General features: G+C 44.2%; 2 protein-coding genes across 4 annotated transcripts; both read right to left on the reverse strand.

The window, feature by feature from the left end:
- Positions 1-23,012: 23,012 nt before the first annotated feature.
- On the reverse strand, positions 23,013-51,985 carry LOC139372563 (tripartite motif-containing protein 46-like). Its single transcript, XM_071112303.1, has 12 exons — positions 51,841-51,985; positions 46,126-46,390; positions 45,741-45,894; positions 43,425-43,623; positions 43,199-43,345; positions 42,735-42,830; positions 40,338-40,591; positions 39,540-39,661; positions 37,809-38,147; positions 34,172-34,401; positions 25,154-25,221; positions 23,013-24,837 (listed from the first exon to the last, which is right to left on the reverse strand). The coding sequence occupies exons 1-12, from the start codon at positions 51,853-51,855 to the stop codon at positions 24,378-24,380; spliced, it is 2,349 nt and encodes a 782-aa protein (XP_070968404.1). The 5' UTR covers positions 51,856-51,985; the 3' UTR covers positions 23,013-24,377.
- A 13,581-nt stretch (positions 51,986-65,566) lies between these two features.
- Positions 65,567-69,854, reverse strand: LOC139372564 (protein S100-A1-like). Of its 3 annotated transcripts, none has more exons than XM_071112304.1 (3): positions 69,292-69,854; positions 67,056-67,222; positions 65,567-65,942 (listed from the first exon to the last, which is right to left on the reverse strand). In XM_071112304.1, the coding sequence occupies exons 1-3, from the start codon at positions 69,308-69,310 to the stop codon at positions 65,772-65,774; spliced, it is 357 nt and encodes a 118-aa protein (XP_070968405.1). In that variant the 5' UTR covers positions 69,311-69,854; the 3' UTR covers positions 65,567-65,771. The 3 variants fall into 3 exon arrangements, with proteins under 3 accessions (XP_070968405.1, XP_070968406.1, XP_070968408.1); XM_071112305.1 differs by having other exon boundaries at positions 69,296-69,841; XM_071112307.1 differs by lacking the exon at positions 69,292-69,854 and adding an exon at positions 69,028-69,110.
- Between the last annotated feature and the right edge of the window lie 1,497 nt (positions 69,855-71,351).

Raw genomic sequence — 71,351 nt, forward strand, 5'->3', positions numbered from 1 at the left:
TTTCTGTGACTTGTAGTGTAGTTGTCTGTGTTACCTCAGTGTGACTAGCCCTGTGCATGTGTGCCTCAGTGGGAACGACCGTGCTGGCGTTTCTCAATGTGTTTCTCTGCCAGCTCCTCTTCCTGTACTCAGGGAACCTGTGCTCCAGCAGAGAGGGCCTGGCAGACACAAGAGCCTCCCTGGGAAAGGGTAGAGGGACGGGAAAGGCAGTGGGGAGAGATGGAGGAGTGACTGGAAGGGAGGTAGACAGTGGAGCGAGAGGTTAGGAGGGAGAGAGGCAGTGAGAGAGAGGTTAAAGTGAGAGGTTAGGAGGGAGAGAAGCAGTGGAGAGAGCGGTTAAAGTGAGAGGTTGGGAGGGAGAGAAGCAGTGGAGAGAGAGGTTAAAGTGAGAGGTTGGGAGGGAGAGAAGCAGTGGAGAGAGGTTAAAGTGAGAGGTTAGGAGGGAGAGAGGCAGTGGAGAAAGAGGTTAAAGTGAGAGGTTAGGAGGGAGAGAAGCAGTGGAGAGAGAGGTTAAAGTGAGAGGTTGGCAGGGAGGTAGACAGTGGAGCGAGAGGTTAGGAGGGAGAGAGGCAGTGGAGAGAGAGATTAAAGTGAGAGGTTGGGAGGGAGAGAAGCAGTGGAGAGAGGTTAAAGTGAGAGGTTGGGAGGGAGAGAAGCAGTGGGGATAGAGAAAACTGGGGATTGAGTTTGTGGAGTGGAGAGGGGCCGAGAGAGGAGGAGAGGAGGGAAGGAAACAGGGGAAACAGAGGCAAAATGTTGAGAAGATAGGGGGTTAAAAGGAAGGGAATTTGCACGTTGAACAATTGATGACCTGAATGGTGCATTAAATCTAGATGCTCATCCAGACTTTTCTTCAATCCCCCAACACCGCTGACTGCCTCCCACATGCAAACAGAACCCCTGCTTCCCACAGCGTGAAGTTACAGCTTGGAGGGAACATCAGGTTTTTTTTCTTCATTTTACCTTTATTTAACTAGGCAAGCCAGTTAAGAACAAATTCTTATTTACAATGACAGCCAACCCCGACCAAACCCTAACCCGGACGACGCTGGACCAATTGTGTGCCGCACTACGGGACTCCCAATCCCGGCCGGTTGTGATACAGCCTGGAATCAAACCAGGGTCTGTAGTGACGCCTCTAGCACCGAGATAATGTTTGGGCTCCCGACTGCTGCGCCACTCGGGGGCCAAAAGATACAGAGAGAGAAAGAAAGTTTGAGTTGACAAAGAAGATAGTGTATGATTAAGTCAGAAAGGAGAAGTGACTCATGACTCCAGGGAGAGATAAAAGCTGAAAAATGTGTTTTAGAGATTTATGTTGTATGTGTGTTAACAGGTCAATATCAGTCGAGTGAGAGGTCCAGATTAGAGATGGGGGTCTAAAAGAACAAAGGGAGTATTGAACATTTTGGATTGAGAAATATAGACATACAGTAAGTACATAACTCAAATTCTTTGTAACACGAAGAAAGACAGAGAGAAGGGGAAAGAGAGAGAGCGACTCACTGAGCTGAGAGTGTACATAGTATAGGAGAGCGTCAGCTAGGGTAACAATAGAGCTTGGCGAACAAACAGGAACCCTCTGTTTCCTGAGCCGAAGACCTAGTCCGTCATGTGTTATGTAGCCATGAGATGGTTGTAATGAGTGTCTTTGTGAGTAGGGTGACTAACAGTGTGTCGTAGTGTGTGTGTGTGTGCGTGTGGACATTTTGCGTATAATGCGTGTAGTTGGAATATACAACTGGGGTGTGTGAGGTGAGTGAGTGTGTGGCTGTGTGTGTGTACTCAGTCAGCGTGACCTGCAAAATGGGACAGCACTTCTGTGCCCTCAGTGCCCTAAGTCAAAGCACACCTGTTTCAGCTGCTGCTGTGAGGGAAGAGCAGAGCAAAAGTGGCTGCAATGAAAAAGAAAAATGTGCTTCTGTCATTCTCTTTCTTTCGGCCTCCCCTCCCGCCATCCTGTCATAATATATCACATCAGTAGGCCGATGTGATGTACAGTGGCCTGCTTTTTTCTCACTTGGGTATTGTTTGTTATACCTTAATAGCTGTCGTTACAAATTGCCTTTGTGGAGTATCATGTTCCCCTAGTACACTACGTCGTTCCCCCTCCAACCAAATCCATAGTTGTTGTTGTGTGTTTGATCAAATGCCTGGTGTCAGTGGAACAGCATAGCCACATCAGCTCGATACCCTTCCACAGTGCAGTGTCCTTTAGCATTATAATGTTTGACGTGGGAACTAATTGGCACATGATGCTACAAAAACCTCTGGCTGTATTAAATTGGACTGCGCTATTTCCCCCCAACAACAGTGCACGAGATCAGGTGATACAATGATTTTAATGAGGGAATGTGGGTCACTCCACTGTACCAGAACAGCATGGGTTTGATGATGTATGTGGTTGTGTCCCAAATGGACCCCTATTTCCTACATACTGCGCTACTTTTGACCAGATAGGGCTCTCGTCAAAAGAAGTGCACTGTATATCAAATAAAATGTTTTTGTCACATGCACCGAATAAACAGATGTAGACCTTACCATGAAATGCTTACTTACAAGCCCTTAATTAACAGTGCAGTTCAAGAAATAGAGTTAATAAAATATTTACTAAATAAACTAAAGTAAAAAATGTAATAAAAAGTAACACAATAAAATAACAATAACAAGGCTATATACAGGAGGTACCGGTACCGAGTCAATGTACAGGTTAGTCGAGGTAATTTGTGCATGTAGGTAGGGGTAAAGTGACTATGCATAGATAATAAACAGAGAGTAGCAGCAGAGTAAAAATGTAAATAGTCTGAATTTAAATAGTCTGGGTGGCCATTTGATTAATTGTTCAGCAGTCTTACGGCTTGGGGGTAGAAGCTGTTAAGGAGCCTTTTGGAGCTAGACTTGGCGCTCCGGTACCACTTGCCATGTGGTAGCAGAGAGAACGGTCTATGACTTGGGTGACTGGAGTCTTGGACAATTTTTTGAGCCTTCCTTTGACATCGCCTAGTATATAGATCCTGGATGGCAGGAAGCTTGGCCCCAGTGATGTACTGGGCCGTTGTAGCGCCTTACGGTCGGTCAGATGCCGAGCAATTGCCATACCAGGTGGTCAGGATGCCCTTGATGGTGCAGCTGTAGAACTTTTTGAAGATCTGGGGACCCATGCCAAATGTTTTATGTCTCATGAGGGGGGAAAGGTGTTGCCGTTCCCTCTTCATGACTGTCTTGGTGTGTTTGGACCATGATAGTGTGTTGGTGATGTGGACACCAAGGAACATGAAACTTTTGACCCGCTCTGCTACAGCCCCATCGATGTTAATGGAGGCCTGTTCGGCCCTCCCTTTCCTGTAGTACATGATCAGCTCCTTTGTCTTGCTCACATTGAGGGAGAGGTTGTTGTCCTGGCACCACACTGCCTGTCTCTGACCAGGCTGTCTCTTTGTTGTGGGTGATCAGGCCTACCACTGTTGTGTCGTCAGCAAACTTAATGATGGTGTTGGAGTCGTGCTTGGCCACGTAGTTGTGGGTGAACAGGGATTACAGGAGAGGACTGAGCAAGCACCCCTGAGGGGCCCCAGTGTTGAGGATCAGAGTGGCAGATGTGTTCTTGCCTACCCTTACCAACTGGGGACGGCCCGTCAGGAAGTCCAGGATCCAGTTGCAGAGGGAGGTGTTTAATCCCAAAGTCCTTAGCTTAGTAATGAGCTTTGTGGGCACTGTGGTGTTGAACGCCGAGCTGTGTCAATGTGGCATTCTCACATAGGTGTTCCTTTTGTCCAGGTGTGAAGGGCAGTGTGGAGTGCGATTGAGATTGCTTTATCTGTGGATCTATTGGGGCGGTAGGCAAGTTGGAGTGGGTCTAGGGAATAGTGTGCCAATTGGATATGGATGGGATTGTCTGTCCTGATAATCTTTATATATATTTTTATTTTATATTTGTCAGTTCTTTGTTTAATTAAATAGAAGCTCAGGTACAATATAACCATTGTAGGACAGTGATTTTTTTACCACTTGGATTATGTGCAGTATTCTGACCTGATGGCTAATCATATATACAATCGAACTAATCGATTTGCAGCCTGGTCTCATAGACTAGACGTATTATAGTAAACATAAATTTGGGGCACTCAAATTAGAAAGTATTCACACCCAGGGGTTGTAAACAAAATAACTTTCCAATCGATCTCACTATTTTTTTCATTTCGTTACACTTTTCCCTACGGCAAAATAAAGTTCTGAAACAGTTTGAACCCCATAAAAGCACCTATTTACATCGTTCCCTTCTGTTCCTTTTTAACCTGTGAAATCAGTTAAGTGTTTTACATTTAGCTCATTCACTTCACCAATCAGTGCACATACACTCTTAGAAAAAAAGGTTACTTGGCTGTCCCATAGAATAACCCATTGGAGAACCCTTTTTGGATCCAAGAAAATCCCTTTTGGGTTCCATGTAGAACCCTCCGTGGAAAGGGTTCTACATGGACCCCAAAAGAGTTCTACCTGGAACCAAACATTGTTCTTCAAAGGGTTATTCTATGGGAACAGCCAAAGAACCCTTTTAGGTTTTAGATAACACCTTTTTTTCAAAGAGTGTAGAGCAGCAGTCAAGCTAGTTGTTTACATGCATGATGGGACAGACAAGTGTAGCCTATGGTGCAAGATGCGAGTGAAAATGTGCGGGTGGGACTGGGGAGAGTGAGAGAGAGAGTGAGAAGGAGGCTTGAAGAGCTGGGCATCTTGTTATGACATGCCTTATCTGAATTAGGTCCACATAACTATACCTAGGAGGAGCAGCTTCTATGGAGGAACTTTGAATCTCATTTGAGCTTGCTAGCTAACAAGCTTGAGCTAGCTAACATTAGCTAACAAGCTTGCGTGTGCAGCACTTGCAGCATTAGCTAACAAGCTTGCGTGTGTGGCACCAGAGTAAAAACACATTTTACCTTTTTGTAGTTAATAAATCCAAAATGAAATGTGATAACTAGGCCTATGGTATACTTAACTAGCATTTCAAAAGTTGAAATACCCCATCTTTGTAACCCCCAAATTCAAATCTTTGTTAAATCCCTCTTGCATTATACAATACAAACCATTTCCAATGCATATTTTGAGTTTTGTGGAAATTCTGAATCCAGATGTGTTTTTTATACGTTCATAATATTGGGATTACTCCGAATATCACACCTGGACATTTCCTATGGCTGGATATTTTATTTATTAAACCATTGTTTTTAACAGGGAAGACATATTGAGACCTAGGTCTCTTTTTCAAAAACACACTGTATAATACAACATAAATATACACATCATATACCTGTCACGCCCTGGCCATAGAGAGGCGTTTATTCTCTATTTTGGTTAGGCCAGGGTGTGACTAGGGTGGGCATTCTAGTTTCGTTATTTCTATGTTTTCTATTTCTTTGTTTTTGGCCAAGTGTGGTTCCCAATTAGAGGCAGCTGTCTATCGTTGTCTCTGATTGGGAATCTTACTTAGGCAGCCTTTTTCCCACCTGTGTTTTGTGGGTAGTTGTTTTATGTATAGTTTATGCACCTGTTTCGTTTTTTCCACTTTGTTATTTTGTTCAAGTGTTTTAAGTGTTAATAAAGAATCATGAACACTTACCACGCTGCGTTTTGGTCCGATCCTCATTACGAAGAGGGCCGTGACAATACCTAATATATACAGAACGAGTCAAAAGTTTGGACACACCAACTCATTCCAGGGTTTTTCTTTATTTTTACTATTTTCTATACTGTAGAATATTAGGGATGACATCAAAAGTATGAAATAAGACATATCAAGTAGTAATGACAAAAGTGTTAAACAAATCAAAATATATTTTAGATTTCAGATTCTTCAAAGTAGCCTCCCTTTGACTGGGTGACAGCTTTGAACACTCTTGGCATTCTCTCAACCAGCTTCATGATGTAGTCACCTGGAATGCATTTCAATTAACATGTTTGCCTTGTTCAAAGTTAATTTGTGGAATTTCTTTCCTTCTTAATGCGTTTGAGCCAGTTGTGTTGTGACAAGGTATGGGTGGTATACAGAAGATATCCCTATTTGGTAAAAGACCAAGTCCATATTATGGCAAGAACAGCTCAAATAAGTAAAGAGAAACGACAGTCCATCATTGCTTTAAGACATGAAGTTCAGTCAATGCGAAAAATATAAAGAACTTTGAAAGTTTCTTCGAGTGTAGTTGCATAAACCATCAAGCGCTATGATGAAACGGGCTCTCAAGTGGACCACCACAGGAAAGTAAGTCCAAGAATTATCTCTGCTGCAGAAGATAAGTTCAGAAGATAAATGCTATACAGAGTTCAAGTAACAGACACATCTCAACATCAACTGTTCAGAGGAGACCTTCTTTGTCGAATTGCTGCAAAGAAACCACTACTAAAGGACACCAATAAGAAGAAGAGACTTGCTTGGACCAAGAAACACGAGCAATTGACATTTGACCGAGGGAAAACTATCCTTTGGTCTGAAGAGTCAAAATTTGTGATTTTTGGTTCCAACAGCCGTGTCTTTGTGAGACGCAGAGTAGGTGAATGGATGATCTCTGCATGTGTAGTTCTCACCGTGAAGCATGGATGAGGTGTGAAGTTGTGGTGGTGCTTTGCTGGTAACACTGTCAGTAATTTATTTAGAGTTCATGAAACACTTAACCAGCATGGCTACCACAGCATTCTGCAGCGATACGCCATCCCATTTGGTTTGTGCTTAGTGGGACTATAATTTTTTTTCAACAGTACAATGACCCAACACACCTCCAGGCTGTGTAAGGGCTATTTGACCAAGAAGGACCAAGAAGGAGAGTGATTTATTTAAATTGACTTACTGAAATTCAATAGACATGTCCCTCAGAGGTTCGCGGATCAGGCATCTTTCCCCGGGAAGCTCACAGTAAAAGTCTGGACTGGGCGGGTCCATGTACTCTTCGGTCAGATGGGAATTTCCCTCATGCCTTCACCCGGAACTCGCCACCAGTATTCCCTCGCAGATCCTGTTCGTAAATTCAACAATATTAAATTATTCACTCTTTATTAACCTTTAACTGGAGAGATTACAACAAACACACGTACAAGTCTGCCACAAGCTCCCCCAGGGTGGTCCCTTCAGTCCTCTGATATACAGTGCCTTCGGAAAGTATTCAGACCCCTTTCCTTTTTCCACATTTTGTTACGTTACAGCTTTATTCTGAAATTCATTAAATAAAAACATTTCCTCATCAATCTACCCACAATACCTCATAATGACAAAGTGAAAACAAGTTTTTAGAAATGATTGCAAATAAATAAAAAATTGTAAACAGAAATACCTTATTTTCATAACTTTTTAGACCCTTTGCTATGAGACTCGAAATTGAGCTCAGTTGCATCCTGTTTCCAATAATCGTCCTTGAGATGTTTCTACATCTTGATTGGAGTCCACCTAAGGTAAATTCAATTGATTGAACATGATTGGGTAAGGCACACACCTGTCTATATGAGGTCCCACAGTTGACAGTGCATGACAGAGAAAAAAACAAGCCGTGAAGTCGAATGAATTGTCTGAAGAGCTCAGACACAGGATTGTGTTGGGGCACAGATCTGGGGAAGGTTACCAAAACATTTCTGCAGCATTGAAGGTCCTCAAAAACACAGTGGCCTCCATCATTCTTAAATGGAATACGTTTGGAACCAGCAAGACTCTTCCTAGAGCTGGCTGCCCGGCCAAACTGAGCTATCGAGGGAGAAGGGCCTTGGTCAGGGAGGTGCCCAAGAACCTTATGGTCACTCTAACAGAGCTCCAGAGTTCATCTGTGGTGATGGGAGAACCTTCCAGAAGGACAACCATCTCTGCAGCACTCAATCAATCTTTGACGAAAGCCACTCCTCAGTAAAGGCTCATAACAGCCCACTTGGAATTTGCCAAAAGGCACCTAAAGGACTCTCAGACCATGAGAAACAAGATTCACCCATCCCTACGGTGAAGCATGGTGATGGAAGCATCATGCTGTGGTGATGTTTTTCAGCGACAGTGACAGAGAGACTAGTCAGGATCGAGGGAAAGATGAACAGAGGAAGCAAAGTACAGAGATATCCTTGATGAAAATCTGTTCCAGAGCGCTCAGGACCTAAGACTGGTGCGACGGTTCACCTTCCAACAGGACAACGACCCTAAGCATACAGCCAAGACAACGCAGGAGTGGCTTTGGGACAAGTCTCTGAATATCCTTCAGTGGCCCAGTCGGAGCCCAGACTTGAAAATAGCGTGCAGCAACGCTCCTCATCCAACCTGACAGAACTTGAGAGGATCTGCAGAGAAGAATGGGAGAAACTCCCCAAACACAGGTGTGCCAGGCTTGTAGCGTCATACCCAATAAGACTGTAATCACTGCCAAACGTGCTTCAACAAGGTACTGAGTAAAGAGTCTGAATACTTGTAAATGTGATATTTCATTTTATTTATTTTTTTTATAAATTTGCTAACATTTCTGAAAACCTATTTTTGCTTTGTCATTATGGTGTATTGTGTGTAGAAGGATGAGGGGGGAAACAATTTAATCCATTTAGAATAAGGCTATAACGTAACAAAATGTGGAAAATGTCTAGGGGTCTGAATACTTTCCGAATGGACTGTAGATTAAGTTTACAATTTTTAACAGATTGACCAATGGTGTTTCTATAAAAATTTAAGAAAACAGGTCCCAAAATTGACCCCTGTGGGTCGACAACTTTATGTACTTAAAAAAATTCAGACTTAACCCCAACAATCACGGTGGCCTAAGTTCTGTTACTAAGGTAATTAATCATGAAACGATGAACAGAAGTCCGAGCTCAGGCCTATCGAGGACAACTTATTCAATAAAACAGCATGATCAACAGTATCAAAAGCTTTTGATAGGTCCACAAACAGAGAAGCACATTTCATTTTAGTGTCTAAAGCATTGACAAGATCATTAACAACTAAAGTGGTTGCTGTAGTAGTGCAATGCCCAGGCCTAAACCCTGATTGGTTAACAGACTAAATACATTTCTCAGAAAAAAAATATCAAAGTTCTACATTTACCAAGGATTCATGAATCTTAGCTAGACAAAGAAGCCTTAAAATGGGGCAATAATTATTAAGGTCACTACTATCCCGGCAGCACAAGAGCTGGTTTCCATATTTTTGGAATATTTCCTGATAACAATGTTAAATAAAAAATGTGGGTTATTGAGCCTGTAAGGATCGACACTGGTAGACGAGAAGCAGGTACAGGGAGTGAGCATTTAATAAACAACGGACGTGGAACAGGACAGGACAGCATCTGGACATGAAAACATAAACATATTCATTCTGACACCGGGAACCAATGGAGGAACAGAAAGATATAGATGGGGCAATCAACAAAGTGAAGGAGTCCAGGTGAGTCCAGTGAGCACTGATGCGCGTAATGAGAGGGAGAGCTGGAGCAGGCGTGACAGTACCCCCCTCCTCCCTCCCTCCCCTCTAGGGGCGGCACCTAGCGTCCCACCTGGGACAGCCTGACGGGCCAGCCGGGGCATGGGCGCTGGACAAGACGGCAGGGGTGTAGAAGCCCCACGAGCTGGCAGAGGCGTGGGAGCCTGGCGAGCCTGGCGAGCCGGCTGAGGCGTGGGAGCCTGACGATCCGGCAGAGTTGTGAAAGCCTGACGATCCAGCTGAGGCGTGGCAGCCCAACCAACCGACTGTGGCGTGGGAGCCGATTGGCCGGCTGAAGCATGACGTGGGGTGGGCGTCTGCCGAGAGAACCTAGGCAAGAAGACCTCTCGAGCCAGCTAAGACGTTGAAGCCCGGCAAGCTAGCCGAGGCACCCCTGTTTCCATCGGCGACGTCACCTGGACCTGACGTCACCAACCAAAACAAAATTCCCCAAGCTCCCTAATGCTTCCTTCAGTGGTGTCAACATTTTGTAAGGATCTACGCTGGTAGACAAGAAGCAGGTACAGGGAGTGAACATTTAATAAACAACGGACATGGAACAGAACAGCGTCTGGACATGAAAACATAACAAGATTAATGCTGACACCGGGAACCAATGGAGGAACAGACAGATATAGATGGGACAATCAACAAAGTGAAGGAGTCCAGGTGAGTCCAGTGAGCGCCGAAGCGCGTAATGATGGTGACAGGTGTGTGTACTGAAAGGCAGCCTGGCACCCTCGAGCTCCAGAGAGGGAGAGGGGGAGCAGGCATAACAGAGCCATCAATGATTGGCACTGCGCAGTTAAGCAGACCAGGATCCAATTGGTCGGCCCCTGTGGATTTCTTGTTGTCTATTGCTAGCAAAGCTTCCAGGACTTCCTTTTCTACAAATAGCCTAAAAGAAAAGCTTTGACTATGGTTTCTCTGATCATTCAGCAAGTTTCCCCTATCAGCATCCAGCACAAAATCAATGTGAATAGGCTTAGAAGTTATTTCAAAGAGATCAATTATTGCATTTTTTCCGCAATGATGTCAGTGTCTGAATTAATTTGTCGTGGCAGAGAAGAGGAAGTAGAACCTTCAGGGATTTGACATTTTTCCAGAATTTAGCTGTGTTCCCATTACAATCCAAAAGAGCTGTTACATAATAATCAGATTTAGCCTTTCTGATTTGTCTTGCAAAATGATTTCTCAGTTGCTTAAAAGCTTGCCAGTCCAGGCCTAAGCCTATGTTCCTGGCCTTGACCCAAGCATCATCTCTTTCATGAATGACTTCCGATAATTCCGGAGTGTACCATAAATTCGATCACACTTTCACAAAATGTATGAATACATGGCTAAAGGTCAATCAGATTTGTGATTATAATCCCTAGCTGTGTATTGCCGCTTTCCATGTTGTCTGTAGCTTGTGAGGTGTGGAAACACTTTGTTGCTTTTATGAATTTTGTCTTGCTGCTTTTTGTTCTATGTTGCTCTGTCTGTATGCTACGTCTTGCATGTCCTATGTTGCTCTGTCTGTATGCTATGTCTTGCTTGTCCTATGTTGCTCTGCGTGTGCCCATAGCTGAAATACAATCAAGGTCACTGAAATAAAGATCATGTTAAAGATATTGTTCACTAAAGTCAAAACAATTAATATCAAAAAAGGGCAAAGAGGGACTAACAGTACAGATAGATAGCAATAAAAACGGAACCATAGAAGCACAGAATACGTTACAGGAAAAACTAAAAGAAATGGAGTAATATATTCTAAAAGATAAAGCGAACTGAATGGAAATATAGGGAAAATGCACAAAATAATTGTTAAATATTTAACATAGAAATACTACCAAAAATAATTTACTGAAACTTGTTACAAATTACAGAGTCACCCATGATTCACCAAGCAATATTTTGAGAAGAAGCATAAGACATAAGCATATGTCTTTGTTTCAGTGTCCTTCATCTCCACTAACCGAAGTTAATTGTAAGTATTTTTTTTCTTATTACTAATGTAAAATTAACAGCTGTACAGAAAGACTCATGTGAAGCCAATTAAAACCCTTTAAGTCTGGGAAACCTCCAGGGCTGGATGGCATACGAGTTGAGGTATATCAAACAATTTTTTATGTACTCAGAGGACCGTTATTAGCATGTTTTAACCACTCCTATAAAAATGATAGATTAGCAGATGCTCAACAAGAAAACCTGATTTCATTATTACTGAAACAGGATCCAAATGGTAAAGATCCAGTCCATTGAAAAATAATTTGGATGATCCTTACACTTCAGTGTTGCGATGCACAAATTCTAGCAAAATGCATAGCACATAGAATTAAAAAGATATTGTTGGATATTATTCATCCTAATCAGAAAGTTTTTTTTATATGGATGACACTTTAGAGATAATATAAGACGAGTACTGGAAACAATAGAACACATTGAACAATCTGGGAAACCAGAACTGGTATTCATAGCTGACATAGAAAAGGCTTTGTCACGACTCCTACCGAAGGTGGCTCCCCTTCTCGTTCGGGTGGCGCTCGGCGGTCGTCGTCGGCGGCCTACTAGCTGCCACTGATGTTTTTTCCTCCCCCTCCTTGTCTGTTTATTGGTTAAACCTGTTATAACTGTTGTGACTAGGGGGCAGTATTTTCATTTTTGTAAAAAAACGTTCCCGTAGTAAACGGGATATTTTGTCAGGACAAGATGCTAGAATATGCATATAATTGACAGTTTAGGATAGAAAACACTCTGAAGTTTCCAAAACTGTAAAAATATTGTCTGTGAGTACATCATAACTTTTGTTGCAGGCGAAAGCCTGAGAAAAATCCAATCCGGAAGTGCCTCATGTTTTGAAAGCGCTGCGTTCCAATGCGTCCCTATTGAGCAGTGAATGGGCTATCAACCAGATTACTCTTTCTCTGTATTCCCGAAGGTGTCTAGAGCATTGTGACACGCATTTATGTTGAAGAATACCCGTAAGCGGCTACATTGCGCAAGTGGTCACCTGATGCTCCCAGAGAGATTCTCGCGTAAAATACAGAGGTAGCCATTACTCCAATCGGTCCTACTGAAAACTGAATTGTCCCGATGGATATATTATCAAATAGATATTTGAAAAACACCTTGAGGATTGATTATAAACAACGTTTGCCATGTTTCTGTCAATATTATGGAGCTAATTTGGATTATTTTTCTCCGTTTTCGTGACTGCAATTTCTGGGCAATTTCTCAGCCAAACTTGAAGAACAAACGGAGCTATTTCGCCTACAAAATTAATATTTTGGGAAAAAAGGAACATTTGCTATCTAACTGGGAGTCTCGTGAGTGAAAACATCCGAAGCTCATCAAAGGTAAACGATTTCATTTGATTGCTTTTCTGATTTCCGGGACCAAGTTACCTGCTGCTAGCTGGACAAAATGCTATGCTAGGCTATCGATAAACTTACACAAGTGCTTGTCTAGCTTTGGCTGTAAAGCATATTTTGAAAATCTGAGATGACAGGGTGATTAACAAAAGGCTAAGCTGTGTCTCAATATATTTCATTTGTGATTTTCATGAATAGGAATATTTTCTAGGAATATTTATGTCCGTTGCGTTACGCTAATTAGTGTCAGTGGATGACTACGCTCCAGCATGCGGGATGGGGAGTCACTAGAGGTTTTAATTTGGTTATTAGTCTGCTTTTTCACCTGGTCGGTGTATTAAAGATGTGCCTACTTTGAACTCTCTGTCTCCTGCGTCTGACTCCTTCATCCACTACACCCCGGACATTACAGAATCCCGCACCAGTAAATATGGAGTCAGCAGGAGCAGCGGCCAACCCCCTCCCATCGATGGAGGAACGTGTTCTCCACCACACCACCGTCCTCCATCGGATGGGATCCGCCATGGACCAAGTGATGGAGAGAATGGACCGATGGGAGAGGAGTGGTCTCATCTTAGGCAGGAGAGGAGGAGCGCCCAGGATTACGCGCTGGAGTTCCGGACCATGGCCGCTGGATCTGGGTGGAACGGCAGGGCCCTTATCAACCACTACCGGTGTAGTCTCCGGGAGGACGTCCGCAGGAAGCTAGCGTGTCAGGACACCGCTCTCTCCCTAGATTAACTAATTGACATGTCCATCCGGCTGGACAATCTGCTGGCTGCCCGCGGGCGTTCGGAGAGGGTCCTGTGCGTTCCACCACCTAGCACCCCCGCTCCCATTCCGATGGAGTTGGGAGGGGCCGTGCCGAGGGATACCGGAGGAGGAGGCTCCCCCCAGCTGTGGTCGGAGAGGACACACGGCCGATCGGTGCTGGGGGGGTCCGTCTGGGAGTCGAGATGGCAGGCGGAACACTTCTCGGTCACCCCAGGTGAGTCAGCACCAAACTCACCCAGAACCCCCTGTTGGTCACATGTTTGTCTTGATTTTTTTTCCGCCGTGCTTCACGGTTGGGACAGTGTTCTTCGGCTTGCAAGCCTCCCCCTTTTTCCTCCAAACATTACAATTGTCATTGTGGCAAAACAGTTCTATTTTTGTTTCATCAGACCAGAGCACATTTCTCCAAAAAGTACAATCTTTGTGTGCAGTTGCAAACCGTAGTCTGGCTTTTTTATGGCGGTTTTGGAGCAGTGGCTTCTTCCTTGCTGAGCGGCCTTTCAGGTTATGTCGATATAGGTCTCGTTTTACTGTGGATATAGATACTTTTGTTGCTGTTTCCTCCAGCATCTTCACAGGGTCCTTTGCTGTTGTTCTGGGATTGATTTGCACTTTTCACACCAAAGTACGTTCATCTCTAGGAGACAGAACACGTCTCCTTCCAGAGCGGTATGACGGCTGCGTGGTCCAATGGTGTTTATAATTGAGTACTATTGTTTGTACAGATGAACGTGGTACTTTCAGGCGTTGAAATTGCTCCCAATGATGAACCAGACTTGTGGAGGCCTACAATTTTTTCTGAGGTCTTGGCTGGTTTCTTTTGATTTTCCCATGATGTCAAGCGAAGAGGCACTGTTTGAAGGTCGGCCCTGAAATACATCCACAGGTACACCTCCAATTGACTCAAATTATGTCAATTAGCCTATCAGAAGCTTCTAAAGCCATGATATCATTTTCTGGAATTTTCCAAGCTGTTTTAAGGCACAATCAACTTAGTGTATGTAAACTTCTGACCCACTGGATTTGTGATACAGAGCATTATAAATTAAATAATCTGTCTGTAACAATTGTTGGAAAAATTAATTGTGTCATGCACAAAGTAGATGTCCTAACTGACTTACCAAAACTATTGTTTGTTAACAAGAAATCTGTGGAGTGGTTGAAAAACGAGTTTTAATGACTCCAACCTTAGTGTATGTGAACTTCAGACTTCAACTGCATATTTAAATGCCTGGAATATTTCAATTCTGGAGAATCTCTTACACAGTGAAGAAGAGGCAGAGTCATTAGATCGTTTGTTTTGTTACTGTCCATGTGTAGCTTGTCCATATTTATCTTGTTCAGGACTCGCTGAAGAATTGCAACATTTTCCTGGAGCAAACTCTTTAAAAAGTCATAGTCAATCAATCAATAAAATAATAATACTCTTAGCCAAAAGGTGAATCTTTCATTTACTGTCGAAGCTATTAGAATAGAAAGGTTCAGAACTTTTGTGAAATATCACTCCACTTGGATCGTACTGCTGGACTAAGTCGACCTGCCTGTCGATCGCTTTAGTCTGGACACTGGGCATATTGTGCTCTCCAGCCCCCCCTTTACCTTCCAGAAATCTGACCCCTGAACCTTCAGCCCCAGAGGCCCCTCAGGCACCTGCCAACCTCTGACCTGTGAACCTGGGGAGCATTTGAAGAGGGTCAAATGTTGACTCTGTAACAGATAGGGCCAACAGTCCCAGACTACGAAGAGACAGCTCAGACTGCTTTTCTCTTCTCACAGCTCAGACTGTTTTTCTCTTCTCACAGCTCAGACTGTTTTTCTCTTCTCACAGCTCAGACTGTTTTTCTCTTCTCACAGCTCAGACTGTTTCCCCTTCTCACAGCTCAGACTGTTTTTCTCTTCTCACAGCTCAGACTGTTTTTCTCTTCTCACAGCTCAGACTGTTTTTCTCTTCTCACAGCTCAGACTGTTTTTCTCTTCTCACAGCCCAGACTGTTCTTCTCACAGGTCACTTGTTTTAACCACCCCTCCCTCCCTCATCTGTCTTAACCCTCTCTATACTTTGGTATTTTCTCCCTCCCTCCCTCCCTCCCTCCCTCCCTCCCTCCCTCCCTCCCTCCCTCCCTCCCTCCCTCCCTCCCTCATCTGTCTTAACCCTCTCTATACTTTGGTATTTCCTACCTCCCTCCCTCCCTCATCTGTCTTAACCCTCTCTATACTTTGGTATTTCCTACCTCCCTCCCTCCCTCATCTGTCTTAACCCTCTCTATACTTTGGTATTTTCTCCCTCCCTCCCTCCCTCCCTCCCTCTCTCCCTCCCTCCCTCCCTCCCTCCCTCCCTCCCTCAATGTCTGTCTCTCCCCTCCCTCCCCTTCGCTGCCTGTCTCTCCCCTGATTCTATCTCTTCTTTCTCTCACTCTGTCCATCTCTCAGGGTGCGTGTCATGTGACTCCTGATGGCTACACACCTTCAGGGCTGGGATGTGATGTATGCACAGCTGCTCCTGACAGAGCGGTCCTGGAAACGTGTGGTTTAGAAACCCCTTGTTGACACGCGGGTTTACCTCGGTTTTCGCTTTCAGGGACCTGGAATTTTAACAGCTCTGAGACTGTTGGTGGAGGTTCCAGTCAGCACAGGGTGTTTGCCATTCTAAAAAAGTAGCTAACTGCCTGCCTCAAATGTAAACAACAATGCAAAGAGAATGAAAATAGATAAATTATAGAAAAGTTAAACACGTAATAATAAAAGTAATAATAGATACACAATGAGACACGATAACTTAGCTATGGCAATGGCTATTTGCATATAGTTTGACGAGCAGGTGTCCACATACTTTTTGGCCAGTGTATATTTATAGAATATTATATGAATCCTATAAATAAAAAGGCCAATTTGGGTGCAATCAATTAGCTTAATTTATCAGATATCAAATTATATTACAACAAAATAATGTTGCAGGAATGCTAATCTTATCTGTTTCTAACTACAGAAACAATTGAAGAACAATCTGAGATGGTGGGTGTCATGGCTTGCTGGATTCCTACACACTTGATTTACAGTGCCTTCAGAAAGTATTCCTACCCCTTGACTTATTCCACATTTTGTTGTTACAGCCTGAATTCAAAATTGATTGAATATTTTTTTTTCTCTCATCCATCTACACACAATACCCCCATAATGACAAAGTGAAAATATGTTTTTAGACATGTTTGCTAATTTATTGAAAATGTAATATGGAAATATTTCATTTACATACAGTAAGTATTCCCACCCCTTTGCTATGACATTCCAAATTAACCTCAGGTGCATCCAATTTCCTTTGATCATCATTGAGATGTCACTACAACTTCACTACAACTTCACCTGTGGCCAATGAAATTGTTTGGACATGATTTATAAAGAAACACACCTGTCTATATAAGGTCCCACAGTTGACAATACATGTCAGAGCAGAAACTATGAATTCTAAGGAACTGTCTGTAGATCTTTGATATAGACTTGTGATGAGGCATATATCTAGGGAAGGATATAAAACTATTTCTAGAGTGTTGAAAGTTTCAAAGAGCACAGTGGTCTCCATCATTGGGAAATTGAAATAATATGGAACTACCCGGACCCTGGCTGTTCGACTAAACTGAACAACCGGGCAAGAAGGACCTTAGCCAGGGACGTGACCAAGAACCCAATGACCGCTCTGATAGAGCTACAGAGTTCCTTGGCTAAGATGGGAGAACCTGACAGAAGGACAACAGTACCTTCACCACTTCACCAATCTGGGCTTTGTGGGAGTGGCCAGATGGAAGCCACTTCTGAGAAAAAGGCACATAACAGCATGCCTGGAGTTTGCAAAAAGGCACTTGAAAGATTCTGAGAGCATAAGGCAAAGATTATGTGGTCTGATGAGCCAAACATGTTACTATTTGGCCTGAATGCAAAGCGCTATGTCTGGAGAAAACCAGGCACAACTCATCACCTGTCTAGCACCATCCCCACCGTAAAATATGCTGGTGGCAGCATCATGCTATGGGAATGCTTTTCAGCGGCAGGGACTGGGAGACTGGTAAGGATAGAGGGCACTAAGTTAAGGGGTATGAATGAAAAGTCTAAGTCTTTGAGGACGATGCCACAGTTTAAGTCAGCAATATTGTAACATCCCACTTCAGGGATCTAGGGATATAGCTACTGCAGCGAGACCAATGCCGACGTTTTTATGCCTGCCTACATTCATATTGCAAGTTCATCTTTATTGTGAAACACTAAACATTTTTAGTGTTTGTTTGGAGAAAACAGAAATATGGAAAAACAATCCAAATGGTTTTGGGAGTGTAAATGGTCATTGAATTAGCCATGTCTCTCCACCCATGATCGTAGTGCACTAGCTTACACTAAGTGGCCATATGGACTGTCACCCCTCATCTATTACAGTGAGTGAAGATGGCCTCACAATGGCTTCTCAAATCAATTATTTTTTTTTACACTTCGGTTCAGCTTCTCATTTTTAATTAGGTAGCCAGACAGGAATATATTCATGCTGCTGATGGATGAAAAACTGAATGTTTCAACTGTATTTCTAGCCAAAGGCCTATTTTTAGTGTGAAATTGTTTTATATTTATGAAAAAGTATCATTTGTAACAATGGGTAATGTGAATGTTACAGCATGCCAAAGGTGAAAAGGAGAACAAATAGAATTGTGTTACTATGTAACTTGTGAACATGTTGGGTAGCAATTCATTCAAAGCAATTATATTGCAATCAAAGTGGGACAGTTGGTGCCATGTAGGTGGTATGGAAGGCTACTGTTTATACTGGATAATAAAGGGCATTGTCTATATGTATCACTGAGAACCTCCATTACAGCAAAGCATGGTAATGATGACTTTAACTGTACGACATAGGACAGGTTCTCAACAAACAATGAAATATAGGCCATGTATACAGACAGTAGCCTGGTCATAGATCTGTTTGTGCGCTTGCCTATTCCATTGCTGCTGACTGGGAGTTGTCATAATAGCACTAACAGACTGGAACTCATGCTATACAGACAGTATTTAGTACACTGGGCCTTAGAATGATATTGGCTTAGAGGGTATAGTTAAAAACAGATATTGTACAGATAGTGGCGTTTACCAGCCTCAACAACCAGAATGTGCAGTGTGGGTCTTCCAGATGGCAGGCTGCAGTACAGCTCTTCCAGATTGGATCTCACAACACAGCCAGGCCTTCATCAGATCATTTCAAATGACTTTTCAAGTCCCCCCCCCCCCCCCCTGTACATGTTACATGATGTTCATGGAGATTAAATATCGGTGGTAATTCCTCTGAGGTATTTAAAACAAGGCTCATGCTGGGTGTAATACTCACTGGGAGGATAATGTGGTCCTGCTGCATTTGGTGTTGTGGCTGCATACCTCCAGTCAGCCTTAACCAATCTGTTACAGATTTAGACAGAATCTAACAGAGGTACAACTCCCAGCAGAGCCCCAAGTCCAATGGGTATATCCTCTGGCGTGCTGATGTTGATGTTCTCCGTATCCATCGGGAAAAGGGGGATACCTAGTCAGTTGTCCAACTGAATGTATTCAACTGAAATGTGTCTTCCGCATTTAACCCAACCCCTCTGAATCAGAGAGGTGCGGGGGGGCTGCCTTAAATCGACATCCACGTCTTCGGCACCCAGGGAACAGTGGGTTAACTGCCTTGCTCAGGGGCAGAACGATAGATCTTTACCTTGTCAGCTCGGGATTCGATCCATCAACCTTCCGGTTACTGGCCCAACGCTCTAATGATTTTGCCGTGCATGGTGATCGAACAGGTTTCCTGTTATATTCATCAGAGGTGTAGGGAGGTTGAACATTTTAATTATACAGATTAACAAAATATGCACACGACAGTTTTCATACCTTGGTTTTTGTTGTGAATGTGAATGAAAAAAACTGTTTTGATAATGGTTTTCACACACATACCTTATCCATAATGTAATGGCCTATATTAATTTATGAGGTAAGGAAGGAGGATAGTAAATGTGATCTGCACAACATACAAATTGAAATACCTTTGTACGCCTCCTTGTCTGTATACCTACAGACACAAAAGTGAACAGTTCAGTCATCTGCCCCCAATACAGCTAACCATCAACTTATTCTTATAGTCTACATATTCTTACCTCTTTGTTGATTGATATCTGTTGAATTGTGTCCATTTTCTGTTTTAGAAAGATTTGCACAAATATGAAAAGATAGATGGTATCATCATAAAACAATATCAATTTAGATCACACAAGAGACAAACCTTACCTTAAATTGAGATCTTTACATTTGTAACTTAAGCGCCTGCACCTGCTGTCCTTCCAAATCCAAGTGTTTCAGTTGGGCAGTTAGGTTGCAAGAACCCCCACCAACTAAGGCGGTTCCTCAATGAGGTTCTTGGAAGAACCTTTGGGTAGGCCATTTTTGGTGCCAAGAACCCTAAGGTTATTCAAAGAACTTTAAGGATCTTAGAAGAACCCTTGTTGAACCCCTCATTTTTTAGAGCGTAGGCAGTCTGTACCTATGTACAGAGGGAAGGAGCTGGAATTCGGAATGGAGTGGATGGGTAGAGTCAGCCCCTATTTTATTTGCCTTCTGGGGGGCTCTGCTCAGGTAGATAGATGACAGCTCTTGCTGTTGCTGCCCCATGATTTAGCAGATGTTCATTTTATTTATGATTCATCAAAACATGTCATTTCTCACTGCAACCAAGTGTTAACATTTCTTTAAATATAGCATTTTACAGTCAGAATTGTGTTTTCATTAAACATGTGGAATTTGTTAACATTTTTGCGTAGTCTAAATTTGTCATCCATCTTTGGCATTTAGGCAACTTGGAAGCAGACCTGTATTTTTCCTTCCATTCAACTACAATAAAGTGTAATAGACATAAACCATATTGTTTAGAAAAGGCTGGGGTAGCAGCATAGCCTGGTTCCAGATCTGTGTGTGTGCTTTAGTCAAGTCTACAAAATGAGGCAACAGTGTGTTTTATGACCATGCAGACGCATCTGAGCGGTAGGGTAGGCTGTTTGGAGCGTTTATCCGGCTGAATAAAAAAATATATATATATCCATCCCCCACTTCTAAATCCAAGTGATCAGGAACCAGGCTAGTGACTCTATTGTCATCATCTCCCAACAGGTGGCTCCTCCACAACACTAAAGTATCTGACAATGGTCCTTTATTTAATTCACCATATATTATACATATTTTTTTTATCCCAAAGATTGTTTGTTAGGCAGTGCTGATTTTTATGTATCAGGGTTTTTATGCATGTTTGATAAAGTGAAGTACATTCCTTCATTACTGCTGTCTGTCCACAGTACATACTGAATATAGGACAGGGGGAGACTATTAATTGCATTTCCTTGATTCCTCGCGTCCTCTCTCTCCTTGTGTCCTCTCTCCCTTGCGTCCTCTCTCTCCTTGCCTTCTTCTTAAAACCACTTGGTCACACCCCTGACTTTCTCATCCAATGGGTTTTGAGAAGGGGGCCAGGAGAGAGGATGCAAGGAATTAAGGCAAATCAGTTGAGATTCTCCCAAGGTATGAATTAGGTTTACTGTTAGAGTAATTCATGTTCTACTGCCACCCAGTGGTCAAGGAGAAGCACTGCACAGATACTGGTCAAATCAAATTATATGTATTTACACTAGATGACAAAGGATGCTGTTTTGAAGCTGCCACACCTCCATGTTGGTAGATTTAGAAAGCTATAGAAATGTATTAATATCTACATTAGTTTTTGCCACGTTTATTTTATTACAGACACCTTAATGCATACGTTTATATAATGTCAGCTAAACATAAAAAAATATTTAAAAAATTCCTGAAAGTAACATTTTTATAAAATACTAATATTACTGTCCCCACTTCAACAAAAAATACTTAATATACATGTAATTTTGTCCTTGAAACATTTAATTGAAATACTGTAGAATTCCATTCATTCCTATTGAGGACTGCTCGTTCTGAGGAGTACCAATATGTCAGTCTGGTGGCTTCAAAGCCTCTCATTGACAAATACATACAAACACATCTAGTGTTTTACATACATCATTAGACAAAACAAGTGCAGTAGTCACCCCTCTGCAGTTATTAGGTCCCCCTCACAAAATAGGTTTCTAACCTCAAGCGTCTTAACCTGGATAAATAAATGTAAAATAAATGTTTTACAGATACACTATGAAACTACATTGAGTCTCATAGGAAAGGGCTGTAAACTTATGTAAATAAGGTAGTAAATAATATATATATATATATATATATATATATATATATATATATATATATTAGTGCATTCGGAAAGTATTCAGCCCCCTTGACTTTTTCCACATTTTGTTATATTACAGCCTTATTCTAAAATTGATTAAATTGTTTTGACAAAGAAAAAAATGTTTTTTTTAGAAATGGTTGTGACTTTATAATAAAAATAAATTCAATATCACAATTACATAAGTATTCAGACCCTTTCTCAGTACTTTGTGGAAAGATCTTTGGTTGCGATTACAAACTAGGCACACCTGGATTTGGGGAATTTCTTCAATTCTTCTCTGTAGATCCTCTCAAGCTCTGTCAGGTTGGATGGGGAGCGTCGCTGCACAGATATTTTCAGGTCTCTCCAGAGATGTCAGATCGGGTTCAAGGCCGGGCTCTGGCTGTGCCACTCGAGGGCATTAAGAGACTTGTCCCGAAGCCACTCTTGCATTGTCTTGGCTGTGTGCTTAGGGTCGCTGTCCTGTTGGAAGGTGAACCCTCTCCCCAGTCTGAGGTCCTGAGCGTTCTGGAGCAGGTTTTCATCAAGGATCTCTCTGTACTTTGTTCCATTCAACTGTCCCTCGATCCTGACTATTCTTCCAGTCGCTGCGGCTGAAAAAAATCCCCACAGCATGATGCTGCCACCACCATGCATGGTGGTATTGGCCAGGTGATAAGCAGTGCCTGGTTTCCTCCAGCGTTGACGCTTGGCATTCAGGCCAAAGAGTCTGATCTTGTTTTCATCATGTTTCTCATGGTCTGAGTCATTTAGGTGCCTTTTGGCAAACTCCAAGCAGGCTCTCAGTGCCTTTTACAATGTGATTTTCTGGATTTTTTTTTCTCATTTTGTCTGTCATAGTTGAAGTGTACCTATGATGAAAATTACAGGCCTCTCTCATCTTTTTAAGTGGGAGAACTTGCACAATTGGTGGCTGACTAAATACTTTTTTGCCACACTGTATATACATACACTGTACTATTGTCATAAATATCAAGGGTCTGTTTTGACATGAAAGTACTTTCAATATGAATTTAGAGAGTTGGAGAATGTTACACATGCTGAAGCAAATTAACTGAAGCTGGTTTGACTACTACTACTACACATAACAATAAGGAGGTCAGGTTCTCATTTTCAGAATTTGTCTTTATTTAGCGTAAATTGTTTGTTTTTTTACAAACATTCTGCCAGCACGTGAAATCTACATTTGTCTGCGTCCCAAATGGCACCCTATTCCCTAAATAGTGCACTACCTTTGACCAAGCTTTGGGCCTTGTCAAAACTAGTGCACTATATATGGAATAGGGTGTCATTTTGGAAACAACCTACATTTCTAGAAAGCTTATCATTCATAAGAAGTACTGTTCATAATTTACAATCAAGCACACTTTGAAATAATACAAAATATTCCCTAAAAGACAGTTATAATCAGCAAATGGTGGTCAATATGATTATCAGACGTGAATTATTTTAACTGCAGTCTCATTCCTACACACACACACACACACACACACACACACACACACACACAGTTAAACGTTGGAAAAACAACCAATGCACAAACACATTAATCAAGTGATAAAGGTGGCTGAAGCTGAAGCGGTATCATTCAGTTCCTAATTTCAGTATTTCCTCATGACATGTTATCCTCCTAACTCAATCTACTGTCTACTCAATGACAACAGTATTTAGACCAGATAAATCACTTTAGTTGGGGTTGTGATGGAGTGAGTGGGAAGATTTCACTAACAGTCAGGACTTTTTTTCCATTGGAGATACACAGACGTACAGTAGATGTGTAAATAGTTTTAGTACAGTGAAGGGGGGAACTGTTACATGATCAGAAAACTAAGAACCTCCAATTAATTTCTGGATCTCGAAGTAATTTCCACATGGGAGACCAGGTAGGTGCAATTAATGATCAGGTAAAACGGAAAACCAGCAGTAGTCCGGACCTCATAGGGTAAGATTTGAATACCCTGGACATAGATGAACACACAGACAGAACATGACTGAGAAACAGTTTTTCTAAAATAAATATATGTTCTTGCATATATACATATATACCGTAAATATATACAGTATATCGTGATTAATTGGTTAATAGAGCAAGCGTTAAAGATAGGAGACATTACATAATTGCTGTGTGTGTAATTTGCCAGCCCCTACTTAAGCAATTTAGCATTTCTGGCTAAATAAAATGTAAACCAAAAAGTATGTAATAAAGTTAAATACATTTGCATATCGGTTGCAATAAAAACTAGTTTTTTTCATACAAATGAGATAAAAAAAAAACAACAAAATGAGGTTACTAACTTTTTGCTCTGGCCAAGTAAATAGCTTACAATTAACTTTACATTCTATGTCCAATCAATCACCTAAGATTAAGGCGCCTAAGATCAATGCGCCGTTTAAAAGGCAATGTTACTGCGTTTGCAGAGATCACATTCAGGGTAAACGCTGTAGAGGTCGGCTCAATTGGAAATTACCTTTAAATGTCAAGCGCGTGCTACACCGTGGTTTCAAATTGAATCGCAGCCTAGTTATTCAGATTAGTGACACGTGATTGGATGGTGACCCTCCTGACTGGAGTCTGGTCTGCCATCCGATTGGCCACCAACTCCTGTAACTGTAGTGCCCCTCCGCCAATAAAAAAGAAAGCCGGGCAAACAGGGCCGGAGCAATCGACAGGCCCTTCCCACAGAGGACGGAGCGAGTGGGCATCGTAGAAAGTGACGCGACCCTTCTCAAAGTCAAGGCACACCCCAAGCCTGGGAGGCAGGGGGTAGGTGAGGCCCGTAGGCGAGGAGGCAGGGCTGTTGCCGTTGGCGATGGTGGGGTTGCGGCGGGGGTTGGTGCCATTGCAACCATGGTTGTTATGATGGTTGGGAGCCTGGGGCAGGAAGATCTTGCCCATGCCCATGGTGAGGAAAGAGAAGGGGGGAGGGGATTCCAGGGAATCCTCTGCCCCACTGTCATGGCCACTGTCTGGGTCATAACTACAGGGGTAGGTAGAGAGAGAAAGAGAGAGAGAGAGAGGAAGAGAGAGAAGGAAATAGAGAGTGCGGAGTCACACACACACACACAACTAGGGCCCGTATACATAAAGCGTCTCAGAGTAGGAAGGCTGATCTGTTCCCCCTCTCCATGTAATCTTATTCATTATGATGTAAAAGGATAAACTGATCCTAGACCAGCACTCCTACTCTGAGTTTTTTTTTATACAAGCCCTGATAGTCTCTCCTCAACCAATTTTCCATTGACTACTTCCTGACCTCCCTGCACTTTATAGCCTCATCCTCCAGCACCACTCACCGGGGACTGGCCATGTCTTGCGGAATGTGAAACCACTCTTGTAGTTTGGCCTCTAGGCCCACTCCCACCTGTGGAACAGAGAGAGGCAATGAAAGGGGGCAGCAACATACAGTGGGATCCGAAATTACTGGCACCCTTGAAAATATGAACAAAACAATGTAGAAATAAATAATTTAAATACTATATTGTATGCTATTTATTTGTATTATTATATTCTTGTATACTAATACAATTACTCAGAGTAACATATTCTATTTAACAAGTAATACATAGCTTTTTTATGTATCTACAGGTGCATTTCGGAAACATATTCGAACCCCTTGACTTTTTTTCCACATTTTGTTACGCAACAGCCTTATTCTAAAATGCATTCAATTGTTTTTTCCCCCTACTAAATCTACACAAATTACCCCATAATACCCCATTTTTACAAATGTATTCAAAACAAAAAACTGATCAGATTTACATAAGTATTCAGACAATTTACTTTGTTGAAGCACCTTTAGCAGCGATTACAGCTTCAAGTATTGGTTGAACGATACAAGCTTGGCACCCCTGTATTTGGGGAGTTTCTCCCATTCTTCTCTACAGATCCTCTCAAGCTCTGTCAGGCTTGATGATGTGTCATCGCAGCACAGATATTTTCAGGTCTCTCCAAAGATGTTAGATCAGGTTCAAGTCAGAGCTCTGGCTGGGCCACTCTAGGACATTCAGAGACTTAAGCCACTCTTGCGTTGTCTTGGCTGTGTGCTTAGGGTCCTTGTCCTGTTGGAAGGTGAACCCTCGCCCCAGTCTGAGGTCCTGAGCATTCTGGAGTAGGTTTTCATCAAGGATCTCTCTATACTTTGTTCCATTCACCTGTCCCTCGATCCTGACTATTCTTCCAGTCGCTGCGGCTGAAAAACATCCCCACAGCATGATGCTGCCACCACGCTGGCCAGGTGATAAGCAGTGCCTGGTTTCCTCCAGACCTGACACTTGGCTTTCAGGCCAAAGAGTTCAATCTCGGTTTCATCAGACCAGAGAATCTGGTTTCTCATGGTCTAAGAGTCCTTCAGGTGCCTTTCGGCATACTCCAACCAGGCTGTCATGTGCCTTTTACTGAAGAGTGGCTTCCGTCAGGCCACTCTACCATAAAGGCCTGATTGGTAGAGTGCTGCAGAGATGGTTGTCCTTCTGGAAGGTTCTCATCTCCACAGAGGATCTCTGGTCAGAGTGACCATGCTTGGTCACTTACCTGACCAAGGCCAATCTCCCCCGATAGCTCAGTTTGGCCGGTCAGCCAGCTCTAACCTCGGTGGTTCCAAACTTCTTCCATTTAAGAATGATGTTCTTGGGGACCTTCAAATCTGCAGAAATGTTTTGGAACCCTTCCCCAAATCGGTGCCTTGACCAAATCCTGTCTGAGCTCAACGGACAAGTCCTTCGACCTCATGGTTTGGTTTTTGTTCTGACATGCACTGTCAACTGTGTGACCTTATATAGACAGGTGTGTGCCTTTCAAAATCATGTCCAATCAATTGAATTTACCACAGGTGGACTCCAAAAAACTTGTAGAAACAACAAGGATGATCAATGGAAACAGGATGCAACTGAGTTCAATTGAGGGCCTGAGTACTTATGTAAATGTGTTTAGTTCTAATAAATTTGCAAACATTTCTAAAATCCTGTTTTCGCTTTGTCATTAGGGTTGTGTAGATTGAATGATTTAAAAAAAATCAATTTTAGAAAACAGCTGTAACTTAACAAAATGTGGAAAAAGTGAAGGGGTCTGAATACTTTACGAATGTAATATATACGGTTGAAGTCGGAAGTTTACATACACTTAAGTTGGAGTCATTAAAACTCATTTTTCAACCACTCCAAATTTCTTGTTAACAAACTATAGTTTTGGCAATGACAATTCATTTTTCAAACAATTGTTTACAGACAGATTATTTCACTTAATCACAATTCCAGTGGATCAGAAGTTTACATACACTAAGTTGACTGTCTTTAAACAGCTTGGAAAATTGCATAAAATTATGTCATGGCTTTAGAAGCTTCTGATAGGCTAATTGACATCATTTGAGTCAATTGGAGGTCTACCTGTGGATGTATTTCAAGGCCTACCTTCAAACTCAGTGCCTCTTTGCTTGACATTATGGGAAAATCAAAAGAAATCAGCCAAGACCTCCACAAGTCTGGCTCATCCTTAGGAGCAATTTCCAAATGCCTGAAGGTATCACATTGATAAGAGAAATTTATTCTCCAGGTTCATAACCCAATTTAATTATATTACTCAGTCTACAAACCAGAATTTGTAAGATCCTGGTCGAATGAAACAGACAGAGGCCCAGCTAAATAGTCAAAAATGTTTATTCACGGGAACGTTCCCCAGTCAAGAATACAAAACCATTCATTTTATACTGACTTCTCACGCCCACACATTCACACAACCATACGCACACACACAGATGCACACACACATGTCCTGCTACCCAGCCGACAGAGATTAGTGACCTTGTTCTTGACACGTACTCCCTGTTCTCTCCCAATCTCTAGTCAGGTCGGCACCAAGCTCAGACAGTCTGTGTTTATAATGCCATAAAGACATATTGTCTTTACCCTAATTCTGACTAGGACTACACATTTATTGATTATGATTTTATACATTCTACTCACTTCCATACAATTAGATGTTTCAGGGCGGAATATTAGAATCATTCAATTAACAGATAATTCTCAACTAACACACATTCATCTGTACAAACAATAGTATGCAAGTATAAACACCATGCGACCACGCAGCTGTCATACCACTCAGGAAGGAGACGCATTCTGTCTCCTAGAGATTAACGTACTTTGGTGCAAATCAATCCCAGAACATGTGGTTGCCAGAGGAGGATGGTTGGGCACCCGTAGCAGTGGGGTCGCGTACCTCTGAACGCCATCCAGTTCAGTGGTGGTGGTGCACTTTTCCAGAAGGTCTAATGCATCAGTCATGTCTCGAGCAGGTGACCTCCTGTAGCTTCCGATTGGAGAAGGTGTCCATCTTCCAGAGCATCTCTACATTCTGAAGGAGGTCAGTGGCTGCACAGGGGGATGGAGCTGGATTGCTTCTGGTGAAGAGGACTTGCTGTGACTGTACAGCTTGGGTGGAGAGAAGTAGATGGGCTCGACCTTGCACAGCCCAACCCAAGGATGTATGGACAGCAATGGGCCCTCCTTCTGGTCCAGCTCGTATAGGCTTAGTCGGGGTGACGAGATGTGGATGGTCTGACCCAATCAGGATAAGTGGCACTACTCTGGCCAGGTTAGGAAGAGGCAATCCTCGTAGATGAGGATATTGTTTCTGTATAACACTTACCGGGCAGGAGTGCTCTGAGAGATTCAAGCCATCTGCTGTGAAGGCATTGGTGATGTTATAGGCCATATCCCGGTTCCCCGAAGGTGAAATGCTAAAGGTCACAGCAGCGCCTTTCATTTAGATATTTAGATAACATCATGTCGCACCGTTCTGCGATTAAGGGTCTCGGGTGTCCCCTCGAGGTTAAGCTGACGGGTGGCCGCCGTGAGGATGATAGTTCTTTCTGACCCATCATCTAGAATGGCGAATGTGTCGATGCTTCTCCCTTCACTTTGCAGAGTGACCTTGACCACCTTCAACATGACCCTTGGAGACCGGTTCTGCTGGTCGAGGTGCACCTCCTTTGCAGCTCCTAGCATGAGCATGCTCTTTCTGTGCTTGGGGAATTACATCATGCAACACGGTGAGATGGATTTCCTTACAGCGATTGCAGGGTTTCCTCAATGTGCAGGTCTCCGCCTTATGGCTACGGGCACACTTGTAGCATCGCTCGCCTGAAGTGATCCAGGCCTTCAATTGAGTTTGAGTGAGCTTTTTTACCCTGGGGCATGAGCCAAGGAAGTGCCCCTTACTATTGCATTATGGGCAGTAAGGATGGAATTTGATGTTCTTGCTCTTGAGAGGGGTCTTCTTCCTGGGTTCCTCCCGGGCCTCACTATTTAAGTACATGGTAGTGGGATTTGGCCTTTTCTGTCCCTCCTGGCGTTCAAACTCCTTCCTTCCCCCGGTGGCTATGGCTGAGATTGTGGCCTGGTGAGCGATGCTCTTCGCCTTTGCCTTCACCTCCAACCATGCAGCCAGGTCTCAGAGCATAGGTGCTTCTCGAGCCCTCTCTCAGGATGCCCTTGTTCAAACAATGTTCAATGAAACTGTCTCTGAGGTACACTGGAAGTTTGCAAAGAAGCCTGTCCACGTGGGAACCACATTTCAGCTCGTTCCTGTCTTCTCCTTCAACAGATTGGAGCATCGAGGTCGGGGATTGGACAGCCAGGGAGAACTCTTGGAAGGCAGCATGGTCTCCCATTTTAATTGGAGATGTGTTCAGGATGTTGTTTAGTTCATTCTGGACTAGCTGGAGTGGCTCACCATATCTCGCCTTCAGGGCCTGGAGAGCAGCAGTGTATGGTGTTGCGGAGTGCATAAAGGATTGGGCCAGCCTGTATGCACTGGGAAACCACAAATGATCCATTAGTATTTGGTATTTGTAGCATTCTGAGAGATGACTGTGAATACCCAGTAGGCTCTCCAATGCCATTTCCAAAAGGACAAATTCACTCTCCTTTCCACTCTCAAAGTATGGCAGTTTGGGTCTGGGAATTCCATGGGTCTGGGAATTCCATAGGCTGAGGCTACTAGAAGTTTCATAATGTTCGCTCCCTCTTCTGGTTGCGTGAAGGATAAACCCGGGACTTCTGATGAGCCCACTGTGGCCTCATTGGGCAGATCCCCTACTGTCCCAGACCCTCCATTGGTGGCAGCCGGAATTGGGTGAGAGCCCTCCCACCTGATGTTTAAGGACTGGCCTGGCCCTGGACGAGAGGAACGAATTGTCGGAAAGGCGAAGGAGTGATGCTTTGTCCAGATGGAGGAATGCTAACTTGTGTCACTGGCATAGAGGGCGTTGGTGGAGCGGCCTGTCCCCCGTGCTCCATGTTGGCGGTTGACTCCGGAGCCTCCGGGGACTGTGTGCCATGCTGTACCAGATGGGCAGATTGGGAAAGAAAGGCAGATAGGTCAGGTCCATGTGGAGGTCAGGTCCATGTGGAGGGGTGGTCAGGTCAACCCCCTGTTCGTTCCTCTCCATGAAGGATGAGACCATCCGTGCCTCCTCCAATTCCCTTCTGGCTTGGCGGTGCCGGCGCTGCTGTGCCAGGTCATTGGCAATGAATTCCAGTTCCTGTAGAGCTCTACGGGCCTGCACATCCAATTGGTGACATCGTTCGTCAGCCTGTCGTTCCTCCTCAATCTGACGCTCAATTTCCTCCAAAGCTAATAACTTCATCCTCTTGTAGGACAGCGGTCTGTGAATCGCTGAGGGCTAGTGAATGGCGGCTGCCATGGCAACTTCCAAAGGGGTAACCACTGGTCGAACTCCCACTCCGTCTAGAGTGCCTCGACACTTTCCCATTAGTTAAGGGGTGAGCGGAGCCGGTCCTTGGCTCAGAGGGGATGGTTGATGGCTGAAACATATAGTTGATCCATCACCACTTTGAGCTCTGGTGGGCTTGCCCTTTGATGTCGGAAACTCAACCACATAATCCTTAAGATAACCAGGTGCTTGCCTGGTTCTTCTGGTGCTGCTGGTGGTTGAGGATGAAGTCATTGTCGCTTTAGGCTTAGCTCCTGGATATTTCCTTTGTTCCAAGACCTTTCCCTCAGCTGCTCTCTCCTCCTCTTCCTTTCAGTGGAGACAATTCTTCCCTCTCCTCCTCCATTTCCTTTTCACCTGTCTTTGGTTCAGTCATCATCCAGCTCGAAGGACCATTGAAAGATTAGTGGAATCTGTGTGGGTAGCTGGACAGGTAGGATGACTGACAGTGAAGGTGAACAGGTGGTCACGTGTCAGGTGACAGAGGAATGGATGAGACTGAGGCAGGAATTTCTTTAACCACAAAGTGGTATATTTACTGGGTCGTCTGTGCTGCATAACAAAGAAAACAAATAACATGTATCCAATCAGATTCATCATCCCAAAGATCATATCATAGCAATCATTAATGATTAACATAATTAGGGAAGTCAACAATCTAGTTAATTTAGAAGTCAATAGTAATCATCCGTAAGTCATTTAGGCTCGTAACTATTTATCATAAATCATGAAAGAATACAAACAGTGGTTATTCAATCTATAATCCTCATTAGTTTGATATCAAAGTCAATCAGTTAGCAAACAATGAAGTTTCTCATTTCAATTGTCTTCATGTAAACAATGTCCTTACATATTAAGCATATCGATTGCAAAGTTAGCCTATGAGGATCCGTAGGGCCGTGATCATTGACAATTCACATTACACAATATGTTTGAAGCGTGCGCTCCAAGCCGCGCTCCGCGGTAATAACTATAAACAATAACTGATGGCCCACTTTCCGGATCGCAACAGATAGTTCAGATGAAAGATAACAGTCGGTGGACTTACGTGGATTCATGGACGCACAGAACTTCTGGATCAGATGGAGTTAAGGAAGAGAAAGCAGTGAGCTCAGGCGATGGCAATTTCCTCCTTTTATGGAGTTGAGATCTGTCGGACGTTTCCACCTGACCTAATTAAAGCGCCCCTGGCCCAGCTGAGTACGTGGCAATGAATTAAAGAATTATTCCACCAACTCCATGGGCCTTTTCTACACCTACAAACCTGACTTGGTTACACCAGCTCTGTCAGGAAGAATGGGCCAAAATTCACCCAACTTATTTTGAGAAGCTTGTGGAAGGCTCGCCGAAACGTTTGACCCAAGTTCAACAATTTACGGACAATGCTACCAAATACTAATTGAGTGTATGTAAACTTCTGACCCACTGGGAATGTGATGAAAGAAATAAAAGCTGAAATGAATAATTCTCTCTACTATTATTCTGACATTTCACATTCTTAAAATAAAGTGGTGATCCTAACTGACATAAGACAGGGAATGTTTCTAGGATTAAATGTCAGGAATTGTGAAAAACGTTTAAATGTGTTTGGCTGAGGTGTCTGTGAACTTCTGACTTCGACTGTGTACATCCCCTTTATCTGCTGGATTCAGGTACTGTCTTGATGGAAATAACTTTCTCTGGTGTGATTATGTGTCAGTATATTAGTCAAAAACCTGCTTGCCATGAGGCTGAAACTTGGCCGCAAGGGGATGTTCCAGCAAGACAATAACCCCAAGCACACATCAAAATCAACAAAGGAATAGTAAATTGACCACAAAATCCAAATCAACACCTCCAGACGAGAGGGCCCAAGGCCCGATCCAGGATCTGAGTGGGTCTTGATCCAGAATTCTAGATACTGTCACAGGTCTGGGTCGGCTCTGATATGAAGGTGTAATTTTAACTGACTTCTCCGAAAGGACCTGTACAGATCCGAAAGAGACTGCTGCAGTAGAGGAGAGAGAGACCTTGTATAATTTATGCTGCTGCTCTTTTCAAGAGTGGCGCGTGTAGCTTGTTATTGTTGTTGGCCAACTATAAGTCATCAAAGTGCAATTGGGCTACAGTCATAGAGCCTCAATGTGGCAAAAGTTAGGAGATATCTAATCAATGGAAGATGGAATTAAAATGACAGAATTAAAAGTTAAGGTGAAGGACAGGCTACAATAACCAAGAGCTAACAGCTCGGTTCCGGGTGGAAAAGCCCCAGGTTCATTTCAGAAGGGGTCCAAAAGTTGGACCCGTGAAGACCTCTACTCCAGACTTGAACCCCATTGAATACCTGTGGTTCAAATTGAAGAGGGCAGTCCATAAGCGCAGACAAAAGATAAAGGATCTGGAAAAATTCTGTATGGAGGAATGGACTCAAATCCCTCCAGTCCAATAGTTCTCCAATCTCATAAAACATTTTAAGCACAGTGCTGTTATCTTCACAAGCTGAGGTATTGAAAGTTATTGAAAACAGGGTTGCATAATAATTTTTACCATTATCTTTTTGAGAAAAAAAGTAATATTACTTGTTAAACAATCTCTTTCTCCGAGCAATTATATTAGTATAAAATAATATCGTTTCCAGATTTTATTTTGTAGCATACAATATAGCTCAGCATTTTCTTGCTCATCAAGGGTGCCAATAATTTCACACATACATTTTCATACACGTTTTTGTATATAGTATTTTGTATATAGTTTTGTGTATATATACAAAAAAAACACATAAATACACACCATACAACACAGTAAGGGCCCATTCTAAATCGTCCTCTAAGGGTTTCCCAACTGGCGGCCCATGGGCCAAATGGTTTTATTTATACTTGAGATTTTTATTTATAAATATATATAGAGATTTTTTTGTGTGTGTGTGGGGGGGATTTTCATTGTTGAACATAAGACTGCAAAAAATCCAGGATATCAGCTCCAAGTGATTTTCATTTAAGAAATCTGTTCCCAACTATTTTCATGCATACCAGAGAGACGTGATCATATCAAAATCAAATAAAATGTTATTTGTCACATGCGCTGAATACAACAGGTGTAGGTAGACCTTACAGTGAAATGCTTACTTACAATCCCTTAATTAACCAGAAATGCAGTTTAAGAAAATACCCCCCAAAAAGTAAGAGATAAGAATAACAAATTAAAGAGCAGAAGTAAATAACAATAGTGGGGCTATATACAGGGGGTACCGGTACAGAGTCAATGTGGAGTCAACATACAAATGTAAGCAAGGTTTGAAATTATTATGTTTTAGTATCTGTTTGGGCTTCTTGCAGATCAATTTGCAGTCAAATTATTTGTAACTATGATCCGGCCCCCCAACCATCCGCACAAGAAAATAAAAAATCTGCCTACGGCTGAATCTAGTTGCTGATCCCTGCCCTATGCACCTGTGGAGATTTGATTGGTATAAGCAATATGGGTTAACTTCCACCTAGCAGAGGGCAAATCCTCTCAGATCTGGTGAATATGTGAATATGGCACTGGCCTTATGGGACGATTTGGGGTTGGGACAAACTCTCCTCCCAGTCATTCCACTTACTTTGACGAGATAGGAGCCGGGCTCCACTGAGCATGCCCAGTAGTGCCTGCCCTGGGTGATGGCCACGTCGCCTACCAGGAGGTCTGCAGTCAGGTGACAGGAAGTGAGCGCTCGGTCGGCGGCCTGCATCAGGGACAAGCCGGGAACACTCCGGGCACAGCGCTGCTCCTTACTCACCACCAGCCGGTCGGCATGGAGACCCCAGCGAGAGTCCAGGTAGAAATTTAACACTGAGAGAGAGGAGGCCAGGGAGGATATGGAGATGGAAAGGGGGAAAGAAAGAGGGAGGGTGGAAGGAGGAGTGCATAAGTAGGAAGGAGGGAAGAGGTGGGTTTTGATGAGATAGAGTAGAGAAGCGAAGTAGGAGAGAGGGAGGGAAGACGATAAGGGCACAGAGGAGGTAAATACAGGGTAGTGCTGAGCAATTAGTGCTTTTTGAGGTTGGTTCGATTATTCAAAAATAGTCACTTTTTTATTTTGATTTCGATAAAAGAAATTGACATTAAATGCAATGTGCATTATGTGGGCTGAATTCTGTAAAAACACAGAATAAAACAATGATGGTAGTGACTGCTTATTACTTAACTATCATTTATTCACATTATTTCATAAAATATGTGTTTTATTTGATAACTTATATTATATTTAATTCCAAGTCATCTCATCTCTATAGAGCTGCTGCCTATGCTGTCTGACAGAATCACTATTTTAGTCATTTTTCAAGGTAAATAAGGCATACTTTTATGACTGCTCAATACCAACAATCAAATCACTTAGAGCATGTATTTACAGGCTCGTGAAGCAACTGCTTTCTGTTCCTCTTCATTGCACGTTCTCTCTTGTCTCAGTCTCTGTGTCTGCTCCGCACAGACCAGGCAAATTCAAGCGGGCACGCAATAGATTATGGTCATTGTAGTTAATTATCAGGTTTTCTGTGCTAAACAATGTAGAATATTTTTCCTGTTGAAAACTAAAACTCCCTACTACATCGCACAGTTCAGGCTTGATCTGAGTTATCTATTACAGAAACCGCACATTGAGCTCACAGAACAAAACAGAACAAAGTGGAATTCAAAATAATTGAACTGATGTCGGTCAATTAGTTGTTTAAAAAACCAAAAATAACAGATATTTCTGTTAATCGAGCAGCACTAATACAGGGATAGAGTAGTAAGATGCAGTATATTCAGAAAGTATTCAGACCCCGACTTTATCCACATTTTGTTATATTACAGCCTTATAAATTGTTTTCCCCTCATCAATCTACACGCAATACCCCATAATGACAAAGCAAAAACAGTTTTTCAGAATCTTTTGATAATTTCTATTTAAAAAAAAATGGAAATATCACATTTACATAAGTATTCAGACTCTTTACTCAGTACTTTGTTAAAGCACATTTGGCCGCGATTACAGCCTCGTCTTCTTGGGTATGACACTACAAGCTTGGCACACCTGTATTTGAGGAGTTTCTCCCATTCTTCTCTGCAGATCCTCTCAAGCTCTGTCGGGTTGGATGGGGAGCATTTATTTCTGCACAGCTATTTTCAGGTCTCTCCAAAGATGTTGTTCAAGTCCAGGCTCTGGCTGGGCCACTCAAGGACATTCATAGACTTGTCCCAAATCCACTCCTGCGTTGTCTTGGCTATGTGCTTAGGGTCATTGTCCTGTTGGAAGGTGAATCAATGCCCAAGTCTGAGGTTCTGAGCACTTTGGAACAGGTTTTTATCAAGGATCTCTCTGTACTTTGCTCCGTTCTTCTTTCCCTCGATCCTAACTAGTCTCCCAGTCCCTGCTGCTGAAAAACATCCCCACAGCATGCTGCCACCACCATACATCATTGTAGGGATGGTGTCAGGTTTCCTCCAGATGTGACGCTTGGCATTCAGGCCAAAGAGTTCAATCTTGGTTTCATCAGACTAGAGATTCTTGTTTCTCATGGTCTGAGAGTCCTTAAACTCGAAGCAGGCTATCATGTGCCTTTTACTGAGGAGTGCTTCCATCTGGCCACTCTACCATAAAGGCCTGATTGGTGGAGTGCTGCAAAGATGGTTATCCTTCTGGAAGATTCTCCCAACTCCACAGAGGAGCTCTGTCAGAGTGACCTTTGGGTTCTTGGTCACCTCCCTGACCAAGGCCCTTCTCCCCTAAGTGCTCAGTTTGGCTGAGCGGCCAGCTCTAGCAAGAGTCTTGGTGGTTCCAAACTTCTTCCATTTATGAATGATGGAGGCCACTGTGTTCTTGGAGACCTTCAATGCTGCAGAAATGTTTTGGTTCCCTTCCCCAGATCTGTGCCTCGACACAATCCTGTCTCGGAGCTCAACGGACAATTCCTTTGACCTCGTGGCTTGTTTTTTTCTCTGACATGCAGCGTCAAATGTGGGACCTTATATAGACTGGTGTGTGCCTTTCCAAATCATGTCCAATTAATTGAATTTACCACAGAGGTACCCTAATCAAGTTGTAGAAAACATCTCAAGGATGATCAATGGAAACAGGATGCACCTGAGCTCAATTTCGAGTCTCATATCAAAGGGTCTGAATACTCATGTAAATAAGGTATTTCTGTTTTTAAATGACTGAAATACTGTTCTCGCTTTGTCATTATTTGGGTATTGTGTGTAGATTGATGAGGGGGAAAAACAATTGTATACATTTTAGAATAAGGCTGTAATGTTACAAAATGTGGAAAAGGGGTCTGAATACTTCCCAAATGCACTGTATAGAATCAGGGCAACAAAGAAAGAACTGAGAGGCTTAACAGAGAAGAGGGATAAAGAACTGTCATGCAACTCCTCTGGAATGAAAAAAAGGAGACATGGACGAGGAGAGAGGGAGTCAAACAGTCTTTCATCAACAAACTAGAAACTAATAGAAAACAGTCCAAACAGAAGGTCAATCAAAGGAGAAGGAGATGCATCTTTCCTAAATTGGGATTATTAATATTCCCGAGGGAAACATAGCAGAATAGAATAATTTACCAAGGGAGACATTGACCACTCTGGACTTCCCAGACTCATTAGCATAGATCTCAATCAACCAAATCCATTTGTTAAGCCTCAGGTTTTAACAAATAGCAAACCTCATCAACACACTCTTGAGATCTCATTATGGAGGGAGAACGAGGGTGGCTGGGAGGACAAGATATGCATGGTATAAATGTAAAAAGAGGTAGAGAGATATGTGCGAAGCAACAAGAGGAAAAATGAGAAAAGAGTGTCGATGCTCACATTAACAGGCAGAGGGAGAGATGTGGATTGAGAGAGTGGACCTAGGAGTGGAATGAGAGAGCTGAGGAGAGACGTGTGAAGACAGTGTTTAGAGGAGGGGTTGGATAGAGAGATGGGATGGGAGGAGAGTTGGATGGTATGGGTAGAGAGAAGGATGGGAATGGGCAGAAAAATAGAGAAATTAGTCATTAAGATGATCTCTATGGATACTGTTCTGATGCATATCAGTTATACCAATACTGATGAGATCATGTGTGTGTGTGTGTGTGTGTGTGTGTGTGTGTGTGTGTGTGTGTGTGTGTGTGTGTGTGTGTGTGTGTGTGTGTGTGTGTGTGTGTGTGTGTGTGTGTGTGTGTGTGTGTGTGTGTGTGTGTGTGTGAACCTATAGAACAGTGTATAGACCTCACCTGGTGCTGGCGGGGTGTGTAGGTACACCTCCTCACTGTACTCCCCGAAGCCCGCCTTGTTGCAGCCTCTCACCCTCAACACATACACACTGTCCATCTCCAACCTGTCAATCACAGCACTGGTTCCGCCCACCTCCTCCAGCCGCTGCCAGCCCCAGCGGGCCGCAGCCAATCGCCCTTGGATACCACCCCTGGCCCCGCCTCCTGGCACCACCCCCCGGCGACGAAACTCCACAGAGAAGTGCCAGGCGGGGGCGGATTCCTGAGGCAGCCGCCAACACAGGAAGAGCTGGTCATAGGCCAGGGTCTTTTGGGTGTCAATAACAGGGGCCAGAGGGGCTGATGGGAAAAAACATTACAGCTGTCAGTCAGATGTTGGATACAAAAATATACTCTCTGGCTTGATTACATATGCAACACTACCAAATGTTCACTACAGTTTGCTAATGCATAGTTGAAGATACAGTATGATTCAGTAAAACAACATAATTAATGGCAGACTCATCGAGATAATGTTGCCATGAGCAGCACCGCAGATATTCAGATGAGCGCGATGCAACACTTTGCTCTCACACAGCCACACAGAGTATCTGCGCATGTGCACGGGTGCGCTTCACACTTCTACAACGTGATAGCTACAGGACAAGTTTAACCTTGCGCTTTAACGCTCTTAGTTGTTGTGGAAATTGACCCACTCTGCTGTTTATCTTGTGCATTTATTTCATCTTGCTGAGTCTACCTTTAAATTGAATTACCACCAAAATGTTACATGATTGTATTCTGTAGTATGTAATTTCTCTTATATCCTCTCTTTCCCCTCCTAAATCCCTTTTTCAAATACTCTGGCTCTAACCCTGCTCTCTGTTTGACTATTCCTTTATGTCTCTATAGCCCTCTCCTCCATCCTCCGCTCTCTCTGACTGACTCTACCCTCAATGTCTCCCTAGCCTCCTCCTTTATCCTCCATCCTCCTTCTCTCTGACTGACTCTACCCGCAATGTCTCCCTAGCCTCCTCCTTTATCCTCCATCCTCCTTCTCTCTGACTGACTCTACCCTCAATGTCTCCCTAGCCTCCTCCTTTATCCTCCATCCTCCTTCTCTCTGACTGACTCTACCCTCAATGTCTCCCTAGCCTCCTCCTTTATCCTCCTCTCCTCCGCTCTCTCTGACTGACTCTACCCTCAATGTCTCCCTAGCCTCCTCCTTTATCCTCCATCCTCCTTCTCTCTGACTGACTCTACCCTCAATGTCTCCCTAGCCTCCTCCTTTATCCTCCATCCTCCTTCTCTCTGACTGACTCCATCCCTCTACGTCTCCCTAGCCTCCTCCTTTATCCTCCATCCTCCGCTCTCTCTGACTGACTCTACCCTCAATGTCTCCCTAGCCTCCTCCTTTATCCTCCTCTCCTCCGCTCTCTCTGACTGACTCTACCCTCAATGTCTCCCTAGCCTCCTCCTTTATCCTCCATCCTCCTTCTCTCTGACTGACTCTACCCTCAATGTCTCCCTAGCCTCCTCCTTTATCCTCCATCCTCCTTCTCTCTGACTGACTCCATCCCTCTACGTCTCCCTAGCCTCCTCCTTTATCCTCCATCCTCCGCTCTCTCTGACTGACTCTACCCTCAATGTCTCCCTAGCCTCCTCCTTTATCCTTCTCTCTCTCTGGCTGGCTCTATCCCTCTACCCCTCCCTAGCCCCCTAGCCCCTCCTTTATCCTCTCCTCTGTCTCACCCTGGATGAACTGCAGGTTTGTGAGGAGTTTGAGCTCTTTGGAGACGTCCAGCTGGAAGTGTCTGAAGGAGGGATCAGCAGCCAGAGAGAAACACTGCAGCCCCTCGATGGACGTGGATAACCTTGGAGAGCGAGGAGGGGGAGAGAGAGGGGGGGGGGGAGAATTTTAGAATAGTTGTTTGGGAGTAGATAACAAGTCCGAGGAGGGAGGTATGCACTACGCAGACTTAACCACTTTAATTATTAGGGTAATACGCAATTAGAGTAACTTTAATTGATAGCATATAGATTCATCTTGGTTAATCCAGAACTAAAGTCTCACGTAATTGGTCAGCTGCTTGATTACATTTTGGGTCCATGCATGTTAAGAGAAGGGACTAAGTGACGCTAGAATAAGGAGCAGAACCGGAACGAGGAGCTCCAATGTCTCTCTTTGCACTGTAGGGAATAGGGTTCTATTTTGGACGAATACCCAGGGCTCTTTAATCCAAAAGATGCTAATACCTGCGAAATCGTGATTTGACCAAATGACCAGTTACAAAAAACCCAAACACCAGAACTACTGCTGCTTGTTATCCCATGCAACCCATTCCATTCCCTACAGATTCTATGGTAACAGTTATGTTTACATAGACCTGTCCACGAGAGATTACAGATACTGTAGATTAATGAGACTAGAACCCTATTCCCTACAGTGCACTACTTTGGATCAGAGCTCTATGGGGAATAGGGTGCTATTTGTATAAGCTTCCACGCTGTCTGCTGCCCAGCCAGTCAGACCTGTTGTGTGTAAAGTACCTGCTGTGTGTCTGGCGCGCTGCCTGGACGAAGCAGGGCGGGTCCGTCTCCTTCAGCAGCTCTTGGGAGAAGGCCATGAGGCCTGCATGCTCTAGCAGGCTCCGCCTCTCCGCCACCTGGCCTGCCAACGCCTCGCCCCGCCTCTGCCGTGCCCCCTCCAGGGCCTGAGACAATGAGGCGTGGCGCTCAGCGAGGAGGGCGGTCAGGTCTCTCACGCTCTGAGACAGCTGCTCCCGTGCCGCTACGCTGTTTGCCTGTGGACAGACAGCAACACACAGGAGTAGGACCATAGAGATATAATGTATGTCAATTAATATTATTCCAGGATCGTGTTCTATTTCATTCTGTTGTTAAGCCTGGCTACGCTGTTCAACAGTCAGACAGCAACACACAGGGAGGTTAGGAGGACCACAGAGATGATGTATTAGACAGCAACACACAGATTAGGACCATAGAGCTACAATGGGGCAAAAAAGTATTTAGTCAGCCACCAATTGTGCAAGTTCTCCCACTTAAAAAGATGAGAGAGGCCTGTAATTTTCATCAAAAGTACATTTAAACTATGACAGACAAAATGAGAAGAAAAAAATCCAGAAAATAACATTGTAGGATTTTTAATGAATTTATTTGCTAATTATGGTGGAAAATAAGTATTTGGTCACCTACAAACAAGAAATATTTCTGGCTCTCACAGACCTGTAACTTCTTCTTTAAGAGACTCCTCTGTCCTCCACTTGTTACCTGTATTAATGGCACCTGTTTGAACTTATTATCAGTATAAAAGACACATGTCCACAACCTCAAACAGTCACACTCCAAACTCCACTATGGCCAAGACCAAAGAGCTGTCAAAGGACACCAGAAACAAAATTGTAGACCTGCACCGGGCTGGGAAGACTGAATCTGCAATAGGTAAGCAGCTTGATTTGAAGAAATCAACTGTGGGAGCAATTATTAGGAAATGGAAGACATACAAGACCACTGATAATCTCCCTCAATCTGGGGCTCCACACAAAATCTCACCCCATGGGGTCAAAATGATCACAAGAACGGTGAGCAAAAATCCCAGAACCACACGGGGGGACCTAGTGAATGACCTGCAGAGAGCTGGGACCAAAGTAACAAAGCCTACCATCAGTAACACACTACGCCGCCAGGGACTCAAATCCTGCACTACCAGACCCTTGCTACCCTTGCTTTAGCCAGTACATGTCCAGGCCCGTCTAGAGTTTGCTAGAGAGCATTTGAATGATCCAGAAGAAGATTGGGAAAATGTCATATGGTCAGATGAAACCAAAATATTACTTTTTGGTAAAAACTCAGCTCATCGTGTTTGGAGAACAAAGAATGCTGAGTTGCATCCAAAGAACACTATACCTACTGTGAAGCATGGGAGTGGAAACATCATGCTTTGGGGCTGTTTTTCTGCAAAGGGACCAGGACGACTGATCCGTGTAAAGGAAAGAATGAATGGGGCCATGAATCATGAGATTTTGAGTGAAAACCTCCTTCCATCAGTAAGGGCATTGAAGATGAAACGTGGCTGGGTCTTTCAGCATGACAATGATCCCAAACACACCGCCCAGGCAACGAAGGAGTGGCTTCGTAAGATGCATTTCAAGGTCCTGGAGTGGCCTAGCCAGTCTCCAGATCTCAACCCCATAGAAAATCTTTGGAGGGAGTTGAAAGTCCAAGTTGCCCAGCAACAGCCCCAAAACATCACTGCTCTAGAGGAGATCTGTATGGAGGAATTGGCCAAAATACCAGCAACAGTGTGTGAAAACCTTGTGAAGATTTACAGAAAACGTTTGACCTCTGTCATTGCCAACAAAGGGTATATAACAAATTATTGAGATAAACTTTTGTTATTGACCAAATACTTATTTTCCACCATAATTTGCAAATAAATTCATTAAAAATTCTACAATGTGATTTTCTGGATTTTTTTTTCTAATTTTGTCTGTCATAGTTGAAGTGTAGCTATGATTAAAATTACAGGCCTCTCTCATCTTTTTAAGTGGGAGAACTTGCACAATTGGTGGCTGACTAAATACTTTTTTGCCCCACTGTACATGAGCATATGATGTCTACTGTGGTAAACAATGCTGTCTATGGTGGTGTGGTCAGTAGCATCAATAAATTAGCCAGCTAACTTGCTTAAATATTATTATATATTATTGTCCGCACAGTGAAGCTCATATGATGAATTGGCATTTATTTTTACAAAAGAAAACTTGGTCTAATTGACTCAACATCCAAAAACACATATCTAAGGTAAACCTTCTTAATTAATCAAAAGTTATTTCTGGTTGTTTATCAAAGTTAGCCCTGCTTTGTGGTATACCCCTCTGGTGGGTTATTTCTGGATCTCTGCAGACTGCAGTATTATTTAGTTACCTCTGTCTGAGTGGTGGCACTCTCCAGCTGTGAGATCTGGCCCAGCACTGTCTCCTGGTTGGACAGAATGTAGTTCATCTCCTTGGTAATCTTGTCCTGTCAAATAAACAAAGAGTTAATGCCCTGACCAGACTTAATCCTAATGCACATCAGTAGCTCTGTATTACCCTACATTTGAACTGTATTCATCTCTTACACGCTGGATGATCTAAACCCACAGTTCAATGGCGACTTACCCTTTTTCTGTCATGCACTGTACTACTAGACTAACGACCAACCATTGAGGGCCAATCCCCATTGCGTGTGATAACCACTAATGCAATTGATTATAACAATATTGCCATTTAGGTAATTTTATTCAAAGCAGCTCAGGTATTACATACATTATCCAGTCAATTCCACAGTAAAAGGCCAATGCAGGAACCATGCTACAACCAATTAAGCCATTGCACCCGGATGCCTACCTTGAGTGTCTGGTATGCCTGGGCGACTGGCGCCACCTTGTGCCCGGCGTGGACTCGGCGCAGCTTGCAGAGCGGGCACAGCAACCGCTGGCACGTCCTACAGTAAAAGTGCAGACGCTCCTGGTCATGCTCCGGACACGACAGAACCTGGAGGAGGAGAGACAAGAGGGGTGAGAAAGGAGAGAAGAGAGGTTTGAGAGAGGGATGAGAGAGAGGCAGGCCTCACCTTGGGCCTGAAGTTGAGGGTGGGCTGGACGTGTTCGTGCTGGGCGCGAGGAGTCCCCCAGGGGTGGTAGAGCTTGAAACACTCGTTACAGAAGCTGGCTTGGCAGTCGGCGCAGCCCTTAGTGGCCTCCAGGGACTGGGGAGGCTTGCAGAACTGACACATCACAGCCACACTGCCCAGGCTCACTGTGTGTCTGTACCTAAGAAAGGGGGGAGAGAAAGATAGAGGGGAATGATTAAAGGAAGGAGGGTAGGGGAGAGAGAGAGAGAGCTAGAGAGAGCATGGGCGAATTAGGGCAGGATAGTAGTAGATAGGGGGGTGGGCGAGGTTGGAAAAGGCGAAAGAAAGAGAGACAAAAATAAGAATGATGGATGGAGAGAACAGGGCCAAGACAGAGAGAGAGGGGATGGGTAGACCGGGTGATAAATAACATTAAAGAGGTTACTCTACATGGGGAAAATAAGCTTTTAGCAGTTACACTGCAGTAGTCCAGTGGAAGTGCAGTGTCTTTCTGCTACAGTAGGTTGCTGCAGTGTGTTGCAGTCTGGGAGCTCTGCTAATTTCCTCTCTAGGTCAGCTCCATGCTGATTAACAAGAGTGGCACCCTATTCCCTATATAGTGCACTACTTTTGACCAGGACCCACACTATTTTTGACCAGGGTGCTATTTGGAAAGCAGTACTTGGACACATTATCTCACTGTGTGTGTGTGTGTGTGTGTGTGTGTGTGTGTGTGTGTGTGTGTGTGTGTGTGTGTGTGTGTGTGCGTGCGTGCGTGCGTGTGTGTGACACACCGACTGGAAAACTAACGTCTTCAACAGACCAAGAGGAAATTCCTTCCCGACGGTGACACTGATTTTGCAGGCAGGGTAAGGCTTGGCAATATGGCCAAAATATCATACAGTATCAAGGTATTTTATGTTTTTGAATAATAAAAGTTCTAAATTTGCTTTATGAGAAGTGTGTTACCATAAGATGGCAACACATACATTCTAAGCAATTTCAATGGGTCTTTCTCCCTTCTGATTGTTTTATACTGTTCAATTCAACTTAAAACAAAAATAATTTTCAGCATTTTCATAAATTTCTGCATTTCCTGCACTCATTTGTGATCATTTCCACTCTGCCACATATGGGCAAACCATTTTAAATAAAATGTTGCAGTTGCGATTTAGAGCAAACCATTTGGCTGAACTGTTGGGATAATGGAAATAGAATGATTATTCTAATTCTATAGTTAGACTATAATAGTGGGCACTTTGAATACAATGTTGTTCGACATGACAACGAATAAAAATGCCAGGGAGGAGTTATTGTGACAGGGTAGGAACCAGAGTGATGGTCAGTGTTTCATAGGGGACCCTGTAACCTTTAGTTACATTTAATGTTTTCTCTTAGATACTTCATGTAGCTAAGATGTTCATACTTCGCATATTCCTCTTGGATTTAGAAGATGCTGTTGCACAAACGACTTGCTGATTTAGGTCGCACCATCCCTGGTATTATCAGGCTGTATAGCTAGTTACGTTTGCTCTGACTCAGTACATGTATTAGCTAGCCAGCTAACTAGCAATTAGCATTAGTGGCAATTTAGGCCCAACTTTAGGCCCAACCTGCTAAGAAAAGACAAACTAGCCATTTGCAGATGTAAGAAACACAAACTAATAGTGTAATTATAGAAAGCTAGTGGATTTATATTAAGAAGCAAAGTGAAAACAGCATCGTTGTCATCATTGTTGCATGTGCTGCATTGACCACTGAACGCAAGTGTCTCGTGGTCGAGGAACAGCAAATTAGATCCTTGAGTGACAGGGTGAGGGGCTAGGTCTGTGTGGAAAGCAGCATGGAGAGAGATGACTATAAAAATGGACGTTACACATGGTGTATCACATTTAACAAACCAAACATTCAATATTCGTTATAGAAGGTAAAGTAAAAACCCAAACCAGTCTGTGCATCAAAATACGGTATTCCACCCAGCCCTAAGGCAGGGCTACCTACATCCTTCCTTGCAGAAAAAACACGATTTCACAAGTGGCAAATCACATTATTTCATGTGAAATTTCACATGAAAATCATGTGAAAATGGGTTCATGGAACACTTACATGTGATCACGTGTTTTCACATGTGTAGTTTCATGTTATCACATGTTGCTTTACAGGTTATTACATTAACTTCACATAAGATCACATGGGATCACATAAAATTTATGTGTCTTTTCAGTAACAGCTCACAAGACCAAGATCTGTGCATAGTGCATGTGTGCGTACTTGCGTGTATAAATGTAAGTGTGTGTGTGTGTGTGTGTGTGTTACCTCTCTACAATGCGCTCTAAGGTGAGGTTACGCAGGCAGTCAGTCAGGCCCTTCTCTCCCAGCTCTACCTCTCTCCCACAGGGCGGGCACGGAAACAACATCGCGGGGGGCGGTTCCTTACGCCGTCGCCCCGGTGACGGATACGTCCCAAATCCTGGACAAAGGGTGACAGAGGGGGAGAAGTCAGTCAATGGGATGAGGGGAGAGGGATGGGTAATGGAGGAAATAGAGAGAAAGAGAGAATGACTTGTGTATTCCCAACGCATCCCCAGTCTAGTCCTATTGATCGTCACTTGACATTGAATCTAAAAGACACATACACGCACACATATACACACTCTCTCTCACGTGCAAACACACATTTACACAAACACACACACATTACCTGAACGTAGCACGCGGTCGATGGGTCGATGGTCGGCCTTGCTGGGCATGGGCCTGCGTGCCTGGCGGGGAGAGCGGGTGTTGGGGGTGGAGGCAGGAGAGTTGGGCTCGGGTGGCAGCTCCGGAGGAGGGTAGCCATTTTGAACCAGGACCTCTGAGGCACACATCAGGCAGACGCTGTGCTGACATGGCAGGACCACGGGCTGCTTGACGATCTCCTTACACACTGGGCAATGCAGCTCGCACTCCATGCTCTTCACGTTAGACTGGGGAGGAGGGAGAGGTGGAGAGGCAATGAATCACACAGGTAGGGGTCCTGTGTGGCTCGGTTGGTAGCACATGGTGCTTGCAATGCAAGGGTTGTGGGTTTGATTCCCATGGGGGACCAGTACAAAAAACTATGAAAATATGTGCACTCGCTACTGTAAGTCACCGGTCACTTTGATATTCATGGGTCACTTTTACTTTGATATTCATGGGAATGTTAGGGTTAGGGTTAGGAGCTAGGGTTAGGTTTAGGGTTAAAAACTTCTTAGGGCTAGGCCCCTTTTTTTCTCCACTTCCTGTCTGATTGACGTGCCCAAAGTAAACTGCCTGTTGCTCAGGCCCTGAAGCCAGGATATGCATATAATTGGTACCATTGGAAAGAAAACACTTTGAAGTTTGTAGAAATGTTAAAATAATGTAGGAGAATATAACACAATAGATAAGGTAGGAGAAAATCCAAACAAAAAACAACCGGAACTGTTTTTGAGAGAGAGACCATCCTCAAGTATAAGGTCATTTTGGAAATAAGCCAAATTTAGCCAAGCCAATTCCTATGGCTTCCACAGGGTGTCAGCAGTCTATGTTCAAGGTTTCAGGCTTGTAACTTCATAAACGAATAAGAAATGTCAGTTTTAGTACAGGAACACAGTCTTGGAAATTCGTGTTAGCGAGCGCCATGAAGAAAGGACGCACCTGCTAAAATCGGTTTCCTATTGAACATACTTCTTTCCGTAAGAAACATTATAGTTTGATTACATTTTAGGGTATCTGAGGCGTGAATAGAAACGTATTTTGACTTGTTGAAAAAAAAATTATGGGTAGATTTTCAGATTCCTTTATCTGCATGTTGAACGAGTGGATTATTCAAATCAATGGCGCCGACTAAACTGACTTTTTGGGATATAAAGAAGGATTTCATCTCACGAAACGACACTACATGTTATAGCTGGGACCCTTTGGATGACAAATCAGAGGAAGATTTTCAAAAAGTAAGTGAATATTTGATCGCTATTTGTGAATTTATAAAACCTGTGCCGGTGGAAAAATATTTTGATATGGAGCGCCGTCCTCAAACAATAGCATGGCATGTTTTCGCTGTAATAGCTACTGCAGTTAGATTAACAAGAATATCCATAATTTGTATGATTATTTATTTGAATTGAGTGCCCTCCAGTTTCACCAGAAGTTGTCCCGCACTCGCTAAAACAGATCATAATGAGTAAGATTACATGGACAGGGGGGACCTGATCCTAGATCAGCATTCCTACTCTAAGTGAAATTAATTAATTAATTAATAAAATCACCATGTTAACTGTAGCAGAATCAGTAGCCTAACTGTTGCAGGATGCATCAGGGTAGCCTAGTGGTTAGAGCATTGGACTAGTAACCGGAAGGTTGCAAGTTCAAATCCCTGAGCTGACAAGGTACAAATCTGTCGTTCTTTTGTTTTTTGTTACGTTACAGCCTTATTCTAAAATTGAATACATCATTTTTCCCCCTCATCAATCTACACACAATACCCCATAATGACAAAGCAAAACAGGTTTTTAGACATTTTGTCATATTTATTAAAAATAAAAACTTATTACAAATATTACATTTACATAAGTATTCAGATTCTTTATCAGTACTTTGTTTAAAGCACCTTTCGTAACGATTACAGACTCAAGTCTTCTGGGGTATGACGCTACAAGCTTGGCACACCTGCATTTGGGCAGTTTCACCCATTCTTCTCTGCAGATCCTCTCAAGCTCTGTCAGGCTGGATGGGGAGCGTTGCTGCACAGCTATTTTCAGGTCTCTCCAGAAATGTTAGATTGGGTTCAAGCCTGGGCTCTGACTGGGCCACTCAAGGACACTAAGAGACTTGTTCCGAATCCACTCACGTGTTGTCTTGGCTGTGTGCTTAGGGTCGTTGTCCTGTTGGAAGGTGAACCTACGCCCCAGTCTGAGGTCATGAGTGCTCTGGAGCAGGTTTCATCAAGGATCTCTCTATACTTTGTTCTGTTCATCTTTCCCTCGAACCTGACTAGTCTTCCTGTCATTGAAAAACATCCCCACAGCATGATGCTGCCATCACCATGCTTCACTGTAGGGATGGTCCCAGTTTCCTCCAGACGTGACGCTTGGCATTCAGGCCAAATAGTCCATTCTTGGTTTCATCAGACCAAAAAATCTTGTTTCTCATGGTCTGAGAGTCCTTTAGGTGCCTCTGGCAAACTCCAAGCGGGCTGTCATGTGGCTTTTACTGAGGAGTGGCTTCTGTCTGGCCACTCTACCATAAAGGCCTGATTAGTGGTGTGCTGCAGAGATTTTTGTCCTTCTAGGAGTTTCTCCCATCTCCACAGAGGAACTCTGGAGCTCTGCCAGAGTGACCATCGGGTTCTTGGTCACCTCTCTGACCAAGGCCCTTCTCCCCTAATTTATCAGTTTGGCCAGGTGGCCAGCTATAGGAAGAGTCTTGGTGTTTCCAAACTTCTTCCATTTAAGAATGATGGTGGCCACTGTGTTCTTGGGGACCTTCAATGCTGCAGACATTTTTTGGTACTATTCCCCAGATCTGTGCCTGTCTCTGAGCTCTACGGACAATTCCTTCAACCTCATGGCTTGGTTTTTGCTCTGACATGCACTGTCAACTGTGGGACCTTATATAGACAGGTGTGTGCCTTTCCAAATCATGTCCAATCAATTGAATTTACCACAGGTGGACTCCAATCAAGTTTCAGAAACATCAAGGATGATCAATGGAAACAGGATGCACCTGAACTCAATTTCGAGTCTTATACCAAAGGGTCTGAATACTTATGTAACTAGGGTATTGCTGTTTGTTTTTAATATATTTGCAAAAAATTCTAAAAACCTGTTGTCTCTTTGTCATTATAGGGTATTGTGTGTAGATTGATGAGGAAAAACATGTTTATTTAATCTATTTTAGAAAAGGCCTGTAACGTAACAAAATGTGGAAAAAGTCAAGGGGTCTGAATACATTCCAAATGCACTGTAAGTGGTCTATTTTCAAAACTCTAAGTACAAAACTCTAAACTGATAACACTTGTAATGGCCCCTATCTTTTTAAATAACTTTTGATTGTGCATTCATTGGGGTTGCACATATCTTTCACACCCGAGTCATTCATGCAAAATCACCAATGCATCAGATAATGACAGGTTCGCCACTTAGTTATTTAAACTACTATTTAATCCAACAGCAAAACAATACAATATACACATTGTGAGCATGTTGGGAAATAGGTCAGTCATATGTTTTCATTATCCTTATACAGTACAAACGTAGGACAAATCATCAGAAATATGGTGTATAATTTAAAAAAAATAATAATAATAACATGTTTTATTGTCACATGTACTATGGTGTTGTATGTCATTTCTGCCCCTTGCAACATTTTACATGATCACCTTTTCTATGTGTTTCTATGCAGTATCTCCTATCTCTCTGCTCAACAAAATGAATCAGCTTACAGTGAGCGTATCAATGAAATTCAGATAATGAGTGGAATATATGGTTATATACAACCCAGCTATTTCAGCAGTGCATTGTAATTCCAAATGGTAGCACATAAGAGTAACTCTTTCCACATTGCCCTATTGAAACACACTGGCTTCTGGAGAATGATCACATCCATATACAGTATGATTTAGTTTTCCCTTCCAACTTAAATTGATGTCAAATTGATACATTTATGAGGTAAAAATATATATATTTACAGTTATCAAACTATATATGTTAACTAGGCACTACATCAGTTTAGTTCAGTAATTAAGTTATGAGCAGTTTGATTAATCGTAGTGTTAACAAATGATAAGAATATCATATCAAATGTAGGCTTAAAGTGAATGTTGCATTTTGAAAAGCAGATCATTTAAATTGAAAATGCATCCAAATTGAGTGATTCGAGTGATTTGTTGCAGTGAACAAGTGACTGTGAATTCGTTTGTTGTACTTGGTCAATAAAAAATATTGATTCGAGTTTTGAAACATGATCTGTTTAGATTTTTGTGCTTTTGTGAAAATGCACCAAAAGTTATATTTTTAATATAATGTATATGAAGCCAAGCCCTTCACACGCACACATCACATCACATCACAAAACACGCAGATCTGAAGGTCAAAGAAAGATCATTTATAATTTACCAGCACGATATGGTTTGAGTCACACTGTCTCTATGTCATTCACCAATGTCAACTCCGTCCTGTTCTTTCTTGTTCTACTCGAGCAATATGCTAGCCAGGTTATGCTACACTGGCTACAATCCACTGACGTCCACAAATGATTTGTCCACATAGGACCTGCATTCCATGTTAAAAGCCCAAATTGCTTCGCAATGCAATATCTGTCACCGGCTTGGTTTCCAGAACACGCGTTGTGATACAGCGCAATTCTTACCTTCAGCTGGAATCTAGGCGCCATGATAGGATTGTTTCTTCCACTGTAATCGGAGCGGTGCTCTCGGAGAGGTGACACTAGAAACTGAAAGCGGGGGAATTTCTGCCCAACTACAAGGAGGTGTGACATGGGAGATTTGTGAGATGTTAATTATTTTAAAGACTACCTTTTAATTCCTGTTGATATAGTGCTTAAAAATAGTGATTGTCAGTCTTTCATTGTTTTCATTGAAAACTACAATAGCCTATGCGCTGTGCGATTTTCGGTACCCTCGTTTTTATTTGATCTCCCCCTATGCAGCACAAGACCGCACCGCGTGCCTGCATCCCGTCTCCATGGTAACACGCATCCCTGGTACCTGCACATCCTACAAGCTCGCACAAAACGTGTGGCATTTTATTTGCACGGCTTCTTTGTTTGTTTCCAGCGTGTCAAGTGTTGCATTCGAATAAGCATAGTGTCTACATCTTTAACGCATGTTTGTTGTCCACAAAAAAATCACCAGGTCATTAGAGCGCACCTTATAGTTCTAAAAGAAAATGTGCACCAAAATGGGTAACGCCTATAATAGGCCTATGAGTGATTCAATACATTTGGTAGGCTTCCACATATTTACAGGTGAATTGAATGGGAAAGTATGGTAAAGGCTACAGTGTTATTTAAAACATAAATAGGCCTTTCTGTTTCCTTTTGGTCTAGGTTGAAGACTATTAGCCAACATAACGAATTCATGACCAGGTAGATGAATGGGGTGGAATAGGAATATATATATATTCGTATGCTATAGATAGGTCTACATCACTTTTTTTTATATATTAATGTGTGACAATGAGCCCTGTTAAATTTAGGAAATTATTATGAAATAAGAGTGGTCGGACAGGTGCAAATTGGGGCGAATCAGAGTAGTAATTAGGTTACTGTCTGCATCATTAACCTATAAAATGTCCCAGGCTATTAGGAGACTACAACGGGGAAACAACAAAACATGTAAGCACAAACAATACACTGACACAACCACACACAGGCTAGTCATACTAATACGAACCAGAGCGTCCATCATTGAAGAAGTGAGCGTTCAATCCGACTGTGCCTCCTTCGGTGAATTACACATGATACCGCTACCGTTATCATAACAATAACAACAGGTGCCATGAAGGCGAAAATTGCAAAATAGATATTCATAAATCCTGATTCACCATTTCCACAATAAGATTATTGGAACTGGGCGCAGGCGCGTGAGGCTACAACCCATAAAAACGTTAACAATAGAAAAATGGTCGTTTATTTAAACGAAACAAATGTAAACGGTCATGAAAATGCACACACCATCCCAAATGCTGCCAGATTATTCGCTTGGTAAACTACTCCCAGCCCAGACATTTCTCAGCCTTCCTTTATCGAATCGCATCAACCTCGGATATTCTGCCACGATTCTGGGGTTTCTGTCTCTGCTATGCACTGTAATAAAGGGGCGGGTGAAAAGGACTACAGTAGTCGGAGCATGCGTAATAAACCCTGTTACCAAAAAGTGACCACCCCAAAAAATGTGAAAATTAATGAAAAGGCCTACTTTACATAAAACATTATACTGCTTTATAAACATAATACAAAAGAACACTAGTGTCTAAAGCAATATTGAAGGCCTTTTTTGAGAACATGAGTTAGCACAGCTGGGACATCTATAGCACAGCTGGGATTCCTTTTTTTCTTCCCATTCAACCTTTTCACTCCGGACGCTTTATCTGGACATGGTTCGTCAGGACCTCCAACAGCCGAAGCTAAGTAGTAACATTAACATGATGCCTTCTAATTGCAGTCGCTGTACTCATAATATACAGGAGAACGATCGCCTTATGGCGAGGATAGAAGTGCTGCAAGCCCTGCTTCAGACGCAATCGTTAGGCAAGGGTAATTTAAGTGTAGGAAAGGATGAAACAGCGTCTGTGCCACCAGTAAGTACAGATAGCAGTATAAATCCCCTCGCACAGTCCCCACAGACGGACAACTTTGTCATGGCTTCTGGAGGGAAATGCTGTAGGAATGCTCAACTGCTGTAAATCAGCTAGAACGATGTGTCGGCATTGAGTAATTGCCTCTGGCCCCCTCCCAGTTGGGGTGAGTGATGAGCTCTACAGCAGAGTCTCACATCTCAATCGCTGGTTGAAAACTGTTTTCTGTCCCTCCCAAAATATAGGATTTTTTTTAGACAATTGTCCCTCTTTCTGGGACTCACCCACAAACAGGACCAAGCCTGACCTGTTGAGGAGTGACATACTCCATCCTAGCTGGAGGGGTGCTCTCATCTTATCTACCAACATAGACAGGGATCTAACTCCTCTAGCTCCACAATGAAATACGGTGCAGGCCAGGCAGCCAGCTTAGTGGAGTCTGCCACTAGCACAGTCAGTGTAGTCAGCTCAGCTATCCCCATTGAGATGGTGTCTGTGTCTTGACCTAGGTTGGGCAAAACAAAACATGGCGGTGTTCGCCTTAGCAATCTCACTGGAATAAAGAGCTCCTCCATTCTTGACATTATTGAAAGAGATTGTGATATCTCACATCTCAAAATAGGGCTACTTAATGTTAGATCCCTCACTTCAAAGGCAGTTATAATCAATGAACTAATCAAGGATCATAATCTTGATGTCATTGGCCTGACTGAAACATGGCTTAAGCCTGATGAAATTACTGTGTTAAATGAGGCCTCACCTCCTGGTTACACTAGTGACCATATCCCCTGTGCATCCCGCAAAGGCGGAGGTGTTGCTAACATTTACGATAGCAAGTGTCAATTTACAAAAAAATATATGTTTTCGTCTTTTGAGCTTCTAGTCATGAAATCTATACAGCCTACTCAATCACTTATTATAGCTACTGTTTACAGGCCTCCTGGGCCATATACAGCCTTCCTCACTGAGTTCCCTGAATTCCTATCGGACCTTGTAGTCATAGCAGATAATATTCTAATTTTTGGTGATTTTAATATTCACATGGAAAAGTCCACAGACTCACTCCAAAAGGCTTTCGGAGCCATCATCGACTCTGTGGGTTTTGTCCAACATGTCTCTGGACCTACTCACTGCCACAGTCATACTCTAGACCTAGTTTTGTCCCATGGAATAAATGTTGTGGATCTTAACGTTTTGTTCCTCATATTCCTGGACTATCGGACCACCATTTTATTATGTTTGCAATCGCAACAAATAATCTGCTCAGACCCCAACCAAGGAGCATCAAAAATCGTGCTATAAATTCTCAGACAACCCAAAGATTCCTTGATGCCCTTCCAGACTCCTCCCTCTGCCTACCTAGAGGAAAAAAATCAGTTAACTGTCACGTTCTGACCTCTATTTCCTTTGTTTTGCATTTATTTAGTATGGTCAGGGCGTGAGTTGGGTGGGCAGTCTATGTTTGTTTTTCTATGTTTTGGGGCAGTTCTATGTTTTCGGCCTAGTATGGTTCTCAATCAGAGGCAGGTGTCATTAGTTGTCTCTGATTGAGAATCATACTTAGGTAGCCTGGGTTTCACTGTTTGTTTGTGGGTGATTGTTCCTGTCCTTAGTGTTAGTTTGCACCAGTTTAGGCTGTTTCGGTTTTCATTACGTTTATTATTTTGCACTGTTTGTATTTAGATTCGTGTTGCTATAGTCACAATAAACATGGATCGCAATCTACACGCCGCATTTTGGTCCGACTCTCCTTCTCATATAGAAAACCGTTACAGAATCACCCACCACACTCGGACCGAGCAGCGTGTTAACAGGCAGCAGCGAAAGGAGGACGTTATGGACAGCAATGGCATGGAGTATACTACTTGGGAGGAGATCGACAGGTGGGCGGCCGACCCAGGGAGAGTGCCGGAGCCCGCCTGGGATTCGATGGAGCAGTGCGCGGAAGGTTATCAGAGAATGGAGTTGGCGAAGCAGGCACGGCGGCGCGGAAGGAAGCCCGAGAGGCAGCCCCAAAAATTTCTTGGGGGGGGGCTAACAGGGAGTATGGCTACGCCAGGTAGGAGACCTGGGCAGACTCCCTGTGCTTACCGGGGGGCTAGAGAGACCGGACAGGCACCGTGTTATGCAGTGGTGCGCACGGTGTCTCCAGTGCGGGTGCATAGCCCGGTGCGGTATATTCCAGCTCCGCGTGTCGGCCGGGCTAGATTGAGCGTCGAGCCTGATGCCATGAAGCCGGCTCTACGCAGCTGGTCCCCAGTGCTTCTCCTTGGGCCGGCTTACATGGCACCAGCCTTGCGCTCGGTGTCTCCGGTTCGCCTGCATAGCCCAGTGCGGGCTATTCCACCACGCCGCACTGGCAGGGCGACCGTGAGCATTCAACCAGGTAAGGTTGGGCAGGCTCGGTGCTCAAGAGCTCCAGTGCGCCTGCACGGTCCGGTCTTTCCAGTACCACCTCCACACCCCAGCCCTCCGGTAGCAGCTCCCCGCACAAGGCTTCCTGTGCGTGTCCTCGGCCCAGTACCACCAGTGCCAGCACCACGCATCAGGCCTACAGTGCGCCTCGCCTGTCCAGCACTGCCGGAGCCTCCCGCCTGTCCGGCGCCTCTGCCGGAGCCTCCCGCCTGTCCGGAGCCTCCCGCCTGTCCGGCGCCTCTGCCGGAGCCTCCCGCCTCTCCGGCGCTACCAGAGCCTTCCTCCTCTCCAGCGCTGCCGGAGTCTCCCGTCTGTCCGGCGCCTCTGCCGGAGCCTCCCGCCTGTCCGGCGCCGCTGCCGGAGCCTCCCGCCTGTCCGGCGCCTCTGCCGGAGCCTCCCGCCTGTCCGGCGCCTCTGCCGGAGCCTCCCGCCTGTCCGGCGCCTCTGCCGGAGCCTCCCGCCTGTCCGGCGCCGCTGCCGGAGTCTCCCGCCTGTTCGGCGCTAGGAGAGCTACTCAGCCCAGCGTTGCCGGAGCTTCCCGTCTGCCCAGCGCCATCTGAGCTTCCCGTCTGCCCAGCGCCAGCGCCGCCCGTCTGCCCAACGCCGCCAGCGCCGCCCGTCTGCCCAGCGCCGCCAGTGCCGCCCGTCTGCCCAGCGCCGCCAGTGCCGCCCGTCTGCCAGGAGCCGCCAGTGCCGCCCGTCAGCCAGGGGCCGCCAGTGCCGCCCGTCAGCCAGGGGCCGCCAGTGCCGCCAGTCAGCCAGGGGCCGCCAGTGCCGCCAGTCAACCAGGGGCCGCCAGTGCCGCCAGTCAACCAGGGGCCGCCAGTGCCGCCCGTCAGCCAGGGGCCGCCAGTGCCGCCAGTCAGCCAGGGGCCGCCAGTGCCGCCAGTCAACCAGGGGCCGCCAGTGCCGCCAGTCAGCCAGGGGCCGCCAGTCAGCCAGGGGCCGCCAGTGCCGCCAGTCAGCCAGGGGCCGCTAGAGCCCCTCCGCCCGGAGCAGCTGCCCCTCTGTCCCGAGCAGCTGCCCCTCTGTCCCGAGCTGCTGCCGCCCCTCTGTCCCGAGCTGCTGCCGCCCCTCGGTCCCGAGCAGCTGCCGCCCCTCTGTCCCGAGCTGCTGCCGCCCCTCTGTCCCGAGCAGCTGCCGCCCCTCTGTCCCGAGCAGCTGCTTCACCTCTGTCCCAAGCAGCCCCTCTGTCCAGTGGGGTCATTGAGAGGGGTGGGCATGGTGAGTAAGCCACGGAGGCGGACAATAAGGCGGACTAAGACAATGGCGAAGTGGGGTCCGCATCCCGCGCCAGAGCCGCCACCGCGGACAGACGCCCACCCAGACCCTCCCCTATAGGTCAAGGTTTTGCGGCCGGAGTCCGCACCTTTGGGGGGGGGTACTGTCACGTTCTGACCTCTATTTCCTTTGTTTTGCATTTATTTAGTATGGTCAGGGCGTGAGTTGGGTGGGCAGTCTATGTTTGTTTTTCTATGTTTTGGGGCAGTTCTATGTTTTCGGCCTAGTATGGTTCTCAATCAGAGGCAGGTGTCATTAGTTGTCTCTGATTGAGAATCATACTTAGGTAGCCTGGGTTTCACTGTTTGTTTGTGGGTGATTGTTCCTGTCCTTAGTGTTAGTTTGCACCAGTTTAGGCTGTTTCGGTTTTCATTACGTTTATTATTTTGCACTGTTTGTATTTAGATTCGTGTTGCTATAGTCACAATAAACATGGATCGCAATCTACACGCCGCATTTTGGTACGACTCTCCTTCTCATATAGAAAACCGTTACATTAACCACCTAACTGAGGAACTCAATTTAACCTTGCGCAATACCCTAGATGCAGTTGCACCCCTAAAAACTTTAAACATTTGTCATAAGAAACTAGCTCCCTGGTACACAGAAAATACCCGAGCTCTGAAGTAAGCTTCCAGAAAATTGGAACGTAAATGGCGCTACACCAAACTGGAAGTCTTCCGACTAGCTTGGAAAGACAGTACCGTGCAGTACCGAAGAGCCCTTACTGCTGCTCGATCATCCTATTTTTCCAACTTAATTGAGGAAAAGAAGAACAATCCTGTCACGACTGCTGCCGAAGTCGTTGCCTCTCCTTGTTCGGGCGGTGCTCGGCGTTCGACGTCACCGGTCTTCTAGCCATCATTGATCCTTTTTTCATTTTCCATTGGTTTTGTCTTGTCTTCCCATACACCTGTTTTCAATCCCATTCATTACCTGTTGTGTATTTAACCCTCTGTTTCCCCTCATGTCTTTGTCAGAGATTGTTTTATTGTCAGTGTAGTGTGATTGTTGTATAGGTGTGCGTCGGGTCCTTGTACCCATGTTTATGTACATTTAGTGTTATGGAGCATACTCCGTGGACTTTATTAAAAGACTCCATTTTACACTCAATTTGACTCTCCTGCGCCTGACTTCCCTGCCACCTATTACATCTATGCATGACAGAATCTCTGACCAATATATGAAGTCAGCAGGAGAGGACACTATGCCCATGGAGCTGGAGGAACGCGTTCAGGAACAAGCTAGGGAGCTTGACGTTATCAGCTCCGTCATGGATCACATTGCCATGAAAATGGATCGCTGGGAGAGACAGGGAGTTTCTCCAGCGCCACCACCACCACAACCGGAATCTCCCGTGAACAATTTTTCCTCTCCGGAATCGAGGATCCATTTATCCCTACCTACGGGATACAACGGAGATACTGCCGGCTGCCAGGGTTTCCTCCTTAAACTGAACTTGTATCTAGCCACGGCCTCCCCAGTACCATCTGACCGTGAGAAGAGTTACGCCCTCGTCTCATGCCTCACCGGGAAAGCCCTGGAATGGGCCAGCGCTGTGTGTAGTAGGGAGGATGCGGCGCTGGACCATTTTGAGGAGTTCACCCGCCAATTCCGGATAGTATTCGATCACCCACCTGAAGGCAAAGCAGCGGGTGAGCTTCTCTATCATCTGAGGCAGGAGACGAGGAGTGCACAGGATTTTGCTTTGGAGTTTAGGACCTTGGCTGCCGGCGCTGGATGGAGCGACAGGGCCCTGATCGACCATTACCGTTGTAGTCTACGCGAGGACGTCCGTCGGGAGCTGGCCTGTAGAGACACCACCCTCACCTTCGACCAGCTGGTGGACATGTCCATCAGGCTGGACAACATGCTGGCTACTCGTGGACGTCTAGATCGGGGTCTGGTTGTTCCATCCTCCCGCACCCTCTCTCCCGAACCTATGGAATTGGGAGGGATGGTGCGCAGGGAGACCGGAGGGGGTTCCCGCTCGAGCACCATTCAAGGTCGCAGAGAGCACACTGCTGGTCGGTGCCGGGTTGGTTCCTCTGGGAATAGAGAGGGCAGGCAGGGCATTCTGGCGTCACCCCAGGTGAGTAGGCACCATTCTCATCCAGAGCCCTCTGCTGCACTAATGTTTGTCTCTGTCTCTTTTCCTGACTTTTCACTGCATTCCCAGTATAAGGCGCTAGTAGATTCGGGTGAGGCTGGGAATTTCATTAATAAAAGTCTAGCTCATAGTTTAGGGATCCCTATTGTTCCTGTGGATATGCCTTTCCCTATTCATGCCTTAGATAGTCGACCATTAGGGTCAGGGTTTATCAGGGAGGTAACCGCACCTTTGTGTATGATAACGCAGGAGGGTCACAAGGAGAAGATTAGTCTTTTCCTTATTGATTCTCCTGCGTATTCTGTGGTGCTAGGCCTACCCTGGTTAGTTTGTCATAACCCCACTGTTTCTTGGCCACAGAGGGCTCTCACAGGGTGGTCGCGAGAATGCTCAGGTAGGTGTTTAGGGGTTTCCGTTGGTGCTACTACGGTGGAAAGTCCAGACCAGGTCTCCACCGTGCGCATTCCCCCCGAATATGCCGATTTGGCTCTCGCCTTCTGTAAAAAGAAGGCGACTCAATTACCACCCCATCGACTGGGGGATTGTGCGATAGATCTCCTGGTAGACGCTGCATATCCCAAGAGTCACGTGTATCCCCTGTCGCAAGCGGAGACGGAGGCTATGGAGACATATATCTCTGAATCCCTGCATCAGGGGTTCATTCAGCCATCCATTTCACCCGTCTCTTCGAGTTTATTTTTTGTGAAAAAAAAGGATGGCGGTTTACGCCCGTGCGTTGATTATCGAGGTCTTAATAAAATCACAGTGAAATATAGTTACCCGCTACCTCTGATCAATACGATTATTGAGTTAATGCACGGGGCACGTTTTTTCACAAAATTGGATCTCAGGAGTGCGTACAATCTGGTGCGTATTAAGAAGGGTGATGAGTGGAAGACGGCATTTAGCACCACCTCAGGTCATTATGAGTACCTGGTCATGCCATATGGGTTGATGAATGCTCCATCAGTTTTCCAATCATTTGTAGATGAGATCTTCAGGGACCTGCACGGGCAGGGTGTAGTGGTGTATATCGATGATATTCTGATATACTCTGCTACACGCGCCGAGCATGTGTCCCTGGTGCGCAGGGTGCTTGGTCGCCTGTTGGAGCATGATCTATATGTCAAGTCTGAGAAATGCTTGTTTTTCCAACAATCCATCTCCTTCCTAGGGCATCGGATTTCCACTTCAGGAGTGGAGATGGAGAGCGACCGCATTACAGCCGTGCGTAATTGGCCGACTCCAACCACGGTAAAGGAGTTGCAGCGTTTTTTGGGGTTTTCCAATTACTACCGGAGGTTTATCCGGGGTTTTGGTCAGGTGGCAGCTCCCATTACCTCACTGCTAAAGGGGGGCCCGGTGCGCTTGCAGTGGTCGGCTGAGGCGAACAGGGCTTTTGAGCACCTGAAGACTCTGTTTACTTCTGCGCCTGTGCTGGCTCATCCGGATCCCTCTTTGCCATTCATAGTGGAGGTGGACGCATCCGAAGCTGGGATAGGAGCAGTGCTCTCTCAGCGTTCGGGTACGCCACTGAAGCTTCGCCCCTGTGCTTTCTTTTCTAAGAGGCTCAGCCCGGCGGAGCGAAACTATGATGTGGGGAACCGGGAGCTGTTAGCTGTTGTAGAAGCTTTGAAGGTGTGGAGGCATTGGCTTGAGGGGGCTAAACACCCTTTTCTCATCTGGACTGACCACCGCAATCTGGAGTATATCCGGCAGGCAAAGAGATTGAATCCTCGCCAGGCAAGGTGGGCCATGTTTTTCACTCGTTTTGTGTTTACTCTTTCTTACAGACCAGGCTCCCAGAACGTTAAGGCAGACGCATTGTCTCGGCTGTATGACACAGAGGAGCGGTCCATGGATCCCACTCCCATACTCCCAGCTTCGTGTTTGGTGGCGCCAGTAGTGTGGGAGCTGGACGCGGACATTGAGCGGGCGTCACGTGCAGAGCCTTCTCCCCCTGAGTGTCCAGCTGGTCGTCTGTACGTTCCGTCTGCTGTACGCGACCGATTGATATATTGGGCTCACACGTCACCCTCCTCTGGTCATCCTGGGATAGGTCGGACGATGCGCTGTCTTGACGGGAGATACTGGTGGCCCACTTTAGCTAAGGACGTGAGGATTTATGTTTCTTCCTGCTCGGTGTGCGCCCAGTGCAAGGCTCCTAGACACCTGCCCAGAGGTAAGCTACAACCTCTACCCGTTCCTCAACGGCCGTGGTCACACCTGTCGGTGGATTTTTTGACCGATCTTCCACCTTCACAGGGTTACACCACGATCCTGGTCGTTGTGGATCGGTTTTCTAAGTCCTGTCGTCTCCTCCCTTTGCCCGGTCTCCCTACGGCCTTACAAACTGCAGAGGCCCTGTTTACACACGTTTTCCGGCACTATGGGGTGCCTGAGGATATAGTGTCTGATCGGGGTCCCCAGTTCACATCAAGGGTCTGGAAGGCGTTCATGGAGCGTCTGGGGATCTCGGTTAGTCTTACCTCAGGTTTTCACCCCGAGAGTAATGGGCAGGTGGAGAGAGTTAACCAGGATGTGGGTAGGTTTCTGCGGTCTTATTGCCAGGATCGGCCGGGGGAGTGGGCGAAGTTCGTGCCCTGGGCAGAGATGGCTCAGAACTCGCTACGTCACTCCTCCACTAACCTTACTCCCTTTCAATGTGTATTAGGGTATCAGCCGGTTCTGGCTCCTTGGCATCAGAGCCAGACCGAGGCCCCTGCGGTGGACAATTGGTTTCGGCACGCTGAGCAGACCTGGGAGGCAGCCCACGTCCACCTTCAGCGTGCCATAAGGCGCCAGAAAATTGGCGCAGACCGTCGCCGCAGTGAGGCCCCAGTGTTCGCACCAGGGGACAGGGTCTGGCTCTCGACCCGAAACCTGCCCCTTCGCCTTCTCTGCCGGAAGCTGGGTCCGCGGTTTGTGGGGCCGTTTAAAGTCCTGAGGAGAGTGAACGAGGTATGTTATAGGTTACAACTACCCACTCATTACCGTATTAACCCCTCGTTCCATGTGTCTCTCCTCAGGCCGATGGTGGCTGGCCCGCTCCAGGAGGCTGAAGTGCGTAATGTTCCTCCGCCTCCTCTAGACATCGAGGGGGTTCCGGCGTACTCTGTTCGATCCATTTTGGATTCGAGACGTCGGGCGAGGGGCCTTCAGTACCTCGTGGACTGGGAGGGGTACGGGCCGGAGGAGAGATGCTGGGTTCCGGTGGAGGACGTGTTAGATCCTTCCATGTTATCAGAATTCCACCGTCTCCATCCGGATCGCCCTGCACCTCGCCTTCCGGGTCGTCCCCGAGGCCGGTGTCGACGCGCAGCTGGAGCCGCGCGTCAGGGGGGGGGGTACTGTCACGACTGCTGCCGAAGTCGTTGCCTCTCCTTGTTCGGGCGGTGCTCGGCGTTCGACGTCACCGGTCTTCTAGCCATCATTGATCCTTTTTTCATTTTCCATTGGTTTTGTCTTGTCTTCCCATACACCTGTTTTCAATCCCATTCATTACCTGTTGTGTATTTAACCCTCTGTTTCCCCTCATGTCTTTGTCAGAGATTGTTTTATTGTCAGTGTAGTGTGATTGTTGTATAGGTGTGCGTCGGGTCCTTGTACCCATGTTTATGTACATTTAGTGTTATGGAGCATACTCCGTGGACTTTATTAAAAGACTCCATTTTACACTCAATTTGACTCTCCTGCGCCTGACTTCCCTGCCACCTATTACATCTATGCATGACAAATCCGAAATGTCTTTTTGATACTGTCGCAAAGCTAACTAAAAAGCAGCACTCCCCAAGAGAGGATGGCTTTCACTTCAGCAGCAATAAATTCATGAGCTTCTTTGAAGAAAAGATCATGATCATTAGAAAGCAAATTACGGACTCCTCTTTAAATCTGCGTATTCCTCCAAAGCTCAGTTGTCCTGAGTCTGCACAACTCTGCCAGGACCTAGGATCAAGAGAGACGCTCAAGTGTTTTAGTACTATATCTCTTGACACAATGATGAAAATAATCATGGCCTCTAAACCTTCAAGCTGCATACTGGACCCTATTCCAACTAAACTACTGAAAGAACTGCTTCCTGTGCTTGGACCTCCTATGTTGAACATAATAAAAGTCTCTCTATCCACCGGATGTGTACCAAACTCACTAAAAGTGTCAGTAATAAAGCCTCTCTTGAAAAAACCAAACCTTGACCCAGTAAATATAAAAAAACTATCGGCCTATATCGAATCTCCCATTCCTCTCAAAGATTTTAGAAAAAGCTGTTGCGCAGCAACTCACTGCCTCCTGAAGACAAACAGTGTATACAAAATGCTTCAGTCTGGTTTTAGACCCCATCATAGCACTGAGACTGCACTTATGAAGGTGGCAAATTACCTTTTAATGGCGTCAGACCGAGGCTCTGCATCTGTCCTCGTGCTCCAAGACCTTAGAGCTGCTTTTGATACCATCAATCACCACATTATTTTGGAGAGATTAGAAACCCAAATTGCTCTACATGGACAAGTTCTGGCCTGGTTTAGATCTTATCTGTCAGAAATATATCAGTTTGTCTCTGTGGATGGTTTGTCCTCTGACAAATCAACTGTAAATTTCGGTGTTCCTCAAGGTTCCGTTTTAGGACCACTATTGTTTTCACTATATATTTTACCTCTTGCGGATGTCATTCGAAAACATGTTCACTTTCACTGCTATAGGGATGACACACAGCTGTACATTTCAATGTAACATGGTGAAGCCCCAAAATTGCCCTCGCTAGAAGCCTGTGTTTCAGACATAAGGAAGTGGATGGCTGCAAACTTTCTACTTTTAAACTCGGACAAAACAGAAATGCTTGTTCTAGATCCCAAGAAACAAAGAGATCTTCTGTTGAATCTGACAATTAATCTTGATGGTTGTACAGTCGTTTCAAATAAAAATGTGAAGGACCTCGGCGTTACTCTGGACCCTGATCTCTCTTTTGACGAACATATCAAGACTGTTTCAGGAACAGCGTTTTTCCATCTACGTAACATTGCAAAAAATCTGAAACTTTCTGTCCAAAAATGATGAAGAAAAATTAATCCATGCTTTTGTTACTTCTAGGTTAGACTACTGCAATGCTCTACTTTCCGGCTACCCGGATAAAGCACTAAATAAACTTCAGTTAGTCTAAATACGGCTGATAGAATCCTGACTAGAACCAAAAAAGTTGATCATATTACTCCAGTGCTAGCCTTCCTACACTGGCTTCCTGTTAAGGCAAGGGCTGATTTCAAGGTTTTACTGCTAACCTACAAAGCATTGGCACAAAGGCTTGCTCCTACCTATCTTTCCGATTTGGTCCTGCCGTACATACCTACACGTATGCTACAGTCACAAGACGCAGGCCTCCTAATTGTCCCTAGAATTTCTAAGCAAGCAGCTGGAGGCAGGGCTTTCTCCTAGAGCTTCATTTTTATGGAATGGTCTGCCTACCCATGTGAGAGACGCAGACTCGGTCTCAACCTTTAAGTCTTTACTGAAGACTCATCTCTTCAGTGGGTCATATGACTGAGTGTAGTCTGGCCCAGGAGTGTGAAGGTGAACGGAAAGGCTCTGGAGCAACGAACCACCCTTGCTGTCTCTGCCTGGCCGGTTCCCCTCTCTCCACTGGGATTCTCTGCCTCTAACCCTATTACAGGGGCTGAGTCACTGGCATACTGGTGCTCTTCCATCCCGTCCCTAGGAGGGGTGCGTCACTTGAGTGGGTTGAGTCACTGACGTGATCTTCCTGTCTGGGTTGGCGCTCCCCTTGGATGGGCCGTGGCGGAGATCTTTGTGGGCTATACTCGACCTTGTCTCAGGATGGCAAGTTGGTGGTTGAAGATATCCTAGTGGTGTGGGGGCTGTGCTTTGGCAAAGTGGGTGGGGTTATAGCCTGCCTGTTTGGCCCTGTCCGGGGGTATCATTGGATGGGGCCACAGTGTCTCCTGACCTCTCCTGTCTCAGCCTCCAGTATTTATGCTGCAGTAGTTTATGTGTCGGGGGGCTAGGGTCAGTTTGTTATATCTGGAGTACTTCTAATGTCTTATCCGGTGTCCTGTGTGAATTTAAGTATGCTCTCTCTAATTCTCTCTTTCTCTCTCTCTCTCAGAGGAGAACCTGAACTCTAGGACCATGCCTCAGGACTACCTGGCATGAGGACTCCTTGCTGTCCCCAGTCCACCTGTCCGTGCTGCTGCTCCAGTTTCTACTGTTCTGCCTGCGGCTATGGAACCCTGACCTGTTCACCGGACGTGCTACCTGTCCCAGACCTGCTGTTTTCAACTCTCTAGAGATAGCAGGAGCGGTACAGATACTCTTAATGATCGGCTATGAAAAACCAACTGACATTTACTCCTGAGGTGCTGACTTGCTGCACCCTCGACAACTACTGTGATTATTATTATTTGACCATGCTGGTAATTTATGAACATTTGAACATCTTGGCCATGTTCTGTTATAATCTCCACCCAGCACAGCTAGAAGAGGACTGGCCACCCCTCATAGCCTGGTTCCTCTCTAGGTTTCTTCCTAGGTTTTGGCCTTTCTAGTGAGTTTTTCCTAGCCACCGTGCTTCTACACCTGCATTGCTTGCTGTTTGGGATTTTAGGCTGGGTTTCTGTACAGCACTTTGAGATATCAGCTGATGTAAGAAGGGCTATATAAATACATTTGATTTGATTGCAAATGTTCATAAACGCATGCAAAATAAATCGCTTCACCAACGTGAATCTTTGGTTGGGTCTTTTCCCCATTTATTAGCAGTAAAGACAAAACATATCAATAATTCCAAAAAGACTGATTGAATTACTGTACATGCACAACACAGTAAATAAATAGCCTACACATCCTGTTTACTATCTCACATGCTCTGTGTAGCAGCATTCCTTAGATCTTAATAGCCTAATATATAATAATATATGTAATTTAGCAGACGCTTTTATCCAAAGCGACTTAGTCATGCATATATATATTTTACGTACGGATGGTCAATCCACTACCCTGGCATAGCAAGCGCCATGCACTACCAATTGAGCCAATTTCTGACAAGAGAATCCACCTGGGTGCATGTATTTGAGGATCAGTCTTATAATTGTTGCAGAGTTATGCAACTATTTGCATCTATGTGTGCATACGGGCATGCGCGTGGACACTGAGGAAGGCGTGTATGCAATTTACTCAATGAGATATGAGACATTATTAATGTGACATGCAGGCCTAATGCAATACACTGCAGAAAGCAGATAGAAGATACATTTTCCCTTCCAGGAAGCAGTTGCACATGCAGGCAAGGGATTCAATCAGGATGATGTACTCCTTGAAGTCCACAGCGCCATCACCGTCGTGGTCTAGCATTGTCATCAGCTCACCCACGTCAGGACCACCCTTCTGCTCATGTCAATGTAATATAGGATCACAAGGAAGACACAATACATTAGGATTTCTGTATTTTGTTGTCATTCACACTGAATTGCTGACACTTCACTCATGTCAAGAGAACATAAGCAGGGGATTAGAACACAAGGAAGACACAATACATGAATATTTCTTTACTTTGCTGTCATTAGTCCTAAATGAATGAGACTCCATGCAATAAAGAATCAGTCAATCACAATCAAACTTTATTTCAAGTGCATTTTTTATTAAAATCACAACACTTGACAATAAAAAGTAGCATTAGAATAGCATTCGCTGTCTCATGAGGGACCAGTTTCCCAAACATAGATTAAGCCTAGTCCTGGACTTTAAAGCTGGAATACTTAATTTTTTGTTTCATTTGGTATGTATTAATTTGTGGATGTCATCACTCATTTTGTATATGTTATGAATTACAATTGGTATTATATGTTACAAGTTGCAAAACATACAATATGTTACAAATTTGCAAATGTATGATATGTTACGAAATTTAGCTATGTAGCTAACTTCAGCTAGCTCACTAACGTTAGCTAGGCTAGGGGTTAAGGGTTAAGGTTGGGGTTAGGTTTAGGAGTTTAATTCTAGGGTTACGGTCAGTGTTAGGGGAAGGGTTAGCTAACATACTAAGTAGTTGAAAAGTAGCTAAAAATTTGTAAGTAGTTGAGGTGTTTCTAATTAGTTAAAATGCTAAAGTTGTCCGGGATGAGACTCAAACTCGCAACCTTTGGGTTGCTAGACAATCGCGTTATACACCCACCAAAGCACCCTCCTTTGATTTTTGCCTTAAGTAACCATCTGTCTTATGTAACCATACCAAATGTAACATATCATTCTAAATGGAGCTTATCAGTCTTACGTACAGTATAATACGAAATGCTCTGAGACCAGGTCGGCTTGATAGGACAACAGAATATGCACTGTATTTCCTTTTTTTATACCACATTGCTGTTTCCTCACTGCAGATTACATCTTTTTTTTAAAGCATGCTCAATGGACAATCTTAATTGAAAGTGCTTTTTAGTCCAGGATGATAAGCTTTAATGGGGGTCTGAGAAATTGGCCCGAGTTGTTGCATTGACTCACCCCAGTTATGTTGGGCAACTCCTCCTTGATGAGGTTAGTTAGCTCTTTCTTGCTGAGGGTCTTAGCATCTCCACTGCCAGCGTGCTTGTGGAATGCCATGATGAGGGCTCCCAGGGAGGTTTCCAGGGGTGTGGGCTGTGCCATGGTGTCTGAGACTGACGGTGATCCTGGGGGTGGAAACTATTATAAGTAGACTACTAGGCAAGCAGCTTACATTTGGAATGCCTTATGTTCTGCACAGGAATAAAGTAAGTAAGTAAAGTACATCATGTAAGTAAGCGCTTACTACATGCAGAATATCCATGACAAATTGATAACAGTTTACTCAGACCTATGCTATCACACAGGTAACTGACATTTCAACTCGTGTTTTGAATGCATGTAAATTAATGTTGCCGCTATTTCAAATATTTTTCTGAAAAAGTAGTGTGGGTCTAGTAAAGAACCAAATAATTATGAACAGTACATCTTTAGGAAAGAATCATTAACAGTCACACAGCTGTACCCTATGTAGACGAGTGTTCAAAATGACACATGCATGAAGAATAATGTGTTGTTTTCAAACGTATTTTTAAAAGGTTTATTTGATAAATTCCTGCATTCTACCCTATTGATCAATATTATATTTTACGCGGCCGATTAAACAAGGAATATCCACACTGTAAAAAAAATCATGTTATTTTTAGGTAGGGTAGACAAGGGATGGTTATAACACTTTTTGCATTTTTGTTCATTTTTCAGAGATTGTTTGAGCTACTATATTCAAAATGAGATACGAACAACTTACATCTATCTATCTGTCTGCTACAAATTAGTGTAGGTATTATCTCTCTAAATCAAACAGACACAGTGTGACTTTGTCTCAAATGCAAGGAGTGAAATATTACAATTTACCCCACCTCCCAGGACAGTGGTAACAGGGCTTAGGGTAAAATGTAACAGTTTGAAAAATTGCATAAATCATGACATGCAACAAAATATTTAAGGTATTTTTTGAGAACATGAGAACAACATTGCCATGTTTAACATTTTGTGTGGCAGAAATAATAAAATAATAATACAAATCATAAAATGTGTATTATTTTTATGCTCCATTAACTTTTTTAACAAAAACATGTGTGTGTGCATGTATGTGTGAGGGTGAGTGAATGAGTGAGTTTGAGAAAGACAGAGCGTGTGTGTGTGTGTGTTGTACATGTTCATTCAATCAGAGTCACAGTTGGGACAGTGGTATGGTAGTCTTGGGATACAGGCTTGGTGGGCCCATCATTTATATTCCTACGACTGCACCCAGACCTCCTTAGGCTTGTTACAACTAACCATGACCCTTTGCAGTCTTCAGCTAGCTTCATTTTAGCTACATATTAAAACTCTAGCATTGCTGACTTAGATAAAAAATATCTACACACACTGGTTATAAACCTGATATACGTTTGGTGAATCAAACTACAAAGCAGGTGATACCATCTGCAAAAAAGTACTTTCTTACCTCAAAATCAGATTTGTGATAATAAAATCTATCACCGGGTCTTACTTCTTCACATGAGGGTTGAGGATTAAACAGCATGTGCACAGTGAGTCGTGATTCTAATTTGTTCCTGATTAAAGATATTGAGAGTGTTACAATCAACCCATGTTACATCCATCCCCGGTCTCCCCTAACTTACTGTCAGCCAGTTACCTGTAAATTACTGGGGGGGGTGGGGGGGGGGGGATAAGTACAGTATGTTAGCCTACCATAAATTCCAAATAGGTCTAAACTTTGCTTTAACAGTACAGGTAAATGGCAGACAGTATATTACCTTAAAAACAACAATACTTATTTCCCCCCCTTTTTTTACAGTGCATGCTACGCTAAAATACACTGATGTAGACCAGCAATTTGTCCAAATAGCCTATTTCAGCGCAAATTGCTGTGCAATGCGACGTCTGTCTCTCACCAGCTTGTTTTCCAGAACAGCGCATTTCTTACCTTCACCTGGAATCTAGCCGCCATGATAGGAAGGTTTCTTCCATGGTTATCGGAGCGATGCTCCCGGAGAGGATAGAAACTGAAAGGGGGGGGGGGGGGTGTATTTCTGCCCCGCCACAAGGAGGGGTGAGGGGGAGATTTGTCTGCATGCATCATCGTTAGCCCTATAAAATGTCAGAGGCTATAACTACAACGGGAAAACAACAAAACATGTAAACACAGACAAAACACACACTGACACGACCACAGACACAGGCTACTCACGAACCAGAGCGTCCATCATTGAAGCGAGCGTTCAATCCGACTGTGCCTCCTTCGATGAATTACACATGATACCCCTACCGTTATCAAAACAATAACAACAGGTGCCATAAAGGCAAATATTGCAAAATAGATATTCATAAATCCTGGAAGATCAGTTAATTTAGCTGAAGTAGGCCTTGCCCTAATAAGGCATCTGTTTTGCGCAGTAAGGTTGGAACTGGACGCAAGCAAGTAAGGCTATAGACTACATTATAGGCCTGCAATTCATTTAGAAAAATGAAGCCAAATGGAAGAGAGAAAATTAATTTGTAACGAAATCAAATGTAGGCACAACGATCATCCGATCACAAAAATGTACAATTCCAAGTGCTGCCAGATTATGCGCTTGGGGGGATCCTCCCCGCTCAGACGTCTCCCACCCTTCCTTTACCGAATCGCATCAATTTTGGCAAATCTACCACGATTCAGGGGTTTCTGTCTCTGCTGTTGCTGGCTGGTTACACTGTAATATAATGGGGTGGGGGTAAACTGACTACATAGCCTGAGCATGTGTAGCCTAATAAACCCTGTTAAAGTGGCCTCAATTACGTTGATATTTTAGGCTACAAAATAAATGACTGCTGTTCACCGGGGAAAAAACAGTGGGTTCGCCACTGTCAAGTAGGATTGCAAATATTCATCAACGCGTGACCCCCCCCCCCCCCTCAAAAAAAAAACGCTTTACAAACGTCGTTGGGTCTTTTGTCAATTTATTAACGGCAAAGATAAAACATTTTGTAGCGATCCTCCAGTATATGAGCCATGTTACAATTCCGACCGAGTGACTTAACCCTATTAGCGCGAGGGTGTTTGCCTCTCTACCCAGGCATGCACCAGGGTGTTTGCCTTTCTCTTCCCTTCCCCGCCGTTCGGTACACTGGTATCAGAAGTGGGATTTCTATTGGAGAAGCAGTTTATGCCAAACTTCATACTGTCGCCTACTATATTTGTTTAAGTCGTTTTTCTACTTACCAAGAGTCAGACGAACGCAGGTATAGACCTACAATTTGAATGTCTCTGCATGCAGTTTGGAGATTATTGAAGTTAGCATATCCAGCCAACCCGTTATTTTAGCACAATTGCTGGAAGTCGCTAGCTCCTCCCAAAAGCAGGGGAACAGACATTCTAACTACTCCAAACATGGGTGATTAGACATTTATAGTCTTATAAAGCTATACATAGTCATTCATATTTTATACATTCGTCAATTTCACTGATTATTCATGAAACGAGAGTCTATCCACTTCCCCATTATTTCCCGTTGTCCCCATAGAGAAGTAGGCATAGAGAGTTCGCAACGGTGTGTTTCAATGGCGCTGCCTGTGCGCTCACAGACGCCATACTGGGACAGGACAGATAGCCTACCATGCTTTTGCTGATTTTGACAGAATTTCAGAAAGACACACTAGTTAGGCTATACTTTTATAGGAAACAGTTTCATTAATTTACTAGCATAACCAATGCAACCATGTTAATACAATTTGATCTCAACTATCCTTATAGTACAAGGAAATGGTGTCACCGGATAATATTATTATTACATATTAATTAGCCTACTGGTACATATGTTATTGACACAAACGTTTATTCCTTATAAATTCCTCATTCTACAAAAAAAAAAAAACTTATTCACAAAGAAAACACCCGGACAAACAAATTCAAATTAAACAGGCATTTATTAATGTGGCATCTATACCTCAAGCCTCTAAACTGCAGTTGATTTTGCGATGAATTTCTTAATTTTAGGCTTAAAAGAAACATGTCCTCCTGTGTTTTGTATTTTTGTTTATTTTCCATTTTTTTCCCTGGGATACCATGCGGTTACAATGTAAATTATGTTAGCACTTGTAAGCACTTGCAATGTAGATTCTGTATAATGACTACATTACCCCTAATGCTCATTGACTGGATATTCGAAATTACCATAGCAATTATACATCACAATAGTAATATTAGGGTGAGTTCGTAAATTCACTCTGGTTATTTACTCCGATTTCTGAGCACTCGTCTGAGTGTGCCAG

The sequence above is a fragment of the Oncorhynchus clarkii genome, chromosome 18 (assembly GCF_045791955.1).
Source record: "Oncorhynchus clarkii lewisi isolate Uvic-CL-2024 chromosome 18, UVic_Ocla_1.0, whole genome shotgun sequence".
In the NCBI taxonomy this organism is placed as follows: Eukaryota; Metazoa; Chordata; class Actinopteri; order Salmoniformes; family Salmonidae; genus Oncorhynchus; species Oncorhynchus clarkii.

Excerpts from the sequence above, each read along its gene's own strand:
- LOC139372563 (XM_071112303.1), bottom strand. Across the intron at positions 45,895-46,125 it reads CGACCGCGTGCTACGTTCAG|GATTTGGGACGTATCCGTCA; the intron begins GTAATGTGTGTG and ends CCCTTTGTCCAG. Across the intron at positions 39,662-40,337 it reads GCGCGCCAGACACACAGCAG|GTTATCCACGTCCATCGAGG; the intron begins GTACTTTACACA and ends TCGCTCTCCAAG.
- LOC139372564 (XM_071112304.1), bottom strand. Across the intron at positions 65,943-67,055 it reads AGTTGCCCAACATAACTGGG|AAGGGTGGTCCTGACGTGGG; the intron begins GTGAGTCAATGC and ends TGACATGAGCAG.